The sequence below is a fragment of the Lampetra fluviatilis genome, chromosome 9 (assembly GCF_964198595.1).
Source record: "Lampetra fluviatilis chromosome 9, kcLamFluv1.1, whole genome shotgun sequence".
In the NCBI taxonomy this organism is placed as follows: Eukaryota; Metazoa; Chordata; class Hyperoartia; order Petromyzontiformes; family Petromyzontidae; genus Lampetra; species Lampetra fluviatilis.
In genome coordinates this window covers 5,376,329-5,437,276 of record NC_136283.1, presented here as the reverse complement: position 1 = coordinate 5,437,276, position 60,948 = coordinate 5,376,329, and the positions used below count along the sequence as shown (strand labels likewise).

General features: G+C 45.8%; 1 protein-coding gene across 1 annotated transcript; it reads left to right on the top strand.

Moving 5' to 3' along the window:
* The first annotated feature begins 1,989 nt into the window (after window positions 1–1,989).
* LOC144934153 (uncharacterized) lies at window positions 1,990–34,399 on the top strand. Its single transcript, XM_078859643.1, has 10 exons — window positions 1,990–2,081; window positions 17,008–17,363; window positions 18,188–18,287; window positions 18,540–18,716; window positions 19,723–19,769; window positions 22,696–23,353; window positions 25,040–25,165; window positions 26,350–26,396; window positions 26,972–27,572; window positions 29,766–34,399. The coding sequence occupies exons 2-10, from the start codon at window positions 17,277–17,279 to the stop codon at window positions 29,873–29,875; spliced, it is 1,953 nt and encodes a 650-aa protein (XP_078715769.1). The 5' UTR covers window positions 1,990–2,081; window positions 17,008–17,276; the 3' UTR covers window positions 29,876–34,399.
* Window positions 34,400–60,948: the final 26,549 nt, after the last annotated feature.

Sequence of the window (60,948 nt, the reverse complement as noted above, 5' to 3'; positions counted from 1 at the left end):
CCTGCAGTCTATTAGTCTATAAACCCTTCTGTGAATGGGCATCACGATCCACGGTCCAGGCTCATCCCTGCTTAAGCTTTCAAGATCTGTCGAGATAGGGTGGAATCTGGCAGTAACACGTTAATTAGCACGGCCGACTACGTACGGTGCGAAAGAGATTCAACATACATACATATGTAGTGTCAACGATTTATAGTCTATGGAAACTGTATGCTTGGGTGCAGATAAAAATGCGGCAGGTATTACACTGCCCGCTCACCCTCTGCTGAGAGAAGGGCCTCCACTAGGTGGAGCTTTTGAGTGATTGAGAGTGGCTGTAGAGGTGATCTTGGCCTGCTTTTCCACGCTGATCAGACGTCTCAAAAGACGAGTTAGGTTCAAGTACCCACACTTTGCCAACTGTGCGCACCAATATTATCGTGATAGTCTAGAGAATAAACCACCACGGTGAAGGCAGAGACAAGGGTGGAAACAAAATAACGCAAGAGAAACTGGAGCTTTCGTCAACAAGAATGGGTGAAGGGAGGGAGGGGGGTTAGGGCTGCAGGGGACATGAACGCAAGAGAAACTAGATTCCTGATGATTTGCTCAACACGACAGCGTGGACGTGGTGGGGGGGGGTGCAATGGGCGAGACAGCAATCACGTGCAGTGTGTACCGCCAATGGAGCACGCGTTCCGCATTGTTTCTGGCGTAAAGTGGTGGGGAGGAGGAGGGTGGTGGTGGTGGTTGGTTCAGTGGATGGAGGGAGGCTGGGTTGGGGGTGGGCACTGGGCTGGTGCTGATAGAGGCTGGGAGGGTGCGGGGATTGTTAGGGTAGGAGGGCGAGGGATTGAGGTAGTAGAGGAGGGAGGGTGTTGAGGTTTGGAGGGCGGGTGGGTTGCTATTTGGAGGTGTAGGTGGATGGAAGGGTGGGGGGTAGAAGGGTGAGGAAAGGCGGATAGATGGAGGGCAAGGGATTGGTGGTACGGATGGTGATGGGATTGGGGTGAGTAGAGGAGGGTGGGTGATAGAGCTGGGAGGTGGGAGGCTGATAGAGGATGGAGGGAGGAGAGAGTTGGGGGTAGAAATTGTTTGGAAAGGTGGGGGGGTCATTGGGGAGGGTGGGGGTCCATGGGGAGGGTGGGGGTCATTGGGGAGGGTGGGGGTCCATGGGGAGGGTGGGGGTCATTGGGGAGGGTGGGGGTCCATGGGGAGGGTGGGGGTCATTGGGGAGGGTGGGGTCCATGGGGAGGGTGGGGGTCATTGGGGAGGAGGGTGGGGTAGTGGCAGTGGGAAGATGGTGTTTGGGTGGGGAGGTGGTTTCGGTTTGGGTGGGGAGGGTGGGGGTTTGGGGAGGGTCGAAAGGGGAGGGCGGAGGGGGATGGAGGGGAGGGTGGAAGGGGGATGAGGGGAGGGTGGAAGGGGGATGGAGGGGATGGTGGAGGGGGGGGTGGAAGGGGGATAGAGGGGAGGGTGGAGGGGGATGGAGTGGAGGGTGGAAGGGGGATAGAGGGGAGGGTGGAAGGGGGATGGAGGGGAGGGTGGAGGGGGTTGGAGGGGAGGGTGGAGGGGGATGGAGGGGAGGGTGGAGGGGTTGGAGGGGAGGAGGGGGATGGAGGGGAGGGTGGAGATGGAGGGGAGGGTGGAAGGGGGATGGAGGGGAGGGTGGAAGGGGGATGGAGGGGAGGGTGGAGGGGGATGGAGGGGAGGGTGGAGGGGTTGGAGGGGAGGAGGGGGATGGAGGGGAGGGTGGAGATGGAGGGGAGGGTGGAAGGGGGATGGAGGGGAGGGTGGAGGGGGTTGGAGGGGAGGGTGGAGGGGGATGGAGGGGAGGGTGGAGGGGTTGGAGGGGAGGAGGGGGATGGAGGGGAGGGTGGAGATGGAGGGGAGGGTGGAAGGGGGATGGAGGGGAGGGTGGAAGGGGGATGGAGGGGAGGGTGGAGGGGGAGGAGGGTGGTTCCCACTGATAAGCAAAACGCAGCGCTACGCTCAGCACAGCGCTGCGTCGCGAACACTCGGGGTGGAGTTTGCGCGCGTCCATCCATCGACAGTCGCCGTCTCCTTCGCTCTCCTCTCGCGTCAAAGTCCCGGCTGGGCAGGTAAGAAGACGTGTGGGGCTCAGGCAGCAGTGACAGCACGCAAGCACTTGCCCTCACCCCGTGTGTTACACGTGCGCACATCAGGATACTGTACTTGTCCACACTTGGACCATGCGTGTTGAGTGTCATGCGACGGGGGGGTAAAGTCTACAGTGTTAAGCAAACGCAAGTGCGATCCGGTTAGCATAAGGTAATGTGTTTTAAATGCATTATGTAAACAGTATATGTGTGTGTGTAGTATACAGATGAAGTACTCTGTACATTGTGCTGAGTAGACACAATGTAGTGGTAGTAGTACTACTCGCAAGCGTGTAACATCGTCGTTTGCAGCATGCCGGGGCAGTACTACACAGTCCACTATCGGTGACATGCTGTTAAGTATTTCTCTCTGGTCCACTGCTGGATGACGACCCCCCCCCCCTACTCATCGTTTGCTTGACCATACTTCACCGCGCGGGTCAGTGCTGCGGGTGGGTTTGTGGTGAATGTTGAGCGGGGAGAGAGCGAAAATCAACAGTGGAGGGTTTTTTTGCCGCACTGCCCCCTGCTGCCCACGCTGCCTATAGCACCTGGGTCATGTCCACGCTGCCTATAGCACCTGGGTCATGCACGGTGGTGGTGGTGGGCACCCCATCCAAAGCGATAAGCCACGTGCGCTGTGTTTATCCCACGGATGTGTATTTATTTTAGTTGTAGTAGTAGATGTCGTTTGGTTTCATAAGGGGTCGTCCATAAATGACGTCACGCGATTTTGGACGATTTTTGACCCCCCCCCCACGGCGTCACAAAAAGTCAGACCCCCCCTCAAATATGACGTCACAAAGCTCTCCCCCCCCCCAAAAAAAAAACATGCTTGAAATCACTTTAAACTATTGCCATTGTAGTGCGTATTTAATGTGGCGCAGCACTCTGATGTTGTAGGAGAAAACATTTATTAAAAAGTCTGTTTAATTAAGTAGAACGTGTTGTCTATACATATTTAAAGTTGCGCATTTTGATGTGACGTCACATTTCTCAACCCCCCCCCCCCCGTCGTCACACATCGTCACAAATGTCTGACCCCCCCCCCCCCAGGTGCGTGACGTCATTTATGGACTGCCCCTAAGTACTGATAAATATCAACGTGTGTGTGTGTTCCATTGCTGCGTAACGAGGGCGGCGTGTTGGCGTGGGGCGAAGTGTTTGTTACGCGCCTTCACTCAGAACCTGGACACCCGAGTTCAATTCCACACCGCGGGGTTAATTAACATCATCAGGCGGCGACCGATATCCGACCTTGCCCCCCCCCCCCACATTACCACCATCCACTTCATCATCACCACTAGAGGCCGACCGAAATTCGGTTTCGGTTTTGGTTTCGGCCGAAAGTTGGCAAATGACCACTTTCAGTTTCGGCCGAAAGTCATTTTTTTTTACTTTCGGTCTGGTTTCGGTTTCGGCCGAAACTGATATTGACTTTCGGTCGTCAATGGAAGATCTGTTTTTTTTTTAGAATATAACGCTAGTGCTAAGTCTATCACTCTGCCTATCGGCCGGTCAGTCGGCGCTAGGCAATCCTATGCGATAGGCTGCAAACACACAGACACGTCAGCAGCAGCAGCTTGGGAACGATGTTACAGCCGCAACGATGGTCTGCTAATGTATATACGAGCGGTCAACAGACGGCAGCCTGCATCTCCATCCGTGGGTGGAGTGTCTCTTTAGCAGGACGACATCAAAGTGCCTCTGTTGCCTGTTCCCAGCCTGCCTGCCTGCCTTGGCTTGATGTGTTGCGTTCGCTTCAGTCTACACGCGTGTTGATACCGAGATAAGAAGTCTGACAATTAAGAGGCCGATCGAAATTCTGTTTCGGCGCCGAAAGTTGGCAAATGGCCTCTGTCGGCATAGTTTCTGTTTCGGCCGAAACCAAAAAGTTAACTTTTGGTTTCGGCCGAAAGTCAATTTTTAACTTTCGGTCTGGTTTCGTTTTCGGCCGAAACCAGAAATTCAATTTCGATCGGCCTCTAATCACCACCACACACTTAATCACCACCATCACCCACTTAATCACCACCAACCACTTAATCACCACCACCACCCACTTCAACACCACCATCACCCACTTAATCATCACCAACCACACCACTTAATCACCACCAACCACTTAATCACCACCACCACCCACTTCAACACCACCATCACCCACTTCATCATCACCAACCACACCACTTCATCATCACCAACCACACCACTTCATCATCACCAACCACACCACTTCATCATCACCACCATCACCCACTTAATCATCACCACCATCACCCACTTAATCACCACCAACCACACCACTGACCGTCGTGGTGAAGTATAGTCAAAAAAACCGCCCGTGATTGACGCAATATGCGGAGGACTTCATCCAGCAAATGGAATTGTCAGATGTCTGCAAAGTATTGTTCATTTTTGTAACGTATGCGTATATGTACACACAGTAATGTTTACTGTATATACAGTCTTCTTGGTTCTTTCGGTAAAGTCACGTAGAAGGGAAGTAATACAATAATAAAAATAAAACATAATAAAACAATTCTCACGACGTTTCGGCCACAACGCAAGCAGCCGTCCTCATTCTTCGCCTGAGGACGGCTGCTTGCGTTGTGGCCGAAACGTCGTGAGAATTGTTTTATTATGTTTTATTTTTATTATTTTATTACTTCCCTTCTACGTGACTTTACCGAAAGAACCAAGAAGATGAATCCCTGCAGTCACGAAAGCTTTAAATCGAAATGTATATACAGTCTTGTTAGTACTGTGTAGTAAGTGTATATTTGGGTAAAGTGGTACTGAACTTGTCCTTATTAAGTACTGGCTAAAGCATGTGTACAGCGTAAACATAGTCGGTTATAACAATACAATATTTTTCTATCGATTAGTATACCATTCCATTATACTTGTTTGTTTTATAGGCACACTGCTATTCAGTAAAGTACACAACAGAGTTCTTTCTATGCACCACCCATCAATTAAAGTTGACATTTATCAGGGCAGTCTACCCACTGCTGCATGAAGACGTCTTACCAGCGAAGTATGGGGTTCATCACAACACTTGCCATGCTGTGCACATGTTACATATGTTACTGCTCTGTGTACACAGTATGTTACATATGCCGCTACAGTTAACTGCGTAAACAAGTCATTCACTGCTGTAGGCATAGGGGATTAACACATTTTACATTTTAAAAAATACATTTGATAGCTTTTGTTGTGTTAGACTGTACTGTGTGTGGTAGCGCTGTACGATTGTGTTTACTGTGAATGTATGAATCATCTGTTGTTTGCTATGAAATGTACATATTCGCTACAGCTAACAAGACGAGGAATGTGTCCGATGATGTTTTATGTTTGCGCAAGCAGTTTGCTATCATGTTTTTTTTTTAAACCCTGCGTAAAAAATACCGTGGCATGTTAGCTTACAACCATTTGTTTTAGACCACATGTGCGCTTGTGATCCGACGAACATTCCAGATTGTTTGGATGTTTCTAACCCCACCGACTTGACACACGTCATGACATCGCCCTTATCCTGGACCATCTTTCTCAATGATAGATCAACGATATTAATACACACGGACGTTTCCCACCTCTTTACACCTCAACAACAACCATCTCTCCTCCCTCCTTATCTTCCTTCATCCGATCCTGGCCATTTATCGGCATTGCCTTCATCAAACCACCACTCGCATCATCGTTTTATCTCGCCTCCCCACAATCCTAACCCTTTGGCAGCTGAGATGCCCTATTCATAGAGAATTAAGCTGCTTGTGTTGTGTTTTTAGTTCCCCCCCCCCCTCCTATTAGGGCTTGGCTAGGCGCCCAGGGTATTTTATAATGGTTAGGCAGTCACAGAATGGTAGAGGTGGGAATCAGGTTATGTATGTGTGCTCTCGCTAAACGTGTGTGACGATATGTGTAATGTCTTGTTACTCAGAATGTGTGCCTTTGGCTTTTTGCCTTTGTGTGTGTGTGTGCTTCAGGGTTCACTTGTATGTGTTGTTATATTTGTATCTTGTGCATCTGTCTTTCCGTGTGTGCATATTTGCCTATGTATATACCAGCGTGATGGTGCCCCATTTTTACAAAGGGGGATCGCATTGATTACAGCACCTACCGGGAAAGCTCTTGGAAAGGATTATTCAGCATCATCTTGCTAGGCACGCCATATTCTTTGTTACAGCAGAGGTGTAGAGAATATGAACAATACCTACATCTCTGCTTTATTGCAATGGTCAAAGCCTATGCTACCATCATTAGGTCAAGGCTTTTGGTTATTGTTCGTGTTTTCTGGGTCCTTGGCCCCATGCTTCCATTCATCAAGGACCTTCATGGTGTTGGGCAAGCCATTCACCTTGGTGTGCAACAGGGATGTCTTCTGGTCCCTATACTATTTGACATTTTGTTTAACCACATAGTTCGATATGCTTTCCACGGTTGTAATGGAGACATTTCCATCTCATACAGATACAATTGGAGGCTTATCGATGCCAGGGTGCAGTCACAGGATGGCTTCATATTGGTCAACCATGTTCTGTATGCCGATGGTCTTGCAATTGCTGCTCACTCTGAGGAGTTGGAGACTCTACTGGTGAACCTGGAGTATGCCACTAAGAGATGGATGGGGCCTTACCATCAGCCGCACAAAAACAAAGCACCTGCCTGTGTATTTTATGCCATCAAATTACTCTATCAGCGCAACTTCCCATGAGTAATGGAGAGGTTTCCGTACCTAGGGAGTGCGTGTATAGCCAGCTCTGGTTTGCCAGCGGAGGTCCCACGGAGTCAGTCAAGTGGCATGTTTCATAAGCTGCATAACGCTGTGTAGCACTTGGTTTAACCAGACTGGATTGTGTGAGCTTGCAGATCCTTGAAAGATCTGGACTCAGTCCCATCAATCGGTGAGCTCCTCTGGCAGGCAAGGCTGCTTTGGCTTGGTCATGTAGCCCACATGCCTAGCCACTGCATGCCCAATCAGCTTCTGTTTGGCCTGATAGAGGGGGATCAATGGGCGAAGGATGGTCTGGAAAGTAGATGGGATGATGCAGTTACAGGAGGATGTGGAGCTGATTGAACTTGCCGATGACCGGTACCAGTAGAGTCAAAATCACCCTCTGGAGGAGGCTCATGAAGGACGCTATTGGGCAACGGAGGGCAGAGAAGCAACACTCACAACAACGAGCACAGTGCCAGGCGGTTAAAACGCAGCAGGTTTGCAGTGGGGATCACAGGTGGTGCATCTGTCGGTCATCTCAGTCAACCCATAACAACCTGTGTTTGTCCTGTGATCTGCCAGCATGCCTTTTATATTTCTCATGGCCTCAAGGTGCACCTAGCAAGGCACAAGCGCTGTGGTTATATCACCACCACTTAGTATCGAATGGCGGGTGTTACATGCCAGGGTATGCGTGGTGTTTGTGGGTTAATTTACATGTACAGTATGTGTGTGTGTGACCGCTTGCGAAAGTGCGTGTTGTTATCCACACGGTCCCCCCTTGCACTTCCCCAAACACGCGTGTCATGCACCGCGTGCCCGCTCGGCTCTTGCACATGCCATACGTGATCCTGTCCCACGTGATCCTGTCCCAGTTGGTGTGCATCCCCCATGCATTCTGTAGCATGCTATGTATCAGTCAACATTCTTGAAAACATTCCTGAATTATAAATACGTGTCCATGTTACAGTATTCTGGCGGCCCACTGCCGGATGATGACCTATCCATGCCGTGCAGGTCGTGGAGGCCTATGTTTAAAGAGCCTAATAAAATAAAATGCCACCGGGCAAAAACAAATGCGATTAAAATTATGAAAACTCCCTGTATATATTGTTTTAGTAAAACAGTGATATACACCAGGGACAATTCAATTGCACGTTTTGGAGAATTTGTAAACGCACATTGATGCCTCTCCGCACGATGTATTAGCTAGCGTCTGGCTATTTGGCCATACATCCCCTTGCTCGTCAGTGTCGGTTTGTGAAGATAAACGAGCATATAAGTACAGTACAACAGTGGATTTTTCTGCACTGTGCTGCCCACCACACAGTTCCACAGCCTATAACAACCGGCTGTGCAAGTTGGTCCCGCATCCAAGCGCTAACCTGCTTGTTTTCCAAGATTTGATGAGATTTGGCTCATTCTGGGTGATATGGACAAAGGTAAATTGTGGCGAGATGTTAACTCCCTCGCCTGGTATACAGGAGGTCGTGGGTTTGATCCCGACGCCTGCTGTGTATATTTGTAGTTTCCGTGTTCTCTCCCTGGTGGCGTTGATTTTTCTCTGGGTCCTCCGGTTTTCCCCTCCACATTTAAAAACATGCGTTTGCAATATTTGGCTGATATACATTTCCAACTTAATAAGCCACTTCATTGAGCTATCATTTGTGACCATGTCACTTCTGAAAAAGAGCTATATAGCTCAGTGGGCCTTACCTGGTTAAATAAAAAATAGTTTAGTTTTAATTTAAATTATAATTACAATACATGTGTGCTATACTATCTATGTATGCGTGGACATTCATGTCCAGGGGAGTGGCCATTGGGACAAAAATATGTTTGTGCAAGGGTGTCCTTGCGTATAAGATGCGCTCTGAAAGATTGACGTTTAGAAAAATGCAAAGTGGCAAAACAATCTAAATAAAAGAATGTTTGAGCGAATTCATGATAAAGTGTTCAAGTACAGATATAAAACACAGCTTTTGTTTACAATATAACTCTACATACATACACAATATGGAAGCCTCTCCATGCTGTGTCGGGTCATTGGGGTTGTTTGACCATGCTTAACAGGCTGGTCATTGCCGGATGGTGAAGGCAGGGCCCAGAACCGGTTTCGGATATTGCTCCCCACGAATGTGAACCGTGTCCAGAAATGGAATTTGGGTCACCAGGCTAATGGTTGCAAACTATTGTGCGACTACCCCTCCACCCCAACAGTGGTACATGTGTGTGCGTGCAGTGCTCTGATCTGGCACCTTGCAATAAGCTTCCATAACCCCACCAGCCACCTACGACACAACTACAGTATGTCAATGCAATGTTTGGTGTTGTTTTCGGTATACGGAACTGCGTGCATGCAGCGTGAGTACTGTACTGCAAAACAGGCAGCAAAGACCACATCCTCAACTTCCCTTCAACCTCCAAACACTGCCGCTCTTTTTTGTGGAATAACTTTCCCCTGACTGGCTGTAATTAGGATGCTTTGTGCTATTTCAGTTCGGACTCAAGACCCGTTCTAATTCGTCTAATTTATAATATACGATATACATTGTATATTCTTGGTTCTTTCGGTAAAGTCACGTAGAAGGGAAATCACGAAAGCTTTAAATCAAAAGATATACATTCTGTTAAATCGCCCATTTGTCCGGGTTGTTAAGTGTGCCGAGCGTTGTTTGGCACGATCCTTGGCGTGTTTTTGCTCCACGTGTTGGGGAGCTTCAGGAACGGAGTTGAGCAGGCTCACATTTTTTTTCCCCTCGATTTATATTGCCATGTCAGATGCTGCTGCGAGGTTCCCCAATAGTGCCTGGGATGGGTGACCAGCACCATGCCCAGCCGGTGCGAGTGGCTGGTGGACGGCAGTGTAACAAAACAAAGTCCATTGTTCTCTACTGGACTTGTGTTGCTCTCATGTCTAAGCTCCATACCCTCACTACTAACATATACAGACCAGCATGGTGAAGTATAGTGACTTACCCCGATGACCCCATAACACCGTGGGGGGAGGCTGTCACCCAGCAGAGGATTGGCAATTGACCCCTGTGCATTTACAAAAATCGATTTGTTTTTGCCTGCATGCCCAAACCTGCCTTTACACCATGTGTCATATGTGCGCCGTGATAACGTTTTTTGAAGGTGACATTAATGAATGTAAACTGTAAATTGTCTTGCCAAAAAAAAAGTACTGTTCGATGCAAATTGAGGCTCTGACGTGTGAGCGGTAAATCCCTGAGCGTTTGAAGAAGGGAAATCGGACGGGTGTAAAACCCCCTGTTTGGCAAATTAAACACCAACTTTATTGCAGATCACTATCATGATGTCGAATACTTTTTGATGCTGGCATGCTTGATGGGGGGGGAAACCCCAACCTAATTCAGTTCGAATATAAAACGGTGAATTTGCATTTACAAAGGCATTTAAAGGCATAATTTGGTCACGGCTTTTGACCTTGATAGTACTTTTTTTTGCTTATACGTAGTATAATTAAATAAAATGTGTAAAAAAACTGTTTACTCAGCATCTTGATCACTTTTTGGAGGTTAAACACAATAAATCGTGCTTACAGTATTTAAGTCGCTTATGAATGAGGCCAATGGTATATTTGAATACTGTATCTTACTTACTGTATACGGACTGAATTCTCTGGATTATGAGACACTAAAGAGTAAAATACACCCCAAACGTGTGTCCAATTTAAAAAAAGTTATAAAAATCTGGCCACATACACCGCTCATCGCTTTGCGCTTAAATCTCATCCTCAAATTGAGTGACTAATATTTTAAGTTGGTCATACCTGTGCAGTGTATTGTGGATGTATTGAGCAAATTAAAGGCCCCATTTGATATACTACTGCCTTCTTTTTTTACTTGATACAGCAATCGTGCTGTGACGGTTCCACCTGAAGACGGAAGCTTGTGTTGCCTCCGAAACGTCGTGATTTTTTATTTAATTTTACTTTTATTAATTTTATTTTTTACCTACGTGACTTTACCGAAAAAACCTATTATATTTTCCTGGTGGCTGACAGCCCGATGCGGAAGTGTTTTCCAGGTTGTCCATCGGACAGTGCCCACCTGCTGCAGTGGATATTTTTAAGTCGCCGATAATCTTATACTGTAACTATGCATATACAACAATGTAATTTTCACAGATTTATTTGAGGCTCGATATAATTGGAATCGTGTGTCAAAGGGCAGTGCATAAGATGAGTTTCAGTGCATTAAAATCAAGATCAGCAATTCAGTATGGTGAGAGATTCGGTCAGAAGTTACATAAACTTTCGATTTGGAACATTGGCGTCACAAACAAAGACACATTTATCCCCCGTATAGTCTTAACAGGCTGTTGGGGCAAGTGCTGTTGGCAAGCACCTAATGAAGGCTGGCACGGCAACACCACGCCCGGCCACCTTTGTCTCCTTAGTGGCAATGTTTACACATCACACTAGCTACTCATTTCAGGCTGAATCGATCTAGGAGAGGCACCTGTTCAAATAATCGCCACTGGTGTTGGCCATGAGCGGGAATCGAACTCGGGTCACCGGGTTCTTAGCACAAGCGCACTAACCGCTACACTACTGCTCTCCACAGGAATTAAACTTTGAAGTTGCATTGCATTCTGTGGCCAGATACGTGGGAACCTGGCATCACCCTGTGAGACATGATAAGCCAAGTGCAGGAGAACCAAGGGGCAGCATGCATTAGCAGCAACTACCCCCTGACACCAACCCCCTAAGGTCTAGATTTGAAGCTTTCGTGACTGCAAGGAATCATATTCTTAGGTTTTTTCGGTAAAGTCACGTAGGTAAAACATCAAAATTAATGAAAATAAAATAAAACAAAAATCACGACGTTTCGGAGGCAACACAAGTCTCTTTTTGTTTTATTTTATTTTCATTAATTTTGATGTTTTACCTACGTGACTTTACCGAAAAAACCTAAGAATATAACCCCCTAAGGATCCATCCTGGCAAAGCCTCCAAGCGAGCCCCCTTCCTATCCCCAAGTGACCACCCCTTCGGTCTCTAGCACAGAGTACCTAATGGCCAGGGTCAACTAAGGGGGAAGCAAGCGACATTCCCAGAGTGCCATAGTTGGCATTCCCATTTCCTATATTATAGGAAACAAGCGTCATCTTATTTTCCTGCCGTGGCCTATTGTTACACGACACAAGGTCATCCAAATTGATACCTCGGGGATTCTACAAAGAGACCTGGTCATAAAGGAGGTCGCCAGTCCTACCGCCCCCCCCCCCCAAATCAATCATTGATCGTCTGTCTAGGCCTCATAGAGTCAAGCGGGAAGCTCGACAACCTTGTAAACACGGAGTTTTGAAAGAAAGAAAAAAAACCTGCTGAAACCTCAGACGCTATTGCGTTTATTTGTACAGTACTGTAGTTTTTTTAATGTGAAAGCAAAAACATATTTTGAAAACTGCAAGGCCAAACTTTTTTCAAAAAATGCATTGAAAACAAGAGGTGAAATAATTAATTGCACAAATAAGATGGGCTTGTTGAAAGGAATCGGTATTTAATGTTTTTTTTTATACCACAGGCACAGTTTAGACATTATACCAATGTCAGCCTGCACAGTACTTTTTAACAAGGTTTTTCCTGTTGACCTCGGTTGTTGTGCCCACATTTTTGGCAGCAAACGCCGCCTATCTTCATGGTCCTGCATGCATTGGAGGGGGGAAAATAAACCCACAGTTTGCGATACCAAAACAAAAAGGGGTTGCATGAGGTTTGCTGCAATTATTCGTTTCATTTTCCATTTTTGTTTTGCTTTCTCTTCGAGCTGTGGGGCAGCAATCTTATTTCATTTTAAAAGTGTCCCCTTGTGTACAGACATCCCAATGGCTCTGTTGAATGGTTGGGATAACATTTTTCCATGGGTATTTTTTGTGGTTGCTAGGAATACAAAATGCAGGGGCGAAAGCAGTTGGCACCGTGGTTAGTGAACTGCGATGCAAACCCAGCAATCTGAATACAAATTTCGGTCACGGATAACATCAGTGGTGAGTGATATTTGAACTAGTCCCATCCTTCACCAACCTGCACTGACCAGTGCGGTGAAGTATGGTCAAACAACCCATGTGACATGGTAGGGGAGGTCTTACAGTATTGGATCAAGAAAGGCTGCACAATTATTATTTCGCACACGGAAATGCAAATTAAGATATGGTTATCAATAGCAATTTAAGCTTCGATATATTATTGTTTCATTACAAGCAGTTTAAAGCGAAATGTTACATATAATGAGTACTGTAACAGTAGTACAGTATATTAATGGCACAATGTGAAGTTGTACTTTTATTCTTTTTAAGGTATTATACAAACATATTAAGGAAATATTTCGCAATAATTGTATAACATGTAGCATTACAGTAATGTATATATTTGTTGATAGGACCATATGTTAAATAAAATAAAACTGGTAATTTTATGGAATATTAACCCAAACTGGAAGCTGCAATGGAGAATACAGTGAAAGTCAAACTATTTGCGGCTTATTCCAATGTGTCATTAAAAGAAGAGAACGGGTGAGGTCATATGAGCAGGTGTTGTAGGCTTCTGTGGGGTTACTCTGTCAGTGTATTTCTATACCCCTAAAATCTTAGTCCACTTTCACATACTAAATAACCCTCAAGAACCACAAGGTGCGTTGGGATCTACGGATGAATTGCGCCTTACAAATATAAATTTTTGTTATGGCGTGTGGGAGGGCCTGACCCAGCAGTGGATTGACAACAGGACTGTACCTATTCTTAGGTTTTTTTCGGTAAAGTCACGTAGGTAAAATTGTTTTATTAATAAAAGTCAAATAAAAATATTTTACTTTTATTAATTTAAAATTTTTACCTACGTGACTTTACCGAAAAAACCTAATAATATGAATCCTTGCAGTCACGAAAACTTCAAATTCTACTACTGTACCTGTACACATCGTAGTTGCTGAGGAAGCATGGTTAACATGCCGTTTTATTGTACGCACCTTTGTATTCTGACACCTACCTCTGTCGCGAACCTTTTTATCTGCGCAGACAAACAAATAAATGAGAATTTGGTATATTGCCCAGGTGTTAATTCCTGTGTAAAAAAAAATGTGCTTAACAAATTTGTCACTCCGATTAGCACGGTGAGCTGGCTACGTATGGTGAGAAAGAAGTTCAACATACATACACCATTGTGTGTGGCTAATTCTCAGCATCACATTGTTTAACACACAACCGACACTGAATGGTAAACGTCTTCACATCGTCTGGTGCCGAGAACCCAGCGTGTGCTACTACTGCGTACGTGTTCGCTCCTGTGCCGTACAGATCGCCAGTGTGTTTGACATTTGTACCGCAGGCGTATTGTTCGATATTACATCCAATGTTTTGTTCCACGTGCTCCGAGTTTCTTCGGCAACTGAACTCCGTTACTAAGGATTATCTCTGCGCACATTGCAAACAACGCACGATACAAGCAGAAAACACAACCGAGAACTTTATCCAGTTGCGTGCTCTTTGGTGATGGGGCATCCAGGTGCTATACACCTGCATGCAACTTGAACCATTTATTATTTAGCTTTGTTCGTGTTGTGCTTAAAGCAGAGTCCATAGTTGTCCGCGTAATAATGTGAAAAGTTACGTGGTGGTTTATTTCCCACACAAAGCCCTATTTGTCAGGGGAACCATGGTACTGATATTACTTAGATCAATGGACTTCATTGCATGGCCCATGGGCCACTGTCGGTCCCTGGTTGCCTTTAGTGCGGCCCCTGACAGGCAGTCACCGACAATATTGAAATGTGAAAATACCTCTGCCATCATCGTGTTATCAAACCCCAATGGTTTCCAAAGTGTGACGGCCCTCGCACTGCTGATGTCTTGATAATTGTTTTTTTTACCCTTCTATCTGGCAACAGATAAAAAAAAACATAATTCTGATAATGTGCACTGTCCTTGAAGTTGATTGGTCCACTTCAAGGACAGTGCACATTATCAGAGTTATGGTTTTTTTTGTTTGCATTATGACTGCAGGTAGTGTGGTCTATGTAAACATGACTCCTTGTAAAAAGGTGTCAGTTTTGTTGCCAGATAGAAGGGTAAAAAAAACTATTATCATATTTTTACTGGCAAATGAGGTTCCAATGGTGCTGATGTCTTATCGGCGAAAGTGAAGAATACTGACCCTAGATTCTGTCTGGGCCACAGCTTCTCTTCGAGAACGTTGCCAACCTCCATTGTGTTATGTGAGGTAAGAAGAAGAAGTGCCTGTGATTATATTTTATGTATTTGGGAGGGCCTTTATATGTTAGGCTTTCTTTGAATTACCCACGCTGTGGCATATCTATAGTAACGTGGTGCACATTGCACACACACACGCACTGCTCTGATGCAGAGCATTTTATGTGTACATTCGGGTGCGATTGAGGTGTTGAACGTTTGTTTGAAGTATTTCGGACAAGCTGATAGCAACAGCACAGTCAACCAGTTAAGCAGCTATTCTCTGGTATGTATCTGGTCAAATGTTTTTTTATTCACTGTCCTGTACGTTCATTGATGTATCTCCTTTACACTCGAAAGTGGGCTAGATTTCAGACCCTGTGAATCAGCTTCCTTTTACGCAGGCACATCATGGCCAAATCTGGCCATGACCTTTTTGAGAAGGGAGAAAGGCTTTTACCTCATTGTGTTTGTGTCACGAAAACAACCAAAGTACCGTGTGGGTGGATTAATTTATGCCTCCAATAAGGGCAATGACTAAGCGTCGTTCGGAGCGCAGGACATTTACTGTTGGAAAACAGTTTATTAACACCGAAGAATACCCGCATTGGTCAATTATCATGAAAAATGTGTCCCATTGTGTGTTTTTTTTACAGTGTTCTCAATGCACGTTTTAATAGTCATTTAGTATATTTGGTATTTGCGCTATTCTTACAGTGTAAGAATATCACAGAAGCACTACATTTCACGGACGACATAAGCAACGTAATGTTGCTATGAGGTTTTGCTCAAAATAACTAATTTAACGCGGTAAATGCGTTCCTGAAAAGTGCCGCGTTTAAGCTTTTAAGCGAAAACAATGTCCCCAAAAGGAATAGTGTAAAAGGTGGGGATTGCGAGATGCGATGTACACACACAGCACTAAGATGGCAGGACAAAGAACTGACACGAGGGTATGCCACCACATGCAGTCCTGTATCATTCCGCGCGTTTACCCAAAATTCCCATACCGCTCGGCCACGCAGCTCCAGAAAGTACAGTACTGTAGTTCGCCATCGACCGCTCAAACCGCGTTACAACGGGCACGTTCCACGCTGTACGAAGAGTGTTCCCTAATAGGAGAGCATTGCTACAGCGAAAACGCGTTGTGTGAAAACGCGTAAAATAAACGCGTTCCTAGTATTCTCAATAGAATTTTTGAGGCATTTTTCAAATTTGGACCAAGATGCTGGCGCACTCGCCCAACTCCTTGGAGAATTACGGCACGGGATCTTTAACGACGACCGTGAAACAGGCGACATTTATTTTGTGTTTAATACCCCTGCAGTTTTAACCAGGTCGGCCATTGGGCTCGAACCTTTTGCGGCAAGCACGTGCGTGAGCGCTCGGCCATGTCACCGCTTTCTCTGCGGATTAAGTCTTTTACAGCCGTCTCTCTCGTAAAGTTAGTTGTACTTTGTGCTCGCTGGCACAGCTTTCAAGTTTAGCTCGGGGCAAAGTTTTCCTGGTTGATTGTTGTGTAAAAACTGTATCATATTGTGTAATGTTTGCATGTTTTTGCTCCGAATTTAACGAGGGATAAAAAAATATAGTGCAGTGTAATGCAAGAAGGTAATCGTGATTGATTTAGTTGATGCATAAATGATGTGGCAAAATAGAAATGTTAATTATGTTCAGAGTTGTCTTCACGTTGAGCGTGTAAGTTCAGTTTGTCCGTTCCCTCATCAGCAGCGTGTTTAGAAAAAAACTATTCACCGTCAAAAGATTTCACTAATATTTGTTTACAATCAGATTAGCAAAGGCGTGCCGGTTTCCAACACTTTTACCCAGCCTCACTGTGAAACCTCAATTGCCCTCCGTATGCCTTTTTATGACATGTTGCAATAAATTAGTCCTCAACATGCTGGTATAGCAATCCGACGGGCCACCATAACAGAGCTCTGACCTGAGTTACTGCCACGCTGTCCCCCGCAGGCGAGGCGAGGCGCGATCCGGAGCCACGTCGACAGGCGCTGTAAAACGGCGGACGAGTCGTCGGTGAGCGGGCGGGCGATTTAGGCCGCTGGGCCGGCGGGCAAAGGCCGCCGCGTCCCGTCAGCTGCTGCTGCTGCGGCGGGGAAGCTCGTGTCTCCGGCCTAGCCCCATCCCAGCCCCTTCTGGGGGTTGCGCACGGGAATCGGCGCAGGGCTCGCGCACACGCACTGGGCCTGGAAGGGCCGCCTGAGGGTTGAGATTGGCGCGCCATGCCCGTGGAACGCATGCGCATGCGGCCGTGGCTGGAGGAGCAGATCAACTCGCAGGCCATCCCCGGCCTGCGATGGATCAACAAGGTACTGCCTGCTGACACACCACGATGCCGTTTTGGGGTCAGGTCGCACTTCATAGATACCCCCGCGGCGGCACGTGCACCTGACATTGCCTCCCGCCATCTTCTAATTGTTCACCAAGTTCTTATAACCTTGATCGACTAAAGGAAAGTATGACCCCCTCTTTAATAGTGCTGTTTGTTGTTGGTCCCTTTGGTGGTTTGGGTCTTTCGCCCTGTGTTCAGCAACTCTGATTAAATCAAATGTATATGTTCGGCCAGGTTTACAATTTTAACGAATGTCAGTCTTTTTGACAAACGTATTCCATTGCCCTAAATACCAACAGTGGTGGAAATATCTACGGTGATGTTTCAGCCATTGTTGTAAATCTGGCTCATCGTGTTTGTCACGCGAAAATGTGGGTATATCGTCACGTTGCAGTATATGCATAATCAGATAATTGTATTGGAGGGACAGAGCTATGTGCTTTTAGGTGACCTCTCCGTATCACCATTGTGGGACTCTTATCATTGCTTAGTTAAAACGGAAAATGTATTTTAAATGACTTCAAAGTATACATGGAGTAACTAGAGGAAGGGGATTAAAGAGAGCTGCAGGGAGGAATGGTTGTGTAGCACAAGCTATTTATAAATCAAAAGCAAGGCTTAACTCGACACATCTAGTAAACGAAAGCTCTCAGACATTGTGTGTTCAAGAGTGACCTTAATGTTGTGTATTGAATGTTGCACGGATAAGGACACGGCACAAAGGCATCGAGTAACTTAAACACTTCCTGCTTGGACGGGCATTTTTTAAGACCTGCTTGCGATGTATTTTGTCTCCTTAAGGAGCAGAAGATTTTCCAGATTCCCTGGAAGCACGCGGCGCACCAGGGCTTCGACGTGAACCGCGACGCGTGCTTGTTTAAGAACTGGGCCGTCCACACAGGTGGGTGTTGCGAGACCTCCAACAAACCGTCTGAGCTCGCAAAGTGTCCCCGGCGAGTCGAATGTTGCATGTGCCAACTTTTCAGTGTTCGTTTTTCAAACAAAATTTTCAATTGGTATTTTTTCATTTGAATGTAAAAAATTAAATGTAACCCCTCCACCCCCCCCCCCCCCCCCCCCACAAAATGAACTATTTTTTAATTTCACATTTATCTGCCCAACTTGGTGATGCCCACCCGGGGTCGCTCACTAGGGAAGCACCGGCCCGACCGGGAGGGAGACCCCAAGTCGTGGAAGACGAACTTCCGATGTGCCCTGAACTCGCTGCCGGATGTGAAGGAGCTGCGCGACAAGAGCAAGAAGAAGGGGGAGAACGCCTACCGCGTCTACGTCATGCTGCCCGCTCGCGAGAGGCACAAGCGCAGGAAAGGTGCGTGACTGTCGCGGCGGTTCGCATTGTGGAAAAGTTTCTTGTCGCGCAGACCATGTGACCTAACGGCGGGTATTTGGCTGCCCTGTGCAATGGGCAAAACCCGCCGTTAAAGGAAGTACAGTTGTGCTACAGGTGCAGCAGGTGTTTGGGTAAAACATAAATGACATTCAGTTTCCTGTACCTCTGTTGGCTTCCCCTGCCACTGCCCCTATACACATGAACTCCCCCCCCCCCACATCATGTCGTTTTTGTACAGGAAGCTGTTGATGCGGTCGCATTATTTGCCCCAAGGGGATGCATGTACATAACGAATGGAACAGAAATAATAAAATAGACAATAATGGCATACCTTGCTGCTATATATAGCTCTTTAACTTTGTGCACTTTAGTTATTGCACCCGTAAATGTATGTATGTTGAACTTTTTTCGCATCCGTACGTAGCCAACCATGCTAATCGGAGGTAGCAGTTCGAAAGAAATTAGTTTTCAATTTAGAAAATGTATTGTTAATTTGGCTAGCGGCAGTACATGAGCAAGAATCAAGTTTAAAATATATTCAATATCCATTTTACTGTATTATTACTGTATTATATTTGTTAGCATTTCTTAGCATTCCAGACGCCACTGATTCTGGCACATGTCCACAGTGTCGCATGTGGCTCTGGTGTCCAACACAGTGACCCCGTAGTAGTAGTAGTTGTGGCCCCCTTGGCAAGACAAAACACATTGCACAGCGTCGCGTTTCTGACTAGTAACTAGACTTTGGACTCATCGGCATGGAAGCATTGACAAAGGGTCGTCATGAACCCCAAGAATCATCGCTTGCGTTTCTCAACCCCCCCCCACATCACTCATCGTGGCCCAGCCGATCGGCTGTCAGGTTTACACCCAATCCGGTCGGCTTCGCTGTGTCAACGTTAATGTCGAGCGGTGCATAGCGTGTGGCGTATTCGCTGGCGTTCAGCATTGTTCAACGTCTCGTGTTGCCATTCTGTGTGAGCAGGGTCTCTGGCCAAGAATGACAAACTTAATGGAATGGCCTCTGACAATGTAAGTACACTTCCTGGGAAAAAAAATGTCTCTTACAGTACAACCACCATCTGCGTCAATGAGCCTTTCTGTATGTGCGTTTATACATCTGCGTGTTAAATCAATAGCAACACTTAATGTAAGTGATGAGAAACTCGACAGACAGATACACACATGCAGACTGAAAACAAATGTGAATAAAAACATGCAAAATGTGATTTCTAGACAACTAAACATAAGTTTGCTTCTATGATGATTCTCTGGTCACTATTGTGTATTTTACCATGTAGAATTCACCTTTTGCAATTTTTTATCATTCACATTTGTGTGTTGTTAACCACCCTTTGTTACTCGGTGTTTTGTGACACCGTGATTGTCGATACTACAACACTTTAACACGCCTGAATTAACATGCCCCTGTTGATTTACGTACATGTGCTTGTACTAAACTACCCTATCTAAGACCAACAATGTAATACGGTAATCCAATACGTGCTGACGACAGTGATTATAACATCCTGTGGAAATGAACTAGAGGAAATGATTTGAACAACTGAACAAAGGCTGCAAAATTTGGATAAAAATAAATAAGCCAAACAAAAGTCGCACGGGACGAGTTTGCTGAACAAAAGAAAATAATTGTTGGACAAAAATCACAATTTAAGGTATATAATATATATCTCTGGTTGTCATTGATGGTGGACTGATATCAATATTATTGAAAAGAGGAAAGCGAGAGCATGTTGGAGTACTTTTTGGAAATTAGATTTGATAATGAGAATCAACCTTCCACTTTAACTGAAGGGGAAACGTTTTCGGTGAGTGCACGTTACATATATTATAAGCTGCAATGCCACAGATCAGAAATGAACCCGCCGATTAAAAATGAATCGACGCAACAGACAAAGTACACGAAGAAGCATGGAGAAGTGCATCTTTGGAATTCTACTGAAAGACGAAAAGAGGAACATAGATGGGAGAACAAACGCAAATCGGTAGGAATCGTAATTTTAAGAAAATAAAATAAGTGGCCTTGGGAAGGACACTTTTCTAGAAAGGAAGTTGGCTGATGGACAAGACAGGTGATGGGAGTGGCAACCATGGGGGGGTATCGCATCCCCCAAGTACGACCACCGAGACGATGGAGAGATAAGATTAGCCCGATTGCGGAATGTGGCGTCAGAGGGCTGAGAAGTGGATACAATGTGGAGAGGCCTCTATCTAGCAGTGCATAGAATATGGCTGATGATTATGAATCCAGTATGTGCCACGTGATCGCACATTCCTACATGTGATTTACGACATTCCTTCCCCATTTCTTTACAAATTACTTCCCCATTCATTGTATTATGACATTTAGGACCTTACTGAATTCATACCACTGCAGTGTCCAGCTATTTCTAATTATCACACGTGACTATGTAATGCACATCGAGTCGGTCCTTTCACGTTATTTTTCAAGTGCACGGATTTTAGAATTTTAGAATTGAGCAATGCATCCCAACACGAAACAGTCGGTTTATCGTCTGTGTTGCAGTTTTATTGATCTGGTCGGAACACATGGTTCAAACTTTTATTTTGAATAATCATCTTTTACGGGCAGCGTTCGGTGGGTGGCACGTTGCCAAGGCAATGATGTAGCAAGACCGTGTTTTGGAAACATGAACGCCATGGGTTACAGCACGGCACAGTCGGGTAAAGTTTTTCTATCCAGTAAACGCATAGCAGCTGATACGTGCGCAGTAACATGAGTTACTTCCACTTCCAAAAGTTTCGGTTTTGTTTTGAGTGTTTTCTTTTGACCCTTCTGGTGTTTTATGAGGCCTGTCTAGACATTTTTAAAAATACCTTTTTGTTTACGAATAAAGCTTGTCCTCCAAGGTAGAAACATGTTTCGGTTTCGTTTAAGGTTGTACAACTGGGAACACATCCTTCTTAAATGTCATGAAAGCAAGGGTTTGTTTAGTGTTGGCTCGCAAGATTCGAAGCGCCAATGTTTAACAGCTTGAGCACCCATCTTGGCCTCTTAATGATTTCCTGCAGGGACACTATCAAAAAGTACACTGCCCCTGGAAAGGAAGTTAAGCCTATGCTTTCGTCTGTTTTCTCGCAGAATAAAAATGATCCTTATACGCTTGTTAAACAAATACTGCTAGAGGTTGCATTCATTTAAGCTGTTATCAAAAGCATGCAATCATGATGTGCCAGTATCAAAACCCTAATTTTAACGATTTTTTTAAATTTGCGAAATGAGGTCCTTCGGATCAACGATGTGTACATTCTGGTGGGCCTTGAGCAAGTTGAAGAGTTTGATAGATGGCCTAAGAGACATGGCATCAATCCTTTGGCCTTTGGGCCTCCCCCTTCAGTGTTTACAAAGTGTTTGTTTAAACAAGGCAGCGTTGAACCCCTTCTTCATTAAATGGGTTTGAGTAACAATTGGATCCCACCTTGCTGACGGAGACTCCTTTGGAATAGAAACCGGTTCAAAGTTTCCATTTGTAAACTAAAACATTAATCTGCAAAATCCATCGGCCGTGGATTGAACTCTATTAACCCTTCTGTTAGTAATAATAGTTTAAGATTTGTGTCCATCCATTGCTTGAAGGAGGCCTTTGCTGTTGCAGTCATGGTGGGTCATTTGGCCAAACGTTACTGTGCTGTTCTAGTTCAGGCTGGCAAAGGTGGGTAGGGTGGGGTGCATAACCGGTTTGTATATCACTCGTTACTATTGCTAGCCATAGCCAGGAATCGAACTCGGGTTGCTAGATTGTCCTTGCCCCCCCACACCTATTATCATTGTTAGCTACGTACGGTGTGAAAGAGGTTCATCATTCATAGTGCAGTGGCACAAACCACTACGCCACCGCTTCAGCCCCTTGTATTAGCAAACTGTAATTGGGATTCCAAACATGGTAACAGCAGGCAATGTTCTGCTGAATTTCAGGATCAGTCGGGGACTGTGAAAGGAGAAGGTGGCAGTGACCACAGGCAGAGGATGCACATCAAGCTGGAGAACTGTCGGCTCTTAACGTCATCTCAGATCCAGAAAATGCTGTGCGACAGCCTCATTGACACGATCACGGACGACGACAACCACGACGGCCGCGAGGAGACGTCGGCCGAGCGTCCGGGGCACAGCAGCCACCACCTTCCCACCTTCCCCGAACGCCGGCCAGACGTCGTGAGCAAAGTGGGCGACTTGTCCGACGAGAAGCTGCCCGTTGGCGAGATGCCGTCGCCCCTCACGGACAATCGGGACAAATTGAACGATCCTTCCGTGGTCTCCTGCCACCCTTCCGACTTGCCTATAAAGCGTGAGGTCTCCCCGCATGGAAGCAACGAGACGGAGCAAGAGGAAGGCGTGCCAGTTCTATACGCGTTGCAGACGCCTTTGGCGACGCAAGACTGCGGGCACGGGAACCTCACTGTGCTGGCTACACAGTGCAGCCTCAAAGCCGGAGCTTCCATTGCGACCTACGGCCTGCAGGAAGTATGGCGCAACGACCCGCAGCAGCAGAACCAGGGCTCCCCATTGGCTCACGGCACACAAGAACCCACTTCGTCGCACGAGCACGAGGAGCTGCACAGCACGGCCAGCGCAGGTAAATGCGGCAGCAGAGCTCGAGAATTGGCAAAGGTGTTCTTTATTTTTTTAAAGTGGGGCACGGGGAATCGACGGAATGGTCATTTCGATTTAAAGCTTTCGTGACTGCAGGGATTCATCTTCTTGGTTCTTTCGGTAAAGTCACGTAGAAGGGAAATAATAAAATAATAAAAAAGAAAACATAATAAAATATTTTATTATGTTTTATTATTATTTTATTATTTCCCTTCTACGTGACTTTACCGAAAGCACCAAGAAGAGGAATGGTCATTATCGATTTTTTGCTGGTCACTTATCCTTCCCATTAACTTTACTCCATTGATTCCTATGCCTAATATTGAGAACGTGTTCGACCACCACGCTGTAAGTCACAACGCTTCGCTTTCTGCTTCTTTCCTTGCACTGCTCGACTTTGGTATTTCTTCCCATCTTCTCTTTTTTTTTCTTATAACCTTCCTCAATTCAAGACGTGTAACTTTTCTATTACAACTTTATGAGTGCTGTTTGTTGTTTGCCACTTGGCATAATTGGCCTTTGGGCCTGTGCTTAGCAACCGTTTTGAAAACAAAAGGTGACGCTGTGGGTGTTGATATGTGACGTCAGTCTGACGTAGAGCTGAAGACGGCATTGTTTACGAAAGTATTTCTTCATTTCCGTCTTAAGTTTATGCTTTTATGCTTCCATCTATTCAGTTGTTAAAGTGATAACGTTCAAATCACGACAATGACGACTTAATTCTTCCATTCGTTAATTGCATTTAATTTTACGTACTTAGTAGTATTGTTTGTTAAGCTGTTTTTGTACCCAAGTGTATTGTGATTGTTGTTGTTTTTCATAGCGTGCTGCATGAACGGAGTTATATAACTTGTGTTTTCTGTTTTACGTATTGGGTGGCTGTTAATGCATTGTATAACACACACACTAACGCTCGTCTGCGTGACTTGTGGGTATTATCTTCCTTTTTGTTGAGCTATTTGTGGTTGCCCCTCCAGAATGGAATTCTAATAAGAGCTTGCTGACCAAAGCAGAGCTTGCTGATTTGCAAAGTAAATCTTTGCAAAATTTGTATTTTTCCTTTGTAACGTAACCCCAGTTTTCATGGGTGACTTGATGGCACATCTCCCATGACTGATTTACGGTTTCATACAGAACTACTGCTTTCTTTGCAAGTTCTTCCTCGCTTCAAATGCTGGCCTCAGTGTGGCTTTATGATCAAATTGGAGAGTGAATTAAAGTGAAGAGAGAACTTCATAAATAGAGCATTCTTTATACACAATGCTATGTATTTACCCAGTTGACAATCACCGAGTCTTGAGATACTCTTTAAGAGGGTCCTGCTTTGAGATGTTTAAACTACTTTTTTGCATTGCGAGAGTAAAAACGCACAGTAACCCAGAGAGAAAACTCGCACGCATGAAGAAATGATGCTCAAACCTCTGCACAACCAAATTCATTACCGACAGTACTGCCTCACGGATTTCCTACGCTTGTGTCTTTGGATCGCAGTCCAGGCATAAACACCAAAATCAAAGCATGGAGGGAAAAAATGATGAGTGGGACACAGTCAGGGCCATTTCTTAATGGCTCGTAGTTCCTTCTCTAACGTGAGGATGCGGGGAAGGCCTTCATCCAGCAGTGGGTTGACCAAAGAGGTCTGTACATCATGTTGTACTTCTCTCGCCAGTTCTGCCAGACATAAAGGATGAGATGTTCTACCCGGAGTGGAGCCAGATGGTAGAGGTAAAGACGGAAAACCCGGACAGCGACGACAGCTACAATCTGCAGATCTCCTCCGGAGCCAGCTCAGAAGGTGCGAGGGTTGGGTGGGGGCGGTGTTCTGTCTCTCAGCCGCACTGCTGCCAGCGACGAATCCAGGGCTCGGCTCTTGAACGAAGAGAGGATTTCGGACATTGCAGTAACACGAAATACGTAACGGTTCGCTTCCTCTTACACCCCCTGCCGCCCCCAAAGTAATTTGATAAATCTTCATGATTTCAGGGTCGCAATTCTACCGCAAGAATCAATTTTGTTTTGGTCTCAATTTTGTCATCGACATTTTATCTTGGCCTGGCCTAGCGGGAGTGCGTTTGCCGTTTGTTGCTGAGGTCCTTACGGGGCAAATCCAGCAGCCGCCCAGATTTTTTAATACCGCCGGTGTATTCGCCACAAAAAAAATACGCACCCTCTAATAGGCCATCGTGTGCCGCCGTGTCGTAGTCCAAATCGGTCGATTTTGAAAAAATACCTGAAAAGCATTGCTTTGGGATGGTGCCTAGCAATCATCGCCTCGTTCCTGCGAAAACTTGGCAGGATCCTCTCCTTGTAATCTAGTCCTGAGACTGGGGAAGGCTTTCGTGGCTAAACAATCATACCAATAATAATAATATGCAATTCGCAGAACAGGACTCAATGCGATAAATACACGTGTTGACGTATAAATAAGGAATAGTGAGTGGTGGCGCGGTGGTTAGCACACAGTTCTATGAACCCGCCGACCTTATTTTGATTCACGGCCATGAGTGGCGAGTGATATCAGTAACCGGTTGGGAGACCCCTTCCCACTCTTCGCTGACCGGCATGGTGAAGTGTGGTCAAAAAACCCTGATGACAACAGCAAAGGGAAGGCCTTCATTTAACAGTGGAGTGATTTAAAAACGGCTGAGCACGATTCATTAATGAATTAGTATGCCATGTACCAGACGTGCTGTAGAAGAGAAAATGTTAATGAATATAAAAACCACTGAAAGTATGTATTGTAAAACGAGTTGATGTAAAGAATATGATAAAATACTGTCTTTCTATTGTCTGTTGTATTAACTTTTGTTTCTTCTGCCTAATTTGAACAATTGTTTGTTCCCATAGCCTAAATGAGCGTTAACCTAAATGTTAACAATATATTATCCCATACGTGAATGCATACTTGCATCACGAGCATGAGAATCAATGTTATTGACATGTCGTTGCATACCTAATTTGTGCGTGATGTCGTCGCAGATGACAGCGACATGGAGACTGACGATGTAGACAAAAGCTCCCCACAGGTTTGTCTTATACCGCTATTACAATTAATAGCAATTATTATTTTCATTATAGGACAGTACAATGTTTGGTAACCTCTAGAAATATAGTACCGCACTTACCGTGTAGACACAATGTAAATATTTATCAATGCATGCATTACCCCAAAACAGCCATCACAATACTTTTGTTTGTCCTAAATGCTGGACACAATGATAAAAGGGATTACAATAATTGAAGGCGATTGTGTTGGCATATATACAGGCCAGTTGGGGCCTAAACACGTAAAAGATTGGTTATTGTGCAGTCAACATTAACTCTACATTTTGTTCAAACCGGCAAATGAAAACCCTGTTGTAATTGTACTGACAGAGATGAAATGCAATTCCACTTCAATTCTACTTTCATTCAGATTGCCGTTCGGAAACGTGACTGTAGATGCATGTAGTTATACATTCTTCGCCAACGAATTTTACATCACCCTTGGACAACAGCACCACATTTCGGCGGCCAGACTTCTACAAAGTAAGAGCGCGAGACGGATGGGCACCATATAACGTGCGTCTCTCATGTGCGCGTGCGTCGCCTCCGTTTATAGACATCCCGAGCGCGGAATCAGCACCTGCGACGGGAGGCGTCGCCACAGAGGCGCGATCTCGAGTCGTGGTGGAGGAGAAACGAGTGTGACGACCGGCAAGGGGTGACTGGCCCGCACGTTGCGACGAGGGAGAGCTCCGAAGAGCACGGCAAGGAGCCACCGGCCCCCCACGCTGACAATGCCCAGTACCTGCAGAGCAGGAGGACGGCCTCTGTAATCGTGAGGCTTGGAAACGGCAAGCCCGGCACGGACTCGGACCCTGCCGCTGCCTGGCCCAGCGACTCGAATCCGGGCTGTGAGCAGAGAGAGCAGCATGAGCAGCATGAGCAGCACCAGCAGCACAGTGATCAGCAACTGTGCAGGCCAGAGCAGGAGGATCAGACGGAGGAGCAGCAGCAGCAGCAGCAGCAGGCACTGAACCAGCAACATCATCAACACCATCCCGAAACCGCAGTCTTTCACATGGACAAGATACATCCGGCCTGGGTGCCCACCATGTGTCACACGACCACGCCGTTTCTGAGCTCCGTGAACGGCTCCCCGGGCACCAGCGTCTCGTACGTGTGGCCAAGTCACCTGTCGGCAGACGCAGCAGGCAGACGTACGTATAGGCGTGGGGGTGGCTGTTGGTCGTAATCGGCTGCGAAGTGCTCTTAAGTTTTACCGAAGGGCCACGTGACGTGTTTGTAGTAGCAATGAAAACCATTTGGCACAAGATGGATGATGCACTGTTGCCGTGTGGGGACGTCTTGCAGAGAGTAGAAAAACTGGTCTGAGCCAACAGCTGGCAAGTGGAAATTGGAAACCTCAGAACAAAAGATGCCTTTGGTGTCTCAATCATTGTTCAAATTGCATGCCGTGCAGTAAAGCTTGAAAGCATATGGTTTGCTTGTGGTTATATTTCCCATGTATTAATGTCCGTCCCACACAAGTTGTAACTAACATATCATTATCATCATCAGAGTTGTTTCTTTTTGTTTGCATTTTGACTGCTTGTGTTGTGGTTATTGCAAACATGATGCCTTGTATAAAGGTGTCAGTTTTTGTACCAGTTGAAAGGGTAAAAACCTATTACTAAGTTGTAACTAAGTTCCTCCGTAAAACAGGGTTTGAATTTTGAATCATGAATTCAAGTCCTATTATTCTGTGACTTGTGACTCGCAAAACACTGCCTAATGCTTTCCAGTACCATAGTCCATTCTGATGTTTAATTTACACCACTACTACCTTATCTTTGTTAGTGTCCATGTTTCTAATCGACGTAAAAAACATTAATTATGCACTTATTGGTAATGTTGACGAATATAATTGAATTTCGATTTAAAGCTTTCGTGACTGCAGGGATTCATCTTCTTGGTTCTTTCGGTAAAGTCACGTAGAATGGAAATAATAAAATAATACAAATAAAACATAATAAAATAATTCTCACTACGTTTCGGCCACAACACAAGCAGCCGTCCTCAGGTGAAGAACAGGTCTGTCGAGAGTCAGACTTGCGTTGTGGCCGAAACGTCGTGAGAATTATTTTATTATGTTTTATTTTTATTATTTTATTATTTCCATTCTACGTGACTTTACCAAAAGAACCAAGAAGATAAATATAATTGACATGAACAAAAGTGGAAACGCATGCAAAAGAAGCAAATGGAGCTTGGTGAATGCTTGGACATAAACTGAGAGACATAACGGGCTAAAACATTTGTTGGTGATCAAATGCAAATTAGATACACTGACTTGTGCTTAGGCTAGTGCAGGACACGGCTAGAATCGACGATGGCTTGTGGTCGATAAGAGTAACGGACAGCCAAAGGAGGGAAAAACATGCCTGAGACGAAATCATCCGCTCGTGCGCACGCAGATGACCGGATGGATTGCCAATGGCTTGGGAAAGCTTCGTCAGTCTGGGGTGAATCACGGCAGCCACTTGCAATGTTAAGTTGTGTAGTTTTTAGGCAACTTTTGACCAATCTATTTAAAGTTATGTTTGACCAGTTATTTGGGTGGCCCAGCTATGCCTACATGTCTAAATTTGGACATTGGACGGTTAATATGCTTAACACACCCACTCATCCCCAGTCAGAGTTTGGTCAACTGCTACTGTGACTGCCCCCATACTAAGAATGCCATTGTTCTTTTTGTTGAAGCTGGTTTGACCAAGCGATGAATGTGACTCTTGCAGGGCCAAAGGTCCACTTCCCATGCGCACGGTCCAGTTCTGATGCCACCACTGAGATGGTGAGCCCAATCGTCAATGTCACGATTCGGCAAGCAGCTGATGAGACTCTGGAAAATCCACTGCCCTCACCAGTGTGACTGCCAGTCATACCGCTTATGAGTCGGACATTGCCGATTGCACATACAATCAGTTACCGGGTAGGTTTTAGCATTTGCGTTTTAAAGCGAAACAATTTCTTTTTTTCAGATTGTACTGCGTGTTGTTCGGCATGACGTCCGATCTTTCGTTCCTTGTAGTGGGAGTTTCTTAACAAACTTTCCTGTGGAAACTCCCAGCACGTGGAGCAAAAGGTCAGGCAGGGGTCATGCCAAACAGCTGGCGGTACAACCCGATAACACACATTGGAGAACAATCAAACACACAATTGCTTATAGCTGGTTATTACTAATAACCAAAGGACTCCCACGTGATTATAAAATTTGACCACTGTGTGCTGTTGCTAGCTAATCACCTGATTGTTAGGAGGTGGCGGGCGGGAGCTTGAGTTTTTGGTCCTCAGGTTACTACTTGGACATTCTGTTGGTCTTACACGGTGCCTGTTTTCTTCTCTTTTGTCAGACGAGATCGTGGTCATACCACAAGGCCACGTACTGGGGATGCGAAGCAACATCGAGTTCCTGGTCATTCCCCACCACCCGGACGCGGCTACCGCTGTCATTCACGGCTGACCCCTGGGCAGGCGGGCGGGCGGGCGGACAGGCGGGCAGACAGGCTGGCATGCTCCCTGCCTTCACGCACCACCACCAAGTTACCCCACCCCACCCTGAACGTTCCTGCTGGCGAGAGTGGCGAGGGAGGCGAGGGAAGCTCCATGCCTGCTCAGCTAGGGGGAGTGTCGTTGATAAGCATCTGAGCCGGGCGTGGCTGAGAGGGACGGCTTGGGGAAATGTAAATAAAGAAGGTTTTCAAAACCTATCCCAAAAAAAACTCCCAATGCAGGGGTTGGAAGAGACAAAACGTGCCGACGAGTACTAAGTGCTTAAAATTTTTTGTTATTTTATATAACATGCTGCTGAAAGGTTCACCTGGCATCGCTTAATGGTGCGGCACCTTAAACGTTCCTTCAAGAAGGCGCCCAATCAAAACGAAACGTGAAAAACATTTGCGAAGGGATTGGGCTTGGGGGTAGAAACCTGTGGAAAGAAGCGAGCGTCGGGTGACGGTTCTGCGACGTATTCTCAGGAAGGGTGTGAACCCGAGGTCGGCGGAGTTCTTGGGTGTCAAATGACTTCCTGTGTACATAGCCTCACGAATCTACGCAACTCCACTACAAGTTTGCTTCATAGAATATAAATAATGTAAAGAGATGTTCCTGCATTGAGAGCCCGCACTCGATTATTTTGTAAAAATAAGTTTTACAGTTTTTGATAGATGGCCTTAAAAGACTATGCAATTGTATATACTGTATCTTGTTCGGGGTCAGGATCATGAATATCTGGTTTTAAGCAAACAATTATGTAACATTCCAAAACGAATTTTGACAATTGTGTAAATTGATTTTAATATTTTACATATATCATGAAAGTGCATTTTATGGGATACTGAAAAATCTAACCGTGTATATGTCAAAATATTAAACAAGTGTGTAACATATAATGACTTAAGAATGCTAATTTACCTTTGCAATATGTCTATGAGCATGTTTGTGGTGGTGCGAGGAGTAAATCGAACTAAACGCACCACAATTCCGTCCAGTTACTTCCTCTTAGATTTCACGTTTGGAATTCCAAACCCTTTAATGGTGAACTATAGTTGCCACACCTTCGTATGTATGTATGTTGAACTTTCGCACCATACGTAGCCAACTGTGCTAATTGGAGGGGCGAAAAGCGCCTCATCATCCAGTCCCTTTCATGAATTCAAACACACATGCATAAAAATACAGTATACATAAACATTTATTTTTTAAGTTGCCGATTTAAATGTATTTTCCCATTTTGATGTACGATGCGGTTGATGAGAATTGCGACCGTAGACCAGGATTTCCACTTTCCTCATCAAATCGTGTGATGCCGCCGAGTCCTGCATTTTTAATAATTTCCCCAAAAGGCGACGTGGATTTGCGTCGCAGTTTTCTCCTCCAGAGCAGCGTACTTCGGTTCAGACTCGGAAGCCTCGCGCACAAGGCAGGTACAAAGCTGAAGGCGGAGGTGACGGTAATTTGGTGAAACGCAGTACAATTTCAAGCTTCTCGTCTTCCAGCAAAGAACAATCTGCCAACCGCGTTGCTTCTAACACCCGCACGCACAAGAAGTCAGTCGGATTTTCATAACGGACCTTGCACCCAGATCTGTCCCTTCATCGCAATTGGTCTCAGGCCAGCTTGTAACAACACAACTATAATCAACTGCCCCAACTGTTTACACCTCGCACGGGTAACCCTCCCCGCTCTGTCTCGGTTGGGCAGCAAGTGGACATAACATGCATGCCTTGGCTACTGAATCTCACCCAAAGTCTGCACAAGGACTCAAGATTGTGTGTGTGTGTGTGTTTCGCTCTCCGATGTGTTTTCGGGTTGCCCCGCGTGTTGTTCGGCCTCACGTCTGACGTTTTGTTGCACATGCTGAGAGCTTCTTCGGGAACCGAGCTGAGCAGTTCACTTGTCCCACCCCCCAATTAATTTGCGGAAGAAACTCTGCATGTGGAGCAAAAACGTCAGACGTGTAGTAATTGTGAAGCTGAACTTTGTGCAGTGCTCCAGGAATGAAGCCTGCGGTTGCGTGTTGCGTTTCACGTGCTAAAATGCACACAAGCATGTCTGAATGTACGCATTTTGCTCAAAGCCGCACACGAATGGCACAGGCAAGCGCAGAGTTGTTTCGTCTGTGGTCCTGTTTAATCGTAAATACAAGATCTCAGGATGCCCGTAAGATGGTGCACGTGGCAAATTAGCTGTGATTCACCCACAACTGTAATTGGTGATTGGCAAATGACGGAGTGTAATTTTAGTCCATGCACCTACATTATATAAAGAGTTCCATGCTCGGAGGCGACGGTACATTTGACAGGAAAATCCATTTTGCATATTTTTTAAGTTGTCCTGCATTTGCGTAATTTTTAATCAAGTAAGGCCAAAAGTACAGGTTAGCCCAAACATTAGTTTCCCGAGATAGTGTTACATCAGTGTTACACTATCTCAGTAAACCAACTGTTGGGCCACCCTGTAGCGTATTGTGTACTTTTGATTTTAAAGTTGATATGCAAAGTTCTGTCACAGAATGTCTGTTTGCCTTTTCCAGGATTTGTAAAATGTGCACTTTTTCAGTCTGTTTAACAATGACTCATCACTTTAAAAGAAATGTTTGCTTCTGTATGAACGCCGTTTAAACAAATGTATACCTTTTATTCTTATCCGAAAGTTCTATTTTTAACGGAGTTGACATTCGCTGGGGGGGGGGGGCAGAAGGGTTAGGGATGAAACATGCGTTGTGAAAAAAAACCTAAAAAAAAATCTATGGACTGCATTTTGTTTCCTAACGAAGTGAAACGGCGTGGTGAGGACGTGGAGATAATTGGTGGACAGGCGAGCGAGTCAGCGGCTCAAGGGTTGTTGTTGTTAATAGTTCTCTCGAATCTGTGTTATGCTTCTGCTGGGGTGGCTATATGGGGTGGCGATGGATTTGTTCAACCATCCTTCCGGTTAGTAGGAGGCGACCTTGGTGAGCTCGAGGGGGTGGGGGGGGATGACCTTTGTACTTAGCTGGACAGAGTAAGAGTATTAAGTAACAAACGGCTAAAAGGAAATAAAATGTGTTTAATAATACTCTCACGCGCAGGTGAAATACGGAATAAACGTTGAAGAAATGTAATAATGGGATTGGCTGTTGTTGCAAGTGCGCTTAGATCGATTAATACAGTACTTCTCCGAAGGAATGGCCTTTGAAATTAAATGCCATGACCTTTCATCGTTTTTTCTCCAGATGAGTAATATAAAAAATAAGTTCAGGTAATGGAATACGAAGGTAATGGAATACGAAGGTAATGTTTGCGGGGTGGGGGGGTGAAGTGTAAAATGCACTATGGTATCGCGAATATGTTAGTGGCTCTGAGGCTCAAAAGGCTCTAAACGCTACCACGTAAATCCTGTGGTGTGAAATTCTGTCGTTTGATAGGATCCTTCCATAATCCAAGCAACAAGGCCTGCCATTTATCCACGGGCTTTGGCTGAAAGTTGCAGGAGAAAAAAATTAAGCCACCTATTTCCAGTCTTGTATTGGCAGTGAACCCGTATATGGCGGTATGGACTTGTCCGCTTGCTGATCAACACTGAATACTACGTGTATATATAATATGGGTCCTGATTTACGTGTTTGAACAATGCTCCATTTTCATCCATTCAACAGCTGCCGATGCCACCGCCACTAATGGGGACAAATTGCTAAATCCAAAATGTGACGTGAATCTGGCCCTGCCACAATGTACTCAAGGTGTATGCTGATCAAGCAGCACACTGTAACATTTCATTCCTTTTAACAATGGAAAATTACCGCGACCCAACTGAGTCACGCGAAACTGTACGGTAATCGGTACCAGTCATTCGAAAAGAATGATATTGTTGACATGTCGGAGCACAATGAAAAAGTGACTTTGGGGGATTTCCAATCCATGTGATTTCTAAACGGACCAATCAAAAGCGGTCGGGCGAGTCCAATCGGAGCCCTTCATAGGGGCTCACGGAGTGTACCATGTCCGAGAGGGGTGTTGAAAAGGGTGATTATAATCTTTACCGTTGTCCATAATAAATGAGGGGGGGGTTTAGATCGCGTTAATGTGTCGTTTCACCCGTCACAGCCAATTAGTAAAGTTGTCACGTAAACAAAACGTGTCAATTAGTTACTGCTTCAGCACACCGGTGTGTGTTGGGAGAGTAATCCCCGATCATTTACAATTCGAGGACGACGTTTCGCTGGCGATTACAACCGGCTTCATAAGGCGATTATTAGCCGTTTCCTTATGCTGCCAATTGCTCCTCCTGGTCCTATTCGATGGCCTTGGCCAATGGACACTTTGTTCATTTCATTAACACCTTACTGCTGTTGTGCATTGACGGTGTTCAGGAATTCATCTTCTTGGTTCTTTCGGTAAAGTCACGTAGAAGGGAAATAATAAAATAATAAAAATGAACCATAAAATACTATATGATTATAATATTTTAATATATTATTATATTATTTTATTATATAATATTTTATTATATATTAAGTTTTATTTTTTTTATTTTATTATTTCCCTTCTACGTGACTTTACCGAAAGAACCAAGAAGATGAATCCCTGCAGTCACGAAAGCTTTAAATCGAAAAAAATGGTGTTCAGGAAGTTGTGTCTGCGTGTCTTTCGGTTTCCACTGGGGCTATATTGAGAGGCAGCGTTGTTCTTCCAAAGATAGGGCCAGATGCATGGTGCGTGTGCGCACGCGCGCGCATGTGGTTTAATGACCACGAGCTATCGCAAGCCATGTGGATTTCGATTCGCCCTGCCACCTGCTCCTCCTGCATTAATGTAGGATGTGTACTGCTGCTTGACAATGATTGTTTAAGTTGGTGCCGTTGTGCTTGGAACTCGTCGAATGCAGAACGACGAGGGTGTGTGCGTGTAACTCGAAAGCGTTTCGACGTGAGCTTTAGACTTATAGACATCTCTGACAATCAGCTTTGTCTGGACGAATCGGGTTGATTCATTTTTCGTGTTCTTCGCTTCAGCATCAGAACTCGCAACGTCGACTATTGCGTCCAATTACTTAGTTTGTATTCCTCCATGTGATTTTGTAGACTTCTTTTTTTAAAGGCTATCATCGTCTTAATTTCCCTCCTGGTCGTGAACTATCATAGAAGCTTTCCTCTCTCCATTCCTCACTCCAATACTAAAGTTACCAATCATCCCTGAATCGCCGCACCTTTCATGTACCTTTGGATCACAGTCATTCATTACGATGTAATCGATAAGTTGGTTAATGCCTTCATACTTTTTGTCTACTCATGCATCTCCATGGCCTGTTCTAAAAGGCTATTTGAATTGCCTTTCATATAATCATGGTCATGGTTTAATAGCCTTAACATTTTTAGGTGGACAACTCGATATGATGTACTCTTAAATTTCAATATTCTATGTTTGATTCCTGGAGAGACTAAAAATCACACTTCACCGTAATGACTGTCAACTCTCGATGATAGAATAGGTTTAGCACTATGTAAATGTATGCACTTTTCTCCCTTCATAATAATCGAGCTGTGACTCATTTCATCTCTCTTAGTTCTATCTTCAGTTTATATTTTATTTACCGGAGCTCACGTGTTGCGTTGTAGCAATGGTCAAATGCAGAAGCTGGCCCTGTTCAGACCTAGTAATCAGAGGTGGGACAAAGTCATTGTTATGCAAGTCCAAGTCGAGTCGCAAGTCATCAAATTCATGACTCGAGTCTGACTCGAGTCCAAGTCACATGACTCGAGTCCACACCTCTGCTAGTAATTCTTAGCACCCTCTGCTTCATCACCTACCCTGCTGATGCGATGACTTCAAACCTGAGCTCTCACTCAGCGAATGGGACCCAAGTTTGTGCGCGGCAGATATTCATGCAGGAAGGGGGGTTATTCTCAGGCCACTTATGAATCCTGCCCAAGCTGTGTTGACCACATCCCAAGTGCCAACCAATTTTAAATGTAGGGCACTCCTGCTACAAAACGCATATTAGAAAGATATGTTTTGCTTAATCTGATTTTCAGAGCATCAACAATCGTGGGAAAAGCTTGCGGAGGCTGAAATCATAGTGGCATTGTAATTGTATTGACATTAGCGTGCAACAGCAACGCACACAAACTGATGTTGCACAAAAGTGCAAGCCACCCGTTGACCTTACCGTCCACGACCCCGCGACCTAATTGAACGGAAATCGGGCGCTAAGTGCGTGTAATTGTAAAGCTTAATCCATCACAATTTACCATCTCAAAATAGGGAGTGGGCGGCCACGTTCCAGCGATTTCACGACTCTTTGGCCCGGCAGATCCACGCGGGCGCGTTTCGAGAAAGGTCAAGCGACCAGGGTGGGGGGCAAGTGACAAACGTGCATGAAATCGCTTTCTGTTTCCCTACGGCCGGCTGCTGGCTGGCTGGGCTGGCTGGCTGGCTAGGCTGGCTGGCTGGGCTGGCTGGCTAGGCTGGCTGACTAGGCTGGCTGGCTAAGCTGACTGGCTTGCTTAGTGACGGGCCAATCTGAGTCAGCTGCAAGTGAGGAATCCCTCGCCTAATAAATTAATTGACGCCTTAAACGCCGCTGCCGCACGTTAAGGACACATTTTAATGGCAATTTATTTAAACCCAGATGAGTGGTGTTCTCGCCTTTCTGTTTGCGAGCGCACCAAGGACCATCGGGGCTGCTTGTGGCTCGAAAACTTTGCGAGCCAGAAGCAGCCCCGATCTTGCTCGCAAATCCTTGCGCGCTCAGTCGCAACGGGCAAAAGGCGACACACTGCCCACGCTTCACGTTGTTGTTACGATTCAAGTTCAATTTGGCACGCGTGCCAGAGGTTCTCAACTCATGCCCTACAGCAACCAATAATGTGTGTTTTTTTGTGCGGCGAGGGAGCAAGCAGAGCTGGTTTGGTCGGGTTCCCAGGGTTGTGCTAAGAGGATTAGAGGAGTGGCAGCACTCGGTTTGGAGAGGGTTTTTTTTTGGTCGGCTGTGTATTCGCGATGCGTGGCTTGAGGCATCTGCTGCCTGCAGCCGCTGAGCAGTTTTTTCCTCCTTTGTCTTTGAAACAGGCAATTGGGCAGGGATACATTCCACAAGGGCTGTTTTATTTCTTTTTTTTCTCTGCCTCTCTCTCTCCCTGTCGCACAAATAGCTTTCGTTTTATTCACGGTTTCACATATGCAGACCATCTTTCCACCCGGCACTGCCGGTTATCTCAAACGAGTGTATTTAAGAACTATACAATATCGCAGCTTAAATAAACACTGTAGGTGTAGTTTGTTGTGTTTTTGTATTTAATTTCACTTGCCTTTATTTTAATGGGAATTCTGGATTCATTTTGAAGATGCACAAAATATATCAATTGGGTTCCAAAGTAAATATTCGCAATGTACTGTTTGTTTTGGAAGGGGCATTTAGGCCCCACCGGTTTGTAAGTTGAGCACGGTGGAAATTGTTTATGCTTGTTTTTGCCGTGCGGTGAGAATTCACTTATTTGAGAGCATGGTGTTCACAGTTGAGTCGACTTATCTTTGAGCTTCACGTGAACCGACGCTGTACGACATTATCGGGGGTTGTAAACATTTTTGTACGGCTCTCATTAAATTAAAAACGATGTTTTGAATGTTTTTTTTGTAGAATTTGTATTTATTTATTCTGTACTACGCATCGCCTAACCCTGGCTGTTCTCTAGGAAGTCTTGCATCAAAGTCTCACATCAACAGCATTGCACGATGGAAATAGGAAAGTCTGGCCCATGGCAGCAATGCCATCAAGCAGTTGAAAGAGTCTGTTCTGAGTCTTTGTTGTGTTTTTGTTCCTTTACCAATGCAATGCAGTGTTTCGAGGAATGGGACGGTCTGATTTGTTGAAACATTGACGTGAAAGTCTCACAACGTGCTCGCACACGGAGCACATTCACTGCACCGTCTCTACCTTTACGCTGTGCCCGTTTCATTCCATCAGAGCAATACGGCAATCGCAACCAGGCATTCATAGTGCAGTGTGCACGCACACCTAGCGAACGAGATATGATGTTGGCATCACAAATATCGCAAGCCTATGAGGACATTGTGTTAATTTGCATGCGATGTTACAGCAGTGGTTTTATATTTAAGTGTATGTATACTCATCTGATAAGTTTTGTTTTCAACTTGCAAGTCACGTGATAGTGAGTGTGATGACGCACACACACTCCTGTTGTGTTTCATGCTTCTCTCTCATTGTTATAAATTCCAACAGAAGTGTGGAGGGGGGGCAAAATAGATTACGATTGCGATATGAATTCAGTAACCAGAATTAACTTCCCAAACACAGCTACCGTCGGTGGCGTGTGACAGATGCGCCGGTCTCGACTAACCCCCTTCACCAACCCACATTGACCATTTATTCTAGATTTGAAGCTTTCGTGACTGCAAGGAATCATATTTTTAGGTTTTTTCGGTAAAGTCACGTAGGTAAAACATCAAAATTAATTAAAATAAAAACAAAAACAAAAATCACGACGTTTCGGAGGCAACACAAGTCTCCGTCATCAGGTGGGACCGTCACAGCCGAATTAGCTGCATCATTGACCAGCGTGGTGAACTATGGCCAACCCCCCCCCCCATCCCCTCCATGACCAACACAGTGCGAGGGAGACCTTAACCCTGCAGCAGAGAATTTCACAAACTACTCGAATTAATTATTTGTTGTAGAACGTCCACGTTTTTTTTTGGTAAATAAATGCAGAGCAGCTAAAAATATTAGGCGCGCGACTGATAACTTCACCCGGCGCTAGCGCAGCGTGGAAGCGAGTCAACCGAATTCCGTTCGCGCAAAGGGCTCGCGGGGAGGGCAAGTGTCAGTTTTGCTTGAAATATCAGGGCCACATTTCAGCGGCCCGTCGTTTCCTCTTTTTTTTTAATTCGTGGCCATGGACCGCGAGTCCACGGCGTTCGAAGTCCACATGGCGCACGCAACCTCGCCGAGGTGAGGCTTATCGCCAATATTCACCCGACGGTAAAGCCAGCGCGCGACTGACTGCAACGCACGAGCTGATCGGAGGGGAAGTATATCGACTTGACTGTAACAGAGTTCACTGGGGTCATTGTTATTTCAGCCGTCGTCTTAGTCCACATGCATGCAACGCACGTCTGTTGGACTTGTATCGCGCACCGATGACGACTGCCTGTTGAATTTTAGTCACGACGTCGTCTGAGAATTTTACTCGGTCACTTTGTTCGTGGAGCGCAGCGTTCTTCATTGCAAGGCCCACGGGCTACTAGCGGCCCCCTAATGTACCCCCCCACCCCACCCCACCATCATCATCGTGCTGCTGTCAAACCCCCAATGGCTTCAAATTGTGTGGGGGCCCTCACACTGACGATGTCTCTATCGGCGAAAGTGCCCTTTGGAAATGAGTGAAGGACACTTGATTGCTGTGTAGTCGACTAAGGCAGTGTCACACGTGTGTGTGTGGTCGCCCGTGGGTGTTCAGCGTGGGGTGTGAGAGGGCGAGCAACATTGGTGTCCAACCCCCCTCCCCGTCTCGCCCCCACCCCCGATATCATTAGGTCAGCTCAGCAGTGAACTCGGTAAATATTGTTTCTTTGTCAATATAAACTCAAAATTAGAGTGCCACGCTAACGTTACGAAATTGTTCGTCTGTGTCTCTTCTTCGAGACTGGTCTTCGGCGAGGAACAGGCAGGGAGGTCATGACGTCACTGTATTATGTACATATAATTAAGTTAAATAATTATACGAATAAAAACACTAACGCCGACACAATTTCCGTCGCCCATTTCATTTATGTAAATAAACACGTGGGAGTAGATTGCACACGCCAAATGTCTGTCTCCGCCTTGCAATCGTGTGCACGTGTGCCATACTGTGCTGCATCTCTCTCTGTGGCAACATCTACATGATTTTTTCCAGCCTGCATTAATGTATCTGCTGTGATGGCATTTCTCGCCATATATATGTACATCATTCCACAATACGAATGGTGCATTGCTTGTAAATCTCGACGTTATGCAACCGTCTGGTAGCCAAGCGGTAACTGAAGCCATTTCCCGGACCCATGCCTTGTGCGATGCGGTAGTATCAGGCGAGATGGAGTTCAGCGTCGTTAAAACCCTCTCGTGGAGGGATGCTTATTCCGGTTGTTCCAGATGTTTAGGATTGCTCAAGATGTCTCAGATTCGAATGGGGGCCGCGCCGGCCCAATCTGACGCCATTCCTTCGAACACCGCCAGCGGTCAAAAAAAAACAATCCACAAACACCCGTTCTAAAAATATAAACGAGTCTTCCTTTTTCACCAAACGTGGCGGGTGATGCAAGAACCCCCATGTCAGCACATTCGACTAACATTGACGAAACAGAAAAATACAGACAACTATAAAGTCGTCGATTGTGTTGCAGTCGTCTGTGGATTTGAATAATGCCTCTTTTGAATTCCCCCATTTCAGCGTTTCAAGTTTTGTTTTGAGCATTTATTCCGACCGAACCGGTTTTCAAGCCGGCGTGCTTTTGTTGGTGTTTCTTTCCCTTGCCCTGAGCGGAACTGGACTTTCACGTCGCCGTCCGAACCCAGGCCACTGCCACTTGTTTATCCTTGGACATCATCGTCATCAGCCATGGTGGTGGGACTATGGGTTTAACAAAGGCCATCGAACCGACGTGGCAACGAGGAAGCCTTCAGTCGGCTATGGATTGACAAAGGCCTATAAACAAAACCGAACTTTTTTTTATTACATTACCCAAAATGCTTTTAGTTAAATGGTTTGTTTTAAAATTCCATAACATAAATAGCTTAGTTTTGCTTAGGTTACAAAATGTCACTCTAGATAGAGTGCATTTTGTCGTAATGAGAGGGGGGGGGATAGCAACGAATATAATTTGAATAGCGTCACTTGGTATTACATGTTTAAACTACAAGACAGACAGACTTTTCAATTCAAAAGTGTTCTCGCGTGCTTATAAATAAACACTCCTTTTCGAAATCGAGTCAAGTTCGGGTGAGTGGGTTGGGAAGGTTACAAGACAACCGGGAGACGGTTAACGTGACAAAATAGAATGAGCAAACACGTGAAAGCGTGAACAGTGAACATTCAAATCTAACGTTAAAGGTTTAATTTTTTTAAACCTTTTTCAAATTCGCTGCTGGCTGAAAGCTTCTCCCCCATGTCCAATCATTCATGGGGGATGTTGAACCGTACTTCAACCACACTGGTCAGTGCGGTTTGGTCGTTAATACAACTCCTGAAATAGAATGATAAATGAAGAGTTATTAATACGAGCTATATATATACACACTACACTATTCAGTTTAACACGTAGGCTTTCGCTACCAATATCCATAATACAGAATATTTTTTGGGGGTTAGATCGCGTAAATATATTAATGTGTCGTTAAACCCGCCACCACCCGACACAGCCAACTAGTAAGGGTTGTCACCTAAACAGAACGTGCAAATGACTAGTACAGCACACCGGTGTGTTGGAGAGCCAAGCCACAACATTTACAATCTGAGTACAACGTTTCGCCAGTAATTACAACTAACTACATTATTATATTAAATAGTAATCCGTGAGGTTGAATATATAAGAACGTTTAACTGGCTAAATAAACTGCAGTGCAGGTGGAAAAATGAGGATCAGATCATCGTATGTGAGGACAGGGAGAGAGAAAGACAGACACATTATGGGTGAAAGCTCAGCACACAGATCCTGGTTTTCACACAAAAATTGTCCTCCGTCGCAACGTTTTTTTTTTAAACACAGCTCCCAAATGTAATTTAACCCCGATTGTGCTATCGACGTCATCTCGTGAGCCCAAGCATCGCGGGAGCAGTACAACGCTTCGCATGCGCAAGTGGCCCACTGAAGCAGATACTACAGATCACTGTATCTCGGATCCCTTTCAAGTGCATTGTGCTCGATTACAAAGGAGATGCACGCATGTTCCTACTGGCTCTGCCTCTGAGAATAGTGGGCTTTTTTTCGCTTGACAGTCAAATAATTCGTAGAGCTGGAATTTAGTCAAATTAAGTGCAAATGCAAAATGTAATGATGATGGGGGGGGGGGAGTGCAGTCATTGGTATCCAGGCTGAGACCATCGAGAACCCGGTGAAATAACAGGTACGGAATTTTCTCAGATTAACATGATCCATTGTAATTTACATGCCTACATTAACTCCGCTGTGGTCTTCCTACCCAGGAGGCTCACAGCGATGACATCACCTTGACCCCCTCTATTTAAGAACGAAACAGGAGGAATTATCCACAATTCTGGCAATCGCCTGATGAAGCTGGTTGTTGTCATCACCACTGAAACGTCGAACTCGAATTGTGAATGTTGTGGGTTTACTCTCCAACACACCGGTGTGCTGAACTAGTAACCAATTGCCATGTTTTGTTTACGTGGCAAACCTTACCAATTGGCTGTGTCGGGTGTTGGCGGGGAGGATTTAAAGACGCATTTATATTTACGCGATTTGAACCCAACAAACCTTTATTATGGGTAATGCAAGGTGTCTCCCCAGATTTGAACCCAGGATCTGAACGGTAGCAGTTGAATGCCCCGATCTCTAAGCCGCTACCTGCTCACCTCACCAGACGATAATCAATTTGTTGATTTGCCCACGGAACTTTTACTTCGTCCCAATCTTGTTCAGGGGCTTCTGCGTGGAACGATCAACCGATTCTCTCTCTGAGTATTTCCTTTGGTGGCAGGAAAACCGGAGTGCCAGGTGAAATCCCACACAAAAAAGATCCCCCGTATAGCCTTAACAGACTGTTGGGGCAAGTGCTGTTAGCAAGTACCTATGAAAACCGCCACGGCACACGAGGGGGTGGGTGGCCAGCACCACGCCCGGTCGCCTTTGTCTCTTCCCAGTGGCGATGTTTACACACCGCACCAGGTACTCATTTGAGGCTGAGTCGACCTAGGGGAGGTCCAAGACCGGGTTAGATAATCGTCACTGGTGTTGGCCGTGAGCAGGAATCGAACCCAGGTCGCCAGTTTCTTAGCGCAGCGCTAACTACTATACTCCACAAACCCTTCCACAAATGTCGCAAACCTACTTGGCAAACTGCGACCTACACGAAGGTGATTAATAGTTCAACAATTATATACAAATTTCTCACGATAGGTAAGTAAAGCGAGGGTTGTTGGCCCTAAGGCGCGTGCCTCATCTCTGCGTGAGTCACAACATCCACCTCTCTGTGCACCGTGCATCACAGGGGCCAGCACAGGTGACTAATGGCATCAAGCAGCTGACTGTACGTACTCTCACCACCTTAGGCACCTGTCACGCACCTTTGCGTACAGAGATGTCCCTGCGCTCAAGGTTAATGGACGACTACGGCAGGGGATCCCCCCCAAACAAGCTTCCACTTTTCTAGCCCCATAACCTTTGTTGCTTTTACTTGTTAAGATTTTTTTTTTACCCGGAAAATCCCTTGAGATGGAACGTGATCGTCGTTTGCATTACACAAGTATTGTCCAGGATTGTCAAGTGACGCTTCGAGAGAAATACACGGGGGTTTTATTCACCTGCTGAATGAGCCCTTTTACTTTGGCTGTCGGACATTCACGGTCTTTATCCCACATCCCCCTAGGCCACGGGTCGGCCAGCAAAACAAGGGGAGCCCTTTTTGTTTTAGAATTCGGTAACCACCCCTCACCCTCAATGTTTCAAGAGACGCAATGCACTGTGTGGTGAAATTAAGACGGTGGGTCCTTGATAACAAAAAAGTAACTAAGTAAATTTCGATTTAAAGCTTTCGTGACTGCAGGGATTGATCTTCTTGGTTCTTTCGGTAAAGTCACGTAGAAGGGAAATAATAAAATAATAAAAATGAAACATCATAAAATACAATTCTCACGACGTTTCGGCCACTACGCAAGCAGCCGTCCTCAGGTGAAGAACAGGTCTGTCGGAAAGACAGCGTCTTCAAGAGCTGCCGGGGTTACTGAGTCACGCCCTCGGGGCTCGTTTGATCATCCGCACCCGTCACAGGCAATTGTATCCCTGAAGACTCTCGGCTTTTTACAATCTTCAGTTGCCACACCGCCTTGTAAAGTATCCTCACGTTGTAGTTGGTGTTGTTTAGCGGTGGTAAATCAACTCACTCAGCCCTGTTTATTGCAGTGTGTCCACTGGCAGCTGACGACGATTTGAGTGATGTTATCGCAGTGCGTGTTGTACGGGAGTACTCTCGCTGTGAGCTTCAGATCGCACGAAGAACAACTCGCCAAATGGAATTCGCCGACACATTCCAACGCGGCCCCCCCCCCCCTCCTTAAAAGAAGAGAGTGTTGCTCCTCAGAGACGATTCTTCCCTGGATAAATAAAGTGCATTCCTATTGTTATTAACAAAGGCGGGGGCACACACACATGCAGCATACACAACTAAACGTGAATGTGTAACACACTCCAAAAGCTCCGTGAATGCGTCGCGTCCACAACCACAAACTTGCACATGAAACACCGGGATTGCATACCTTCGGCGCAAGATGTCCCTGAAGCCAGCAGTAGATTGACGAAAAGTTCCCAGTTGCTATTGGAATCAAAACGCGCTGATTCACACGCCTATCCCGCGAGCTTAAGTATCGATATGAGTTGATGAATCGATGCATTGTTTCACAACACCACTGGTGCAACACCCACGGTTCCACGCAACGCCCACGGAGAAAGACGTCGTTCGATATCCTTTGGTTCAAGGTTGCCCTTTGGTAGACGCACTTGCATGGGTTTCAAAGCCTACAGACCCATCCACATTGTTTTCAAATTAGTGGCGCACACAGATCACGCCGCAGGATAGCGTCCAAAATTGAAATTCAATCTGGAAGTGTTTCGACACCACCATGACTCAAGGCACCACCCCTCCCCCCCGTTGAAATGTCACCGTTCCATCGATTGCACGCTAATCGTCGTGAATCAGTGTATCGAGAATGTAATATCAATAAAATGTTGCATTCACTTTCATGATGTTGCGTTTAGAAAAGGATATGCAGCCGCTGTGTGGTGATTATTGAAAGCACGCGCAGCTTAGAACACGGCAGGAGCTGTGCGCTGTTAAATCTTAGATCGAAAACGTATTTCTCTAGAACTTCTTTTTAACACGCTTTCATTTAACTCACTCTGTCTGTTGTTGTTGTCGTTGTTGTATCCTCAAATCTTGTAAGTCAATTTTAACCCACTTCCCAATGTGGTATCGACTGCAAACTTCGTATAGTTATGTCTTAATGATGACAATACTATATTCTATCATAAAAAATAGATATATTTTTAAACATTCTTTTTTATATGTTATGTTTCGGCTTGGGTCTAATTGTCCACGTTCAACTGACGTTGGCTGTAATTGGCCACGGTCCCTGACGTTATGGCAAGCTTCGGGGCCACTTTCTGGAGTCGTGGCGTTCTTCTATTACTCGTACATTTCATAAAGGCGTGTTTTAAAACAGAAAGTTTTTTAAAATATTACTTTTTGTGTCTAGTTTGTTGTCCTTTCCCCGCCCCGCACCTCCGATGAGCGCGGGTTGGCTACGTACGGTGCAAAAGAAGTTCAACATATACGTATGGGGGAAGGACAATACTTGCTTACATGCACACGAGCTTTCCTCGAAACTCCACCTCCATTGAACACTGTTTTTTTTTATGTTTCGGTAAATTGATTGGTATGCGACTTTCAATGCAGTAATAGCTTCATACGTGTTCGTGTATATTTGATAAAATCAGTTTCGGTCGAACGAACTTTGTATTGGTTTTGTTACCATTATTTTACACAAAGCCAAAAAAATATAAACAATAAATACGCACACTGACATGAACACACATACATAAATAATACATCGGAGATGTAAGGTACTATTTACAAGAGAATAACGTTTCTTTACGAGTTTCTTTCATTGTCTGTTTTTTTTTATTTTAATACTTTTCAATATAAAACGTAATATTATTTTCAATATAAATTATCTTCTTTTACCATTCGAATGGTAAGTTATTAAGTGTTTACAGTATGAAATGGTAAGTTACAAAGGCTGGGAAACGAAGTTTCAATATACGAACGAAGCTCCAGGAACGCATCTACTTCGTATATCGAGGCATTACTCTATTTGCTGAGTATTTTCAAAAGTAACCTGTTCCCATCCGCCTCCCTATTTAAAACATGTTTCATCCTGGTCTGCAAAAAAACAATTGCCTTACATACTCAAATAACATTTGCCACGTACATTTGCATCAATCAGCTAAATCATTGCACGTTATATAAATCGCATAGCTTTCTAATACGACGGCTTCCCAGCGCATATGTGACGTTATGTAATGTGACTTAATATCCATACAAATATTTCCCAGGGTACATCGTGTCCAGAACATCACATTTCTCGGCTATTTTTGAAGAAACAAAAACACGAAGCATCAACCACCTGTTTAGCCATGGGTATGTGTGTGTTTGTTTATGCCCTCTCTCTCGCCACCACTCGGGTGGAGCGGTGACGCCGTGGTTAGCTCACGGTCAACACCCCTGACCACTATCTGAACCGGGGCCTTACCTAGGTAGACTCAGCCTAAAATGAGTACCTGGTGCTGTGTGTAAACATCGCCACTGGGGAGACAAAGGCGGCCGTGCGTGGTCGCTGGCCACCCACCCCCTCGTGTGCCGTGCTGGCCTTCATAGGTGCTCGCCAACGGCACTTGCCCCGACATTCTGTTAAGGTTGTACGGGGGATATTTTTATTTGTTTGTGCTTTCTCTCTCACACACACACGTGGCGCTCCGTGTGTTTGTGCATAATAGAAACTTCGTGACGTAGGAAACAAGCACGCCGTGCTAATGATGAGTCGATGTACGCCAGAGCGAAACTGAACGCAGCCCTCCCACCACACCTATGACCGCTATTCAACCACGACATTTCTGATCTCCAGCCAAGAACCCAGCGTGCTGGAACTGACTGGTACCCAAATTCAGCCAAGAGTCATTCGCCAAGAGTGATTTGTGTACATCTTTATCTCGCACGCATGCAAACAATGTGCTGTTTAACGTCTTGGACTCTTTATTACAGCAGAGCCATGCAAACCTAACCCCCTTGCGCTATTTTGTTGTTTTTTTGGTTTTCAAGGGGACACTCGGCTTCCTTGACTCGTGTTTGGGGAACGAACCCCAAACGGCTGGTGGTCAAGCTGACCCTATGACCCCCTGCTTTTCACCATTGCCTTGACAATGTGGACGTGCACGGGACAATTTCCCCTTGTTTTTATTCCTTTGAGCCCATGTCCTGTCACAGTATTTGCTTACGAAATGTTTCTTTTTTTTTACTGAATTACATTACGCACGTTACAGTATTCGATTACAGGGGGAGTGGTGGTGTAGTGATTAGCGCATTGCTCTATGGACGAACTTATGAATAGCAGTAGCAGCTAGGGGTGTACAACTCCTCTAGAGCAGTTTTGAGTGAAAATCTCACAGGTAGTGATCCAAGTTGAAGTTTATTGGCGATAGCATTCCAGACCCTGGGGGCATCAATAGAAAAGGCCTTACATCGAGTAAATGTATTACTTTGCCTGCAATGAGATTCAAGTGCCTAAGCTACCTTGACACTTTTGTATCACAATTCTGACTTGTTATATTTTTCCATTTTTTTTAGCCTATAGCGGAGTCTGTAGAAGCTTAAACATTTCCAACACCAGTGGCCCACCGAAATTTTGCATCCAGCCAGTACGTTATTTAACTTGACTCGCCAACTGACTTTTTCCGTCTTTGGCAGAGCGCTAATCTTGTAGGTCTTGAAGTGTACAACTGCAGGCTCGGCAAAGCCCTCTTCTCAATTAACTTTCTTGGTTAAAAACCAACTCAAGACAGGGAATGCCTTTTTACTTTCCCCTCTCCTCACTGGGGCTCACTCATTACCTTATCAGGGCACACTCGTACCGTACTATATTATATTCACAAATATCATAACGTACAGCCCTTTGTCAATCCACTGCTGGATGAAGGCCTCCCCTTTCGCAAATTCGGTCGTGTGGGTTTGTTTGGTCCATCGCTCTGGTCAGGATGGGCTGGTGGAGAGAAGGAAGAGGAGGAGGAGGACTGGATCACTCGCAGCCGACGTTAGCCATAGAGAGGAATTCTACGTATGTGTTTGTGTTGGACTTATTTCGCACCGTACACAGCCAAACGTGCCAATCGGAGGTGCGGGGGAAGGAACACAAACTGAACACAAAAATCAGTTCTAAAGAAAAGAGTTTTCAATCGAGATTTAAAAGTGCATCGCTCCAGTGGCTTCCTAATATCGGAAGGAAGAGCGTTCCAGACGGCCGCAGAAGCGCATCTGAAAGCGCGCGATGCAGTGATCCACCTTTGTTCGATGGATTATGGTTTATGCTCCTGGACGAGATCAGCGAGGTATTGTGGCTCATTTGTGGCAGGCGACCTTTTCATTGATCTAAAGGCCGTAATTATAATATTTTTTTAGGGAGGGTACATCCCCCCCCAATATTAAAATATGCTCAAAATGTGCCCCCCAATATATTGCTATAAAATAGATTTATGTTTATATAATTGTGGTTATGGTTGTACTTTATGAATCCCTAATCTCTGCCATTACATACAATGAAACAAGAAAAACAAAAATGAAAAAACAGAGCAATGTAATACAATACACTATTAGACATTATTGTAAAAAATAAAGAAAAAGTCCATCCTATGTGCTAGTTAATTTTTTTTTATATTTTAGGCAGGAAAATATCAGGAAATGAGTTTTCAAATTGAGATTTTTTTTTTTCTGGGGGGGGGGGGGGGGGGAATCCCCAGACCCCCTGGAAAGAAAATTTGGTCCCCCCCAATATTGACTCCATGGCAACGGCCTTGATTGATCTCATCTTGGTGGGTACGTCGTGCAGTTAGCTAACTTCTGCAATGACAAAGACCCCGCGCTCCATAGCTTTGACAGACTGTTGGGGCAAGTGCTGTTAACGAGTAGCAGCTATGAAGGCCGTACGGCATACAGAGTGGGTGGGTGGCCAGCACCATGCTCGACCGCCTTTGTCTCTCCAGTGCTGATGTTCACCAGGTACTCATTTTATGCTGAGTCGAACTAACTCCTGCGCCATCACTACCACCAGCACGGTCGTAAGATAAACAAATCTATACGGTGTTCATGTGCAGTCGTAGGCTAGCATTTTTGGGAAAAGTACCTTTTTTTCCCTCTTCAGAATGCTGAAGAGAAAACAAAGAGAAAGACGGACTGATTTATCGTCGGAGGTAGCAGTTTAAACTCCGGAGCACTGCCGCACGCGAACAGTTTTGAAGATTTGAACACGGCAGCGGTAGGCACCGCAGAGTATAGGCACTTTGGTCACGTCAACATTAAATTTCGATTTAAAGCTTTCGTGACTGCAGGAATTCATATTCTTTGGTTATTTCGGCAAAGTCACGTAGATAGAAAAAAGATTAAACAAATTAAAAATTATATTGCGATTTAAAGCTTTCGTGACTGCAGGGATTCATCTTCCTGGTTCTTTCGGTAAAGTCACATAGAAGGGAAATAATAAAATAATAAAAATAAAACATAATAAATAAAATTCTCACGACGTTTCGGCCACAACGCAAGCAGCCGTCCTCAGGTGTCCGTCCGGACGCTGTCTTTCCGACAGCCCTGTTCTTCACCTGAGGACGGCTGCTTGCGTTGTGGCCGAAACGTCGTGAGAATGTTATTTTTATTATTTTATTATTTCCCTTCTACGTGACTTTTACCGAAAGAACCAGGAACGCGTCAACATTGTTAACATCGACATTGACATGACCGTCGCCACGCTTGGCAGGTGCCCAGGCATTTGTCGAGAGCAGGTGAGGAACGCAGTGTCCGACGAGCTGCCAGTGAAAGCGAAGTTAATGTATCACCGCCGTGTTACGGAATCGCTGTTTTCTTTATCAGAGCCGAAGCCAGACCCGCGCTAAGTAGGTGGGGGGGGTCTGTGCAGGCAACATAGCCCTGGCGGGGAGTGGGGGGCACCTGGCGGGGAGTGGGGGGCGGGGGCACCTTGGGGGGGGGGCACCTGGGGGGGGGGAGTGGGGGGCACCTGGGGGGGGGCGGGGGGGGGGCTGTGCAGTCAACATAGCCCTGGCGGGGAGTGGGGGGCACCTGGCGGGGAGTGGGGGGCGGGGGCACCTTGGGGGGGGGCACCTGGGGGGGGGAGTGGGGGGCACCTGGGGGGGGCGGGGGGGGGGTCTGTGCAGGCAACATAGCCCTGGCGGGGAGTGGGGGGCACCTGGCGGGGAGTGGGGGGCGGGGGCACCTTGGGGGGGGGGGGCACCTGGGGGGGGGAGTGGGGGGCACCTGGGGGGGGCGGGGGGGGGCTGTGCAGTCAACATAGCCCTGGCGGGGAGTGGGGGGCACCTGGCGGGGAGTGGAGGGGGGGCGCCCGGTGGGGGGGGGGCTGACCTTGTGCACAGAATAACCCAGCGGGGGGGGGGGGGGGCTCTGACCCTGCACCCCACGTGACGTGCCATGTGCACCCCTTGCATTCAAAGGTCGGCATCCCCACTCCTGGTGGAGGGTAGTAACAACAACAACAATAACAAGGTTGGCACGAGTTTTTCAGCGCTTTTGTCAATCCGCAACTGGATGAAGGCCTTCCCCAAGCTGCGTCAGTCATGGGTGGGAGGAGGTCGTTTCGACCTTACTTCATCACGCCTAGTCCGTGGGGGGCTGGCGACGGCAGGAGGGCCACGGGAACTGACTCTGATATCGCTCGCTTACCGATGTTAGCGATAGTCGTGGGACCGAGTATCGGACTCAGATCTGTCCGTAGGTTTCAAGGCGTGATGTGGGTATCCTCCCTCCCCCCCCAAAACTCCCACTGGAAGTTTAACAATCAACAAATGTCTCACACTCACTCGTTGCTGCTGCTGCCGCTGCACGCGTGTAAATACGCCACTGATCACAAGAGCTTGTGCAGCAGCGGTACCTTGCTTGCATTCACGTTGAAATGGACGTGTGTTGAACTTCTTTCGCACCGTACTCATCGGAGGTGACGGGGCATGGGCGAGCTCAGTCGTGAGGATGGCAACTTCTGCAGGCTTCAGAAACCCCTTCCTGCCATCGCTTCGGGCCAAACATCCTGGGTTTTTCCTAATTCAGAGAGCCTATAGCAGCACATCCAGTGAGCAATTCGCCGTTGAAATATCACGTGATTTAAGGGCAACGTTTGGAATTATTTTAAAACAGAGGATACTACGATGAATGAGAGACACATTCCGAGAGAAGCACAAATGTGTGAGCTCCCTGTTGACGCTGCGGAGATGGAGGCAGGTTTGGGCTGGTTTGGGGAACTGGTCCGGCCGGAATAGCTACAGGTTATAGTCAGGCACAGAGGATTCACTGCTGGATGAAGGCTGCCCCAAAACCGCCACAGTCTCTCTTAATTCTTAAGGATGCAAAAAGAAAGCATCCACCTGCAGCTCCTGCGCGCGAGGAGCTGATTTCATCTCGACTCAAGCCAAGTATTTGTTCGCTCAACAAAGAGGAAGGATCCTGGCAAAAGCAGGACGGGGGACAAAGACATCTTAGTGATGGATCCTTAACCAATCGCAGGTAGTAGTTCGGAGCAATAATGTTACAGGTCCAGTGAAGGATGAAACTAGTGCGGGGCCTGTAGCATATGTTAGAAATGGGCCCTAAATAAAACAAAATTAAAACACGTAAATTTTAAATTGCATAGTAAAGTAATTGTATTTGTTCATTTGCTATACATCCAGATAATATAACACATCTCTCACCGTAAACACCCAGTCGTTCATAAAAGTTGAAGGCGGTATAGTACTATAGCAATAGAGCAAGTGCAGAATCACTGAACCGGAATTGACAGCTTGAGAGCATTTAGCGCGGGGCCCTTGAAAGTGCGGGGCCCGTAGCATATGCAGCTACTTTTGCTACTCGGATAATCCGGCACCCTAGAAGTCACATCACGGCAAGGGTGGCGAGGAGCGATGCTCGCCTGCGCTGCTCTGCATGAGATCAGATGTTGTCCATTCTTGGTGCCAGGAGACCAGGTTACATTTCGCCCCGTGACACGGAGACACCTGGCTCCTATGAAGATCATCGTGAGATCGATGAGCAGTTACACACAATGGGGGTTTCCGTGAAGGGGGAAGAGAAATGCGTTGGCTTATTTGAATCGCAATGTGTATTCGTGCTTATGTTGAGTAACTTATATTCTCAGGTTTTTTCGGTAAAGTCACGTAGGTAAAAACATTAAAATTAATGAAAGTAAAATAAAACAAAACAAAATAAAATTCACGACGTTTCGGAGGCAACACAAGTCTCCGTCATCAGGTGGGACCGTCACAGCCGAATTAGCTGCATCAATGATGCATCAATGATGCAGCTAATTCGGCTGTGACGGTCCCACCTGATGACGGAGACTTGTGTTGCCTCCGAAACGTCGTGAATTTTATTTTATTTTGTTTTATTTTACTTTCATTAATTTTAATGTTTTTACCTACGTGACTTTACCGAAAAAACCTGAGAATATGAATCATTGCAGTCACGAAAGCTTCAAATCTAGAATTGAGTAACTTAGTCACGCGACTGTACATGAACGGTAAAGTACATTTCAAGTAAATGTTTGTTTGAAATATTAAGCAGCTAAAGCTTGATGTATTTTCGGCAGACTGGATGATAGGTAAGAAGCCTATTAATTTAAGAACATTTATGATATGTTTCCATCGTGGGTGCCACTAAGCACACAAACAGCAACATCTACAATGATTTGATGGCACAAAAATGCACTTTGGTACGGCGGCCTCATGAACATGGCAGAGTCGGCGTGGAAGGTTATTCATTAACCGTGATGCCGTAAAACTGTGTTGATGGTCCATAGTCGAGCTCCGTGTTATTATTGTTGTGCTTTTCTGTGAATTATGTCACCAGAAACGATCACTAAACTTTCTAAAGTAAAGGTTCCAACTGTTACTTCTGTGCCACCCCCCCGCCTTGCCCGGCCGCAGACTATGTAGGAAGGTGATAACGGCTCTGCAGAGGTTGAGTTGTAGATGTATGCTGAACTTCTTTTGCACCGTACGTAGACAACCGGCGTGAATCCACTGGCTGGAAGTGAAAGGAAGTTTATAATTGTCTTTTTACCCTTCTATCTGGCAACAAAACTGACACCTTTTTACAAGGAGTCATATTTGCATAGACCACAATACCTGCAGTCATAATGCAAACAAAAAACACAACTCTGATAATGTGCACTGTCTTTGAAGTTGATTGGTCCACACCCGAGACAGCTTTCCTTTGAGCCTAGTCTCACATGGGTTGGCAAATGAGGTTCCAATGGTGAAAGGAAGTTACTGATATAGTTGTTTTTGTTACTATGCAGCTCTGTGTTAAGCCACTGCTGAATGAAGGCCGCCCCCATGCCGTTGACGATCAATCATTGAGGTTGCTTGACCATACTTCACCACGCTGGTCAGCGCAGATCGGGGAAAGGGGTGTGCAGGAGCGCTGCAGATCTCGTTCATCACCGATGTCCTTCCCACGCACCTCCGATTAGTAAGTTCAACACACGCACACGAGGTGAGCCGTGGCCAGAACTCGAACTCAGGTGATGGGTTCACAGCACAGTGCGATGAGCTCTCCACCACCGACGGGACACGACGTCCTCCTAATTCATTGTAATTCCACCACGAACTTCTCCCCATGAAATGTGTTCCACGGGAATACCAACAGCCTTACTTCGTTCTAGATTTGAAGCTTTCGTGACTGCAAGATTCATATTCTTAGGTTTTTTCGGTAAAGTCACGTAGGTAAAAAATTAAAATTAATAAAAGTAAAATAAAAAATAAAATAAAAATCACGACGTTTCGGAGGCAACACAAGCTTCCGTCTTCAGGTGGAACCGTCACAGCACGCTTGCTGTATCAAGTAAAGTAAAGTAAAAGTACTTGATACAGCAAGCGTGCTGTGACGGTTCCACCTGAAGACGGAAGCTTATGTTGCCTCCGAAACGTCGTGATTTTTATTTTATTTTACTTTTATTAATTTAATTTTTTTACCTATGTGACTTTACCAAAAAAACCTAAGAATATGAAGCCTTACTTCGCTCAACCACTGCTGTCAATCCAACCGTGAAGACAAAAAAAAAGCCAGACTCTTTCTCGAACGGTGATCCGAGAGCACATTTTAATAAAAAAGAAACTAGCACCAACGGATCGATATATAACAGCATCGCAGTGGCTGGCTTTGCGCGACAGCGTCAAGTTCATATTTCATCGACAAACCCAGACTGTTTAAACTAAAAAATAAAGGGGGATTTCCATAAATGGCCCTTGACAAGATTATCTCTGCAGGAGCCCCTATTTTGTTGTTGTATATTTTGATGTGTTACAGCCACCAATCGAAAACAGATACACACATAGTACCACAGTCTATGGACAAAGATCCCCCGTGTAGCCTTAGCAGACTGTTGGGGCAAGCGCAGTTAGCAAGCACCTTTGAAGGCCGGCACGGCACAAGATGGGTTGCATGGCCAGCACCACGCACGGCCGCCTTTATCTCCTCAGTGACGATCTTTACACACCGCACCAGGTACTGATTTGAGGCTGAGTCGACCTAGGGGAGGTCCAGGACCGGTTTAGATAGTCGTCACTGGTGGTAGCCGTGAACGGGGATCAAATCCCTGGCGCAGTGCGCTAACACGCTCCACTACCACTCCCCACAGTCGATAATCCATGCATACACACGCACACTTAACCACGTAACACAAGTCTACAGTCTATACACACTCATTTGACCACGTAGAAACGCTTTCTATATTCTACAGATATACACACAAACACCGCTCGCTGCCTGTACTCGTCGCCAGGAGAGGGCGAGTTTAGAGCAACACAAGCTGAGCTTGCAGATTGCATGGTCAGTTTAACGCGTAGTAGTAGGAGGCTTTCACGACCAATATTATCCATAATAAAGTTTGTTTTGGGTTAGATGGCGTAAATATAAATGTGTTGTTTCACCCGCCACCACCCGACACAGCCAATCGGTAAGGGTTGTCACGTAAACAAAACGTGACAATTAGTTACAACTTCGGAGAGTAAACCCACAATTCGAGTCCAACGTTTCGCTGGTGATTACAACCAGCTTCATCAGGCGATTAGCCAGAATTGTGAAGAAGTCCTCCTGTGTCGGTCTTAAATAGAGAGATGGTGTGCTCCACAACACTGCACACCCATAGCGCTGTGTGCAATCACTGATGCTCGTCAAATTTGCGGGCAACTGAAGACGGAGCTTTGCTATTAATGTTGACGTTCATAGCAGTATATATATTCTTGGTTCTTTCGGTAAAGTCACGTAGAAGGGAAATAATAAAATAATAACAATATTAAACAATACAATTCTCACGACGTTTCGACTGCAACACAAGCAATACACAGCAAGAACATTTTCTTGCTGTTGATTTAACACCTGATGACGATTGCTTGTGTTGCAGTGGAAACGTCGTTATTATTTCCCTTCCTACGTGACTTTACCGAAAGAACCAAGAATATGAATCCATGCAGTCACGAAAGCCTTAAATCAAAGTTCATAGCAGTATTACTGTTTTCATGATTAGTTGCAGCGTAAGTGCAGGTAAAGCAACACTGCCAGCGTCTAGATGTTAATGAGTATGTAAGTACAAACTGCTACCGAAATAAACACTGAAACTAAAGACAAATTAGAGAGACATGCAGTACAATAAAGGATCTTGGGTTAAAATCCTGGGATCGAATCCTGGTAGTAGTCGGTGAGATGTTAACTACCTCGCCAAGTATATGGGAGGTCGTGAGTTCGATCCCGACCCTGACGCCTGCTGCTGTATATTTGGACTTTGTGTGTTCTCCCCGTGGTCGCGTGGATTGTTCTCCGAGTCCTCCGGTGTTTCCCTCCACAATTCGAAACGTGCTTAGAGTGTTTGGCTGCTATGCATTTCCACGTGAGAAGCCATTTCGTTGAGCTATCATTTGTGGCAAGGACGCTGCCTTAAAAGAGCTGTCTAGCTCAGTGAACCATACCTAGTAAAATAAAAAAATAGTTTATAGACTAATGGTCTGATGTAGATGATGTAGATGCTCACCCAGAGCCCTCATTACGTTGATAGTGCATTGTCTTTGAGCTGTACGCCTTTTGGCGTCCTCTGGTCGAGCACCAATTGGGTCTAGGCTCAAAAGAAAGCCGTCCCTTGGTGTGGACCAATCAGTTTCAAGGACAATGCATATATTATCATCGCGTGTTTTTAGTTTGCATTTGACTGCAGGTATTGTGGTTAATGCAGTTACATGAATCCTTGTAAAAAGGTTCCAGTTTTGTTGCCAGAAAAAGGGGGAAAACCCTATTATTAGACTAATGGTCCTCAGGTGTATGAAGTGGTCGCCAGCATGGTGACCAATGGCTGCACAAAAACAATGATCGCATTTGGGTATCTGCTTAATTTCAGCCTGAAGAATTAAACAAATTAGTTTGACTGTCAATTCAAAGAACATTAACTCTCCGTAGCAGGGCGAGAGAGAGAGAAAGTGCTGCCCCCCTTACTGTGTGGTCCAGAGGCCACGTGATTGGACCTCAGAAGTAGTTCTGTGACGTCCACGTCTACGGGGGTCGCTCTCCAACAAAAGAGTGATTGATACACTGCTGTGCAAGAGTTCTGAATACATTTCCCCGTCTCACGACTGACATCAAAAGCATAACTGCGATAACACGGGGGGGAGGGGGGACACAGAAAAATATGAAAACGAAAAAAAGAGAGGCAATTATTATGCAAATCCACTGCTCGTGCACCCTGGCCCTTTGGCAATGAGCCACAGCATTTTTTTTAATAAAATCAGCCCACCACTTGAATACAGCCCATCGTTTTGCTTCACGTAGGATTGAAATAAAAATAAACCATTGAGGGCTGCCAAGTGGGGAGGGGGGTGGGTTGCCCCCCCCCCACCGTAATAAAATAAACTGCGAAACAATAAAACAAATATTGTTAGTCACTTAACGTTGCACAATACAGTACTTGTGTTGAGACACAACGGGTTCTATTGGGTCACGGTTAGTCAACGCTTTGCAACCTTTGGGTGCATTTCATTGCATGTTATCAACTCATAAACCCTGTTTGCCATTAACTTTGACCAGAGGCAGCCTTTTGGTTTTAGGTAGAGACCATCAGAGCCACTGTGGAGCAAAACGGGGGCAGTGGTAGTCGTGTGTGTGTGTGGATTGGCAGCGATGTCCGACCGGTCTGCGTGTTTTGTCTATTGCCTGTGTCGACTGATGTTCTGTGTACCGTATGTTGAACTTCTTTCGCACCGTACATAACCAACCGCGCTAATCGGAGGTGCGGGCGGACGGGCGGGGCAACAAACTGAACACAAAAAGCAGTTCTAAACAAATGAGTTTTCAATCGATCTTTAAAAGTGGATAGCTCCAGTGGCTTCCTAATATTTGAAGGAAGAGCATTCCAGACGGCCGCAGAAGCGCGATGCAGTGACCATCTTTGTTCGACGGCTGGTCAAAAGCCGCTGCTGCGAGGACGATCGGAGTCTGCGTGATGGTTCATGCTCCGTGACGAGATCAGTGCGGTATTGTGGTTCGTTTGTGGCAAGCACTTTGTAAGCAGGCTTGAGCCTGAATAGTGTGTGGATGGGTGAGCGCAATGCAAAGCTGGTTACGGGGCTATGTAGTGGGCAGCACAAGCAGCACAATCTGCTGTTGTGCTGTATTTCTATGCTCCCTACATCACTGCTCGCCACCGTCACGAACCCGCACAGACCCGCGTGGTGAAGTATGGTCAAATAACCCCTGCGACCCGCAAGGCGTGGGGAGGCCCTTATCCAGCAGTGGATTGATGAACGGCTCTACGTATGCATGTCTGCTGCCATTGGTCAGTTGTGAAAGAAGCACATATTTTTTGTTACTATGGCAGTCCAGCTGGTAACCTTTGGCATGAATTACCCATGTGCTGTAAAGGGCGCACTTAAAACGTTGTTACTTCATTTTGGAAAGTAGAATCCTGGAGTGTCAATGCCATGGCCTATGTGGCAATGTTAATGTGGCAATGTTAGTGATGAACCAGAGCTAAAGATCGTTCGGTAGTCGTAACCAACATTGTAATTCTTGCTTCGATTGTGAACTGACTTTCAAGGTCTCTTCTCCTGCAAGTAGGGATTTGAAAAAAGACGTGGACGAAGAGCAGCAGAAACATTGACAACGGCCGATGATGATGATGTTGACGGTAGAGGCCGACCGAAACTGAATTTCTGGTTTCGGCCGAAAACGAAACCAGAACGAAAGTAATAAAAATGACTTTCGGCCGAAAACGAAAGTAAAAAAATTACTTTCGGCCGAAACCGAAAGTTAAAAATGTACTTTCGGCCGAAACCGAAAGTAAACTGAAAGTTATCTTATGAGATCTCTTTTACCAGTGGCAAAATATTGGAATAGGTTTTTACCCTTTTAAACTGGTACAAAACTGACACCTTTATTCAAGGCATCATGTTTGCAATAACCACAACACAAGTAGTCAAAAAAGCAAACAAAAAGAAGCAACTCTGATAATGATAATAATATGCACTGTCCTTGTTGTGGTTATTGCAAACATGATGCCTTGAATAAAGGTGTCAGTTTTGTACCAGTTTAAATGGGTTAAAACCTACTACTATATTTTGCCACTGGTAAAAGAGATCTCACAATGTAAATGCTTATCCCGAGCTCTCAATACTCTGATATTGCACTGTGTTTGAGTTGTACGCCTTCTGGTGTCATCTGGTCCAACACCAATGGGGACTAGGCTCTAAAGAAAGCCGTCTCGGGTGTGGACCAATCAACTTCAAGGACAGTGCATATTATTATCATTATCAGAGTTGCTTCTTTTTGTTTGCTTTTTTGACTACTTGTGTTGTGGTTATTGCAAACATGATGCCTTGAATAAAGGTGTCAGTTTTGTACCAGTTTAAAAGGGTAAAAACCTACTACGAAAGTTATCTTTTTGGCTTCGGCTGAAACAGAAACTATGCCAGAAGAGGCCATTTGCCAACTTTCGGCGCCGAAACCTAATTTCGGTCGGCCTCTAATTAGCAGACCATCGTTGCGGCTGTAACCTCGCTCCCAAGCTGCTGCTGCTGCTGACGTGTCTGTGTGTTTGCAGCCTATCGCATAGGATTGCCTAGCGCCGACTGACCGGCCGATAGGCAGAGTGATAGACGTGGCTCTAGCGTTATATTCTAAAAAATAGATCTTCGGTTGACGAGTGACGACCGAAAGTCAATATCAGTTTCGGCCGAAACCGAAACCAGACCGAAAGTAAAAAATTGACTTTCATCTGAACCCCAAAGTATGCCGAAAGAGGCCATGTGCCAACTTTCGGCCTCTTAATTGACGGACAAATGTCACCCGCAAAAACGTTGTACTTCGAAGTCACCTCACGGCGGCGCTTGCCTGCCATCTCGTTGTCAAGGTTTCGAATCCGTCGGTCCGCCCTGGTTATTGCTGCGGTTGCGTGGACCGTGAAACACACACGCGTCCGTGCGTGCGTGCGCGTCGTCTGCAATGCCGTGAATGTTAGAGACCCCCCCCCCCAACTCTGGCGTTATAATTAAAACGTGCAGGCCATTTGTGTGCCGGCGTCATGGGTTCATACTTTGCGAAATTTGGAAACCCCCTCGCCCCCACACACACAAATTACTCGATTGGGATGACACAATTGCCACGTGGCCTCCGAATGTTTATAATTCGTGCAGTGTGAACAGCACTTTTATTAATTTAAATTTTTTACCTACGTGACTTTACCGAAAAAACCTAAGAGTATGTGAACAGCACCTTCGCGACAGCCCTGCGCTATACGAATGGCACAATTAACTAAATGTACGAAATTATTATTATTAATGATTGTTATTAGTGTATTTAAAAAAAAAAGTAAATATCGGGCTGGGAAACGTCTCCTGTCCATACTATGTGTGACAAACCCTGCTTGCAAGAGAGCTTATTGAATGTCTGGAGGCCGTCATCTGAGGCAAGGTCCGTAGGGTGGATTATCCGGGTTGCTGATTGACTGTGCTCGAGATAGAGGATGGGAAACTCGAGAAAGGAGCGTGCTTCGCCAATGGTTCTATCAGTAGCAACTCCTGACTTGTGACTCAGTGACTGATTGCAGTGTTTCAAGGAAGCTGTAAAACACAAATTGCACGTCTAAATATTCACCTCAAATCTCGTAAGCAATAAATATCTGTTTCATAGAAAATTAGCATTAGCGTGTTTTGTATTATCTGCGGGCTTTTTTTTCTGCTATCTGGGCTATCATTCCCCTCCCCCCCACATTTTCCTGTATAATCAAAAGCTGACTACGGTGTAATGGAAAATAAATACCTCCTCGCAGTCATGGAACAAAACATCACGATCGTGGTGGTGGTGGCGGGGGCCAACGTGCAATGGAATTTGTGCGCCTCCTCCTGGAAGAAGCCTTAAATTCGCCGTCGTTTTGTCGCGCTGTCCAACGACACAACCAACTCACAACCACCATCACCACCACCAACAACCTCCAGCAGCTCCCACCACCACCACCACCGCCGTCGTCGTCGTCGTCACGGAATGCCCTCTCCGAAGACAATCGGCAGCAGAAGGAACAAATGGACACCTGCGGCGAGAGCTGCGGACATCAAACACCCGGCCACGATGTCAACCCCCAACCGCGGGTTTCGCAAAGTGATCGACGTTCATTCGCCGCTCGTGCGTGTCGTGTCGACGGCTTACATAGCGACTCCTTTATCGCTCCACTGAGATTGATTTTTACTGGTAGGAATATCCTGGTTACACCAGCCCACAGGGGATTATTGTGTCCGTCCGTCCGTGCAGGGAGGGGCTGGGTGGGGAGGGTGGGGAGGGGCTGGGTGGGGAGGGTGGGGAGGGGCTGGGTGGGGGGTGGGGCTGGGTGGGGAGGGTGGGGCTGGGTGGAGAGGGGAGGTTGGGGAGGGGCTGGGTGGGGAGGGTGGGGAGGGGCTGGGTGGGGAGGGTGGGGCTGGGTGGGGAGGGTGGGGCTGGGTAGGGAGGGGC

What these genes read in the sequence shown, in the direction of transcription:
- LOC144934153 (XM_078859643.1), top strand. Translation starts at nt 17,277, where the DNA reads ATGCCCGTGGAACGCATGCGCATGCGGCCGTGGCTGGAGGAGCAGATC. An exon ending in TAGACAAAAGCTCCCCACAG is followed by an intron (nt 26,397 to 26,971) that starts GTTTGTCTTATA and finishes CTCCGTTTATAG; the next exon opens with ACATCCCGAGCGCGGAATCA. An exon ending in GGCAGACGCAGCAGGCAGAC is followed by an intron (nt 27,573 to 29,765) that starts GTACGTATAGGC and finishes CTCTTTTGTCAG; the next exon opens with ACGAGATCGTGGTCATACCA.